Source organism: Zingiber officinale, chromosome 3A, assembly GCF_018446385.1.
Source record: "Zingiber officinale cultivar Zhangliang chromosome 3A, Zo_v1.1, whole genome shotgun sequence".
Taxonomy (NCBI): Eukaryota; Viridiplantae; Streptophyta; class Magnoliopsida; order Zingiberales; family Zingiberaceae; genus Zingiber; species Zingiber officinale.
In genome coordinates, this window is record NC_055990.1 from 73,737,309 (window position 1) to 73,809,397 (window position 72,089).

Genomic DNA, 72,089 nt, shown 5'->3' on the forward strand with positions numbered 1-72,089 from the left:
AATTTCAAAGTCAGTTTTAAAGAATATCTCCCTGCGCTTCTTCCACATTATAAAGTCTCCCTCAAATTTCAACAAGTAGATGGTGGATCTAGTTATTTCTTTTGTTTCGGAAGGTGGTTAGCCTTCTAGAGCGAGTCTGGCTCTAATACCACTTGTTAGGACCCGTGCGACTGGTAAGAGGGGGGCGAATTTTCCTTTAAAAAGAAAATAGAACCTTTCTTGATCTTTTGAAATAATAAGACACTTGTAAAAAAATAATTGATAAACTAATAAAAAAAGAGGCTACCAATTTTACTTGGTTACAATCGGGAAGGTTGTTAATCCAAGACTTTGAAGCACTATTCAAATTATCCTTTCGTCATAGATAGAGAAGCCTCTTACATGTGTTGGAAGCACACAAAGTAGTAGAACACTTAAAGAAAGTCGTGTACAAGTTATTCTGAACTACTGGGATCAGGGATGTATTTATAGCCCTAATCGGGGCGCCTGGAAGGTTTCTAGGAGCCTAGACATGGATAAAATTTTATCTAGGTCACAACAGATCGTGACACATTGAGTTTTGATAAACTTTTAGTTCCGAGAACATGGACTGTTGTGATATAGCCCCCACAGGACGAGGCACCCTAGGGGCGCCCAGGTGATCCGAGCACCCAAACTAGGTCCAAGCGCTCGGATCAAAGTCAACTTCCTAGTTGAATTTTTGGTCCAGGCTCTTGCTCTGGTTCAGCCCACTTGGGTAATTTTGACCATTCAAAATAGGGCTCACCCGAACCTATATTCCTGTCTTCTCAAGCAACCTTCTGCTCTGGCTTCTAGTCCCTCAGAAACGTCATGCGCTTCCTTCTCGTCTACCAGCGTACTCTTCCACAGTACCTCGTCCCTTAGATACACCAAGCTTGTTGACTCTCTTACATGTCATCCTTCTCCCTAGCTGCTTCTTTCGTTCAACTTCCTATGCTCATAACTTCCTACACACTCATACACAGGGCATCAAAACACAATATGACATAATTCTAATTCAGTTGACCACATCAAAACTATCTCGGGGTAGTAACAAAATCCTACAAGGCTATAACCATTCAAAACAACTCCTATAACAATTGAGTCTTATTTGAAGTATAAATTTGGATCAAACATGTGGCTTCACCTGGATGTAGGAATAATGACAACCCAATGAAATACAATTCTAGATAATTCTAGAATATAAAAGCTAGAATTTATTGAATCATAATTTTAATTTATCAAGTTGGCAAACCAACACTTCCCTACTAATAACAAAATCATGGAATTTAAAGAATAAGGTTGGAGCATCTATAGTTCTTGCAGCTTTAATGTGTGGAAACTTTGAAGGATCAAACACAAGTTGGAATTTCAATAATTGGGAATTCTATTCATATAGGTCCACTTAGATATGTTTATAGCATATATAAGTTGGATAAAACAAGTTAAAAGTTAAAAACAAAGAGAAGAACTTGGAAAAGGAACACAGATACAAGAAGATTTGTAATACCAAATTACCTAGCCCAAAATAAGGCAAGTAAAAAAGGCTGTGAAAAGTAGCTTTGTCTAGTTAAGGATTGAAAACGTCAGTGAATCAAGATTCTTGTATGATATCTATAACAAGCTATTCTGCAATGCATAAATGACTGCTTGAAGGCTAGATGTAGTCAATGATTCAACTAACCTCCACTGCTTAAATTGCTTCTTTAAATGACCTTCTTTTGCTAAAAGAAGAACACAAATAATCTGCCAAAAGTGCAAACTTTACATTTCAAACAGCTATAGATATATAATTTAGAAAATGTAATAAAAAAAACTAGAACCATGAATCACCTTCGCCACTCACAAGATCATAGAACAGATGAAGTAAAAATAACATCTGTTTACAGGAGAAATTTATAAGATAATAAGAAAAAGAGTTACTAGTTGACATTAAATCCTTGAACATTTTCCTTGGAAATAACTAAATGGACATGTATAATTAATAGTATTGAGTCTATTGACTAAACATATGTTTTAAAAAGAATATAATAGCACTACTTGTATACTAAAAGAGAAAATTCATTCCTAGTTGCGTTAATCTCCCCCAATTAGAGAAAAAAGGAACCGATCATATGCAAAATTACCAAACAATCTAATACCCTAAAGATTAAAAATTGATGGATGGGATTTGGATTGAAAGCATCATAACATATAGAGAGGAATCATTGGAGAATTAAAATAAGTCATGATCTCGGCCTGGTAAAGCATTTGGAGAGGAGCGATTATGCACTGTACTGCAGGGTGAGGAGTGTGGGATAAAGCCACACTCTTGCACTTAGGGGATCGAAACTCATTGGGGCCTTTCAATTCTAACTAGAAGATCCACTATATTTTAGAAAAAAACACACACACACAAAAAAAAACAACAACACATAAATCACAAAAGTAGACGAGTAGGCAGATGAGGGATCGATCACTAACCTTCCTGTGCTTCTCCGGATGGAAGCACCATCGCAGTCTTCTTGCAACTTGGGGAGGACCTTCTTCACCACCAGCCTGGGCTTCTCAAATCTTGGGGCACCATGATCTACCATGGAACTGTTAGAGTGTATACTAAAGACCTAGCTTTTGTAAGTATTTATTTTGAAATAAAGAATCACATTGGTCAAAATGTCTACATTTATGCTAAGTGTATTTGTTAAATTAATTTATATTGTAGATAACATGGTGTGTGGTGTCACACACAGAAGATCATGTTATTGGTTCTTTATAAATTATAAACAGTAGCTTGCAATTAAGATGGAAAGGAACAAACTATTGGAATAGTTGTAGTGTAATTAGGTATTAGTTTATCTTGGCTAATAAATTACACTAGTACACTCTAAGTGTATTAAGCAGGACCATTTAAGGTAAGTTTTTTTTATACTGACTTAATAAAAGAACAAGACCTTAGTTATTATGGAAGTGTGTGCTTTTAATCCTAATATAATAACAAGCACATATATTTAGTATTTATTTCTTTGACTCATCAAAGGGTGAGATTTAGCTCGATAAATCAATAGGCCCGATAAGTTGGGAAATGATTTTACTTATAGTGTGTGTTATTGATTATAGAAGAAACTGTGTCCTAGTAATCTAGGTTGATAATGTCCCAGGAGGAGCTCATAAGGATTGTCATGTTAAACCCTGCAGGTGGACTTAGTCCGACATGATGATAAGGTTGAGTAGTACTACTCTTGGACTAAGATATTAATTAAAGAGAGTTGTCAGTGACTCATTTAATTAGTAGGCATTCGACATCTTTAACACAGGGAGACTAACACACTCATAATAAGAAGGAGCCCAAAATATAATTTGGGATTGGTGCGGTAGTTCAATAATAATTCTTTAGTGGCATGAATTATTATTGATGAAATTAAGTTGGGTGTTCGGGGCAAACACGAGAAGCCTAATTTCATCGGGAGACCAAAACCAATTTCTCCTCTCGGTCCCTATCGTAGCCTCTTGTATATAGAGATTTATACCCACCACATACCCACTTCTTAGCCACCTTTATACCCATCCTAAAGGAGGCCGGCCAAGCAAGCTTGGAACTCAAGCTTGGGTCGGCCAAGTAAAGAGGATGAGTTAAGTGGTGTGGTCGGCCCTAGCCTGAACTCAAGCTTGGTGTGGCCGGCCACATCATATTAAAAGGATTTTAATTTTTTAAAATCTTTTCTTATGTGGATATCATGGTTTTAAAAGAGAGAGTTTAAAATTTAAATCTTTCCTTTTATAGTTTTCTACAAAAGATTAAGTGAAAGATTTGATATCTTTCCTTATTTGTAGTTAAAAGATTAATTTTAATTTTTGATAGAACTTTCCTTTTTGTAACCATGTTCATGTTTTAAAAAGAGAGTTTTAAAATTATATATTTCCTTTTATAAGTTTCTACAAAAGATTAAGAAAAGATTTGATATATTTCCTTATTTGTAGATTTAGAGGAAGATTTTAATTTTAAAAGATAACTTTCCTTTTTGGAAATCATCCACATATTTTAATAGAGAGATTTTAATTTATAAAATTCCTTTTATAACCAACCATGAAGGGAAAAATTATTAGAGAAATTTTTATTTTAAAATTTCCGGAAATAAATTAGGAAGTTTTAATTTTGTATTAAAACTTTCCTTGCTTGGAACAATGAGGTGGCCGACCATGATATTTAAGAAAAGGAAATTGATTTTAATCAATTAAATTTTCCTTTTCATGGCAAAGATAATAAGTAAGGTTTTATTTAATTTTTTCTCATTTGCCAAAGACCAAGGATTATAAAAGAGGGGGTAGGGGTGCCTTCATGGCTAACAACTCTATTCTATTTTTACTCTTTTCTTCCTTGGTGTGGCCGGCCATCCTCTTCTCTTCTTCTCTTCCTTTTGGTGGCCGAACCTCATCACTCTCAAGGAGACTCTTGTGGTGGCCAGATCCTACTTGGAGAAGAAGAAGAGGAAGGAGTTTCTTGCATCCCTTGGAGCTTGGTGGTGGTGGTCGAACCTCTACATCCTTGGAGGAGTTTTGGTGGACGGAACCTGGTGAAGAAGAAAGAAGGGCTTGGGTGGTTATCATCTCGGTAGATCGATGCCCACACAACATCCGAGATAAGAAGAGGAATACGGTAGAAGATCAAGAGGTTATTGCTTACAAAGAAAGGTATAACTAGTAATTATTTTCCGTATCATGCTAGTTTTTCTTTATATGAATTCCAAACACAAGAGGCATATGATTCTAGAGTTTCGAATTTGTAATTCGAGTTTGTGTTTTTTTTTTTATTCGAATTTGTGATTCGATTGTTCTTTTTGGTTAAACCTAGAGTTATATAAGGAAATTAAATATTGGATTTCATTAAAAGGCTTTGTCTAGGAAGTGGTGATTGCTCCCATATCCAAGAAGGCCTAGTGCCTCGCCATATTTAACCTAGAAGTCAATTTCTGAAATTAATATTTAATTGAATTTATAACGTAGGTGGATTTGAATCAATAATGTTCAGCATCATTTACGATCCAAGTCTAAACCATTAAGAACAGATAAGTTAAATTTGGAATCAATAATGTTAAATTCCGTTTGTGATTCCTAATTTAATTTCTAAAGAACACAATAGGTTGTTAGGAAAGGTTCAACACTTATATAAATTTTTTTTACAGTGGAACCAGTACGATCTTCCTAGGACCAACCAACAATTGGTATCAGAGCTAGGGTTTGCCTCTGTATGTTTGGTTTTCAGTTTAATTATGCACATGTCATACATAATTTAGGCAGGATAATAGTAGGATGTGCTAACTCTGTGGTTGCATGCTCCTACTATTATGGCTTATGGTTATTGTGTGTGATTGGACCCTTGGACATGTCAAGGGCATTTTATTGTGTGTGCATAATTGTATTTAATTAATATAGCAGGAGCTATATTAGCCCTAGGATTTTACATTTATGTTCGATCTAGACTTTATGTACATTCCCTTGTGAAATATAGGATCGATGTATGTAAAATTTTATTTTCTGTCGCGGATCGTATTCTTGCAAGGCGTGGTGCTATTGAAGGACCAGAGGCGCAGCGGAAATGGAAGCTCGATGGACCCGACAACATGAACCCTAGGGCTGGCAGCATGCGAAGGACAGTGATGGAAAAGGCCATATTTATTGCTTTTATTTACTGTGATGTGTGTGTGTGCATGTGATGTATGCTAGCATAGGTTAAAATTCCTCACCTTAAATAACTAAGTGGGAGAGGGATTTTTAAATAAATTCCACGGTCTCCATTACTGGTTTGTAAGTGATGCAACAAGCTTGCGTGTTGGCTCTGAGTGCCTCCCTCCACAACGGATGGGTTTATTGTGGATCACTAGATCAAACTTCCTTTATGGATAGTTATAGGAAATTATTTAGGAGCATATGATCTTCTTCAACTGAAGGGGCACAATCCTATTTAATGGACTAAGTATCAAGTAATGGTATACACTTAGACACATTCAATAGTATCATCCCCAACGGAGCCACTACTATTGTTTTGTGTGACCAAAGGAAAACCAACTATAAATTTTATTTGTCATAAAGTTAGGATGACAAGATAATAAAATTAATGGGTAAAACCTCCTCTTACAAATGTTGAATTTGTATACGTCCACACTAACGTGGCATGCAATATTCCAGGTGTTTAGAGGTGTTGGTAAATTTAAATAGTATTGTTTGAGGAATCAATATTATTTTAAATTTAGAGTCTTGACCAAAGTTTTTGGTGATTCTTAGGATGTCTTTCAACCCACTGACCATTATACTAAAAGAGAACAAACTTACTGGTCCAAACTACATAGATTGGAAAAGAAACCTGGATATTGTCCTAACTGCTGAAAGCTATAAGTTTGTACTAACAGAGGTCTGCCCTGATGCACCTAATAGTGATTCTAGTGTAGAGGAGATTGAGTATTATATGAAATGGGTAAAGGCAGATGAGATGGCGCGGTGTTACATTTTGGCTTCAATGTCAAATGTATTACAACATCAGCATCAGGACTTACCAATGGCTTATGATATAATGAACAATCTCAAAGAACTCTTTGTACACCAGAGTCGGATTACTAGGCAAGAGGCAATGAGAAAGTTAATGGCAACCACCATGTCAGAGGGGACACCCGTAAGTGATCATATCCTCAAAATGATGGCTTATCTGAACGAAATACAGATCCTTGGAGGAGAAATCGATGGGGAAACTCAGGTCGATATTATTCTCCAAACGCTGCCCAGAAGTTTTGAGCAGTTCTACCTGAACTATAACATGAACAAAAGGGAGTATACGTTGGTGGAACTTCTGACAGAACTACAGGCAGCAAAAGATATATTTCATCACAATTCTCAAATTCACTATGCTGAAAATAGTTCTACTTTTAAGTCGAAAGGTAAGAAGAAGAAGAAACAGGCTGTCTCAGCAAAGAAGGTGAAAAACCTCTAGGTACAAGACCAAAAGTAGGAATGAAGAAGTCGAAGGGCAAGTGCTTCATCTGCAAGCAGTCAGGACATTGGAAGGCGGACTGTCCTCGTAGGAAAGAGAACAATAAAGGTATATCTCATTCTCTAGTAGTTGAAACATGTTTAGCAGTGTTATCTACTAGCACCTGGTGTGTAGATACGGGAGCCACTGATCATGTCTGCAACCCTTGGCAGGGGTTCCAGAAAACTCGACGACTATTTGAAGGAGAAATAACAGTCTACATGGGCAATGCTACAAAGGTGGCGACTGTTGCAGTGGGAGATGTCTACTTATCTTTTGATAGAAATAGATGTTTGGTGTTGACCTCCGCAAGTGTACGAAAATGTCGTAAGTAATAATAAAAGATATTGTATCCACAGGGACTGGAATAAGCACTAAAGATGTCTCAACGCGAGTTAGCTAAACAACTAATCAATGGGTTGACAGAATCTAAGTGTAACTATGTAAAGTAAACAATGAAATGAAAGAATAAGAAACAAGAATAAGGGCAATGATAAGGGTATATTCTAGGAGTTTTGGTTTCTTTGTAATGTTATTCAAAGTAATGATCTACCAAATCTTAATCCACAATTGTCCGTCATTTGTAAAAGGTTGTCGATTCTCTCTTGCAATAGACAACCGGCCTAGGACTGAAATATATCTAAATGTGATCAATTAGGAATGAACCCTATGTTTTCCTTACACGAGCTTGCCTGTCACGTGCGTCCCTCGGATAATCAACATAGAAATCCACTACTTCTCAACCTCATTAAGATATAAAGATTAATGCATCCAATCCATCCTACCCTCTTGAAATACCTAATTTCCCTTTCAAGATTACCCCTCAAAAGTCCTTACAATAGCATGTTCCTGTCACGAACGTCCCTCGAAAAATCGAATGAGAAACAATCCATACAAGATCCACAAGATATTCAAACATTCAATCATGCATGGTAATTAAGCCCTAATCTTTACAATCCATACAAGAAAGAATAGATACAAACAGGGCAAAATCATAGAAAGAGGAATTTTGGCAAATCCACAAGAGTTTACATCAAATCTCCATTACAAATATTCCCTACATCCTAGAACAAGAGATCTAATCCATGGAACAACGAAAGAATTCCAAAGATAAGGAAAAGACAAGCATCTTGATCCCCAAATCCAAGAAAAGAGAGGGAAGAAAAGTTATGTTAAGTTTAGTCTAACTCAATTGATAATATCTAATGTTATAGCACAGTCCCCGGCAACGGCGCCAAAAACTTGTTGACCTCCGCAAGTGTACGGAAATGTTGTAAGTAATAATAAAAGATATCATACCACAGGGACTGGAATAAGAACTAAAGATGACTCAACGCGAGTTAGCTAAACAACTAATCAATGGGTTGACAGAATCTAAGTGTAATTATGGAAATTAAACAAAGAAATGAAAGAATAAGAAACAAGAATAAGGGCAATGATAAGGGTATGTTCTAGGAGTTTTGGTTTCTTTGTAATGTTATTCACTGTAATGATCTACCAAATCTTATTCCTCAATTGTCCGTCAGTTGTAGAAGGTTGTCGGTTCTCTCTTGCAAAAGACAATTGGCCTAGGACTGAAATATATCTAAATATGATCAATTAGGAATAAACCCTATATTGTCCTTACACAGGCTTGCCTGTCACGTGCGTCCCTCAGATAATCAACATAGAAATCCACTACTTCTCAACCTCATTAAGATATAAAGATTAATGTATCCAATCCATCCTACCCTCTTGAAATACCTAATTTTCCTTTCAAGATTACCCCTCAAACGTCCTTACACGGGCATGTTCCTGTCACGAACGTCCCTCGGAAAATCGATTGAGAAACAATCCATACAAGATCCACAAGATATTCAAACATTCAATCAAGCATGGTAATTAAGCCCTAATCTCAACAATCCACACAAGAAAGAATAGATACAAATAGGGCAAAATCATATAAATAGGAATTTTGGCAAATCCACAAGAGTTTATATCAAATCTCCATTACAAATACTCCCTCTATCCTAGAACAAGAGATCTAATCCATGGAACAAGGAAAGAATTCCAAAGATAAGGAAAAGACAAGCATCTTGATCCCCAAATCCAAGAAAAGAGAGGGAAGAAAAGCTTATCTACGATGAAGAGCCGTCTTCGAATCCAATCCTCTTTCCCCGGAGTCGAAACGTTGAAGATCCACCCTTGATTCGCCGGAAATCCTCCCAAGAAGGTGGAGGAATGCCCAAATCTTGAATTCCCCCCAAAAGGGAGAAGATCCCCTTTGAAATGAAGAAGAAACCTTTATATAGAGGGGGAAATTTGGGTGCCACATGGCCCCAGGACCTGACTGTGTGTGGGGCACGGCCTGGTTCACTCCCCTCTCTACCTGTCTCACACGGTCGTGTGTGAGACACGACCATGTCTGGCTCTGCCACTGCACTCCTTGCACGACCATGTAGATCCACACGGCCTGCACTGCCTCCGGCTCTGGAGCTCCTACACGGGGCTGTGTGAAGCACATGGCCAGGGCATTCTTGGCCTCTGGAATTGTTGCACGGGTTGTGTGTAGCACACGGCCAGGGCATTCTTTGGCGCTTGAAGGCTTGCACGACCGTGTAGTGTACCTGGCCTGGCTTCCTCTGGCTTCTCATCTTGGCACGGTCGTGTGAGGTTCACACGACAAAGGCCACTTCCTTTCCTGCTGGAATTACACGAGCAGTGATCCACACACGGCCTGGGCAACCCCCCATGGAAGGGCCATGTGAGGTACAAGAATGGCGACTTCCTCCTTTGCTTCGCTTGCAGATTTGGTCTTGAACACGAAACCTTCACCAAATTCGACTCCTGTGTACAGAAAATGCACAAAAGCATATCTACGAACAAAAAGAGTAAATATGCTAAAAGGAAAGCTAGAAGTATGAAAATACGTAGATAAAGCATGTACAAAGTATGTGAATGTGCGTCAAAACATGCTAAACAAGTATACAATCTATGCACATCACACCCCCAGACTTAAACCGTTGCTTATCCTCAAGCAAAATGCTGCAATCTAAATTCATATGTTCTAAAATGTTCTCATATCCCTAATGCATTCTCCTAACTCTATCAAAAAGTTTCATTGATAAGCATGATCATGGAAACAAGTTAAGTATGACTCAAGCATAACCAGTGATAGACACTTACTTGTCACACACTTGGTTCATATTTCTCAATCAACCCAAGGTCTCAAAGGCGTGCTCAATCTCAAGAGAAGCTAAGCAGTCATTTCCCCAGTAGCCTAACTCGGTCTCAAAGGGGTGACTTGCTAGATTCCACTCACGACAACTATTTTTTATATCCCTTATTCACTTTTTTTTTCTATTTTTCCACACTTTTTTTTTCATAAGTATTTGCATTGTGCAAATCTTATTCACAAATGTACTTTTAGCATAAATATTGGGATATTTTGATTTTTTTTTCAAATGAGCTTACATGAGTTGAGTCTCATCCAGTAACCAAAATGAAGTTTGAGAAATCACCATGGAAACTAAGTACTAAACAAACAAGATGAATCATGACTATTTCAATGAAATCAACCATTCAAGCATCAAGTATAGGTGTAGTGAAGATAAGATCCTTAAGGTCAAGCGAAAACTAAAACTCATCTCCATATGATACTTAGCTTGTGTCATGCTACCCAAGATAGAGAAAAGAGGTACATTAAGCATACTACTAGCATCACTTAAAACATCATGAATCTAGATAATGAACGTGCTAACATTTAATCTTGAAGACAAGAAAGCATATAAGTGAAGTTTTGATGTTCTCAAGATGTATGGCACAAAATTTACAAAAGATAGTCAAGTGACTATCAAAAATCAAGCAATCCAAGCAAGACAATCAAAATAAAATGCAGAACAAAACTAAACATGCAGAAAACAAGCAAAAACTGAAAACTAGAATGTATAAAGAAAAAGAAAAATCAGGTTCGATACTCCCCAGACTTAAACTTTTCATTGTCCCAATGAAAACTAGAAATGATATATGAAGGAGGTTTTATGAAGTTAGAGGAGTTACCAAGTGATGAGCTCCAAATGGTTGGCATTCATGTGCTTGAAGATACTCCTCTATCCAATACTCACATTCCTCCACAACTTTAAATTCTACAAAATAATGATAGACAAGAAAAATCAAGTAGAGGGTATAAGCTTATTATGAGGAAAGAAATAAAACTAGAAAGGAATTTGAAAGAAACTAAAACTGTAATGAAAACAAGATTGAACTTGGGTTGCCTCCCAAGAAGCGCTTGTTTAAGGTCATTAGCTCGACCACCTCATTAGATTCATCTAAATCTCGCTCTTGGAGGGGTAAGATATTTCAACACTCTCCTACCAAGGGCTCTTATTATAGAGGGAGCTTTCAATATAGGAATTACATAATGAAGTATTGCTCTCTCCATCTTCATCTTCTTTGAAGTTCTTTCAGGTGGTCGAAGACGGTTCAATGTGAGCTTCCAATTATTAGCCCAAGTGAAATCTGCACATGCAAAGAAAATACAAATCTCCCAAAAACATATTAGATAAGATAGAGCCATCACCATAATAAGATAAGTAGAATAAGAAATAAAAATTGAATCACATCCAACAAAACAATAATAGGTACCTCAATAAAATTTTCCAAAATATCACAAGAAATATTAACCTTACTTTGCTGAGAAATACCTGATATTTCTAAACATGTGGATGTGACTTCCTCTGAATCAAACGAAGGTTCTAGCTCTGGCTCAGGTGTTGATGATATCAAAGATGGTGATTCTTGAGACTCAACCATATCTATATGAGTCCCTACACATTGTTCCACAACATGCTCAAATCTTGCAACCTCTAAGGGTTGTGTGGGCAAAGGTGGTGATTCTTGAGATGTTGCTTCCACAACACAACTCCCTACACATTCTTCCATATCATCATCATCAACACATACATCAAAAAATAAACCAACATCTATATCCTCAATAGGAGAATCAATAACAAGAGGATCAATAACTTTACTTGCAGTTTTAAGTTGATCTACCACATCACATTCATCATCTGAAAATTCAATGTCACTATAGCACTCTATAAAATTTAGAGATAGATCTGAAAACTTATTTACCACTATGTTATCAATAAAATCCTCATCTGAAGAGTCCTCATCTTCATATACATTCAAAAATTTACACTCAACTATATTAGTGTCACAGGATTTGCCGAAGTCTTTATTTTCATCGACCCCCACTAACCTTTGTGGAAAAGGAACCCTTAGTGAAGGTCCTGGGAAAGATTTAACTTCCTTTTTCCCAAATTCCCTTTGAGATTTTGGAGGAGGTCCAACTTGCTTATCTAGTGTTGGTGTGATCAATCGTTGAGGGAAAGGTACTTGTGGCCTTTGGGAACTTCCTGGAGAAATGGAATTGAGTTCTTGTGATCTTCTATTATTCTTCTCTTCAATTATAAACATGTCCTTCTTCAGAAGTTCTTCATGATTTTTTCCAATTCTCAACCCAACATCATCACACTTTTCACTAGATCTTGTCTACGAAGGAGGGGGATCTTCTTTAAATCATTTTGAAACAATACTTTCAATCTTTGCCCCCAAATGTTTGCACTCCCCGTTCTGTGACTTGTGATTTTCAAGACTCATAGATGGTTGAGTTACAATTTGTTTGACAGACTCTATAGCATTTATGGCTTCCACTTATTGAATGTTTGAAGGAGAATTCATCCAACTTATGTTCGACCATTCATGGAGGTTCAATGTCACTTGATCAATTAATGTATATGCTTCATCTACACTTTTATCCATAAAAGAACCTCCAACTGATTAATCCAATATACTCTTGTATGAAAAAGAAATTCCCTATAGAATATGTGCAGAATCAACCATTTTTCAAAACCATAATGAGGGCACTGTCTTTGAAGACTCTTGAATCTATCCCATGCTTCAAATAATGACTCTCCATATTCCTGAGCAAAATTTGTTATGCAATTCCTCATATACACTGTTCTGCTTGGAGGGAAAAATGATTCAGAAATTGCTTTTCCAATTGTTCCCAACTTGTGATACTTTGAGGATGGAGAGAATATAACCAAGTCCTTGCTTTATCCTTGATACTAAAAGGAAATGCCATCAATCGAACTGCATCTGCTGACACTCCTTCACATTTCACCATATCACAAATCTCTAAAAATGTTTCAAGATGCAGATAAGGACTTTCTGATACTTCTCCTCCAAATTTGTGACCTTGTATCATGAAAATTAACTCTGGGTCTAGTTGGAAACTTTCTGCTTCAATTTGAGGCTGCACAATGGGAGATAAAAATCTTACAGAAAAAGGTGTAGAAAAATTTCTCATGGGTCTGCTTGACATGTTAGTGCTCATGGATGTTCAAGAATCAAAAACAAGAAATAAAATGCAATATAAAAAGTAAGAAAGAAAATGCAGAATTTAAATTGCAAGAAAGAAAGTGCATAATGAAAACAAGAAAGAACAGACAAAAGGGAAAAGAAATATGTCTAGAATAATTCATATACTAATCAACAAATGTGTTTATAAGTTCTTGTTATTCTTGATACCTTTATGAAGTTTGATCTTCTCATACACAAGAACCATATTGCAAGATATATTTACAAAAGAAAAGTAGAGAGAAAAACAAAAGTTAGATCGAAAGAAAAACAGAGAAAAGATAGACTAGGATGCTAGAAATCAAGATTGGAAAGTTAGAATTAGAATTGCAACAAAATAAATTGCCAAGAAGTAAAAAGATATGCAAAAATTATGAAAACAGAATTCTAAAGATTAATTACAAATATGCTAATGTAAAGAAAAGTTATGTTATGTTTAGTCTAACTCAATTGATAATCATTAATGTTATAGCGCAGTCCCCGGCAACGGCGCCAAAAACTTGTTGACCTCCGTAAGTGTACGGAAATGTCGTAAGTAATAATAAAAGATATCATATCCATAGGGACTGGAATAAGCACTAAAGATGTCTCAACACGATTTAGCTAAACAACTAATCAATGGGTTGATAGAATCTAAGTGTAACTATGGAAAGTAAACAAAGAAATGAAAGAATAAGAAACAAGAATAAGGGCAATGATAAGGGTATGTTCTAGGAGTTTTGGTTTTTTTGTAATGTTATTCAATGTAATGATCTAGCAAATCTTATTCCTCAATTGTCCATCACATGTAGAAGGTTGCCGGTTCTCTCTTGCAAAAGACAATCGGCCTAGGACTCTCTGTGTCATACTGTCCTTACACTCCTAGATAACTTTCATACTGTCTCATACTAGATCTAATCGGCTTAGAATAATTCTAGATCTCTCTGTCTCATACTATCCTTACACTCCTAAATAATTTTCTCGTGCTTCTGGTTTTAAATAACTTTCACTAATGGTACTCTTTGTTCCTTAGTCTCTTAACTTCTCGGTCCTCTATCATTCATATCGAATCATATCCATTAGTGGTCATTGGAAGGCCTGTTATAAAGTCTCTGGAGACCTTAGGTGTACTGGTCACACCAAATAGCATGACTACAACTTCGTAGTGTCCATATCGGATACTGGAAACTGTTCTAGACTCTTCATTCTCCTTTCACTTTCAACTAATGGTTCGTAGAACGCAGATCTATTTTAGAGAACACTATTGTCCTCTTTAGCTAATCAAATAGATTATCTATTCTGGGAAGAGGGTACTAGTCCTTAACTGCTACCTTGCTTAGTGCTCTAAAATCTATGCACATTAGCATAGATCTGTCTTTCTCCCTAATGAACAACTCTGGAGCTCCCTGGGGTGAATGACTAGGGCGGATGAAATCTTTGTCAAGTAGCTCCTGAAATTGTTCTAGTAACTCTTTTAGCTCTGCTAAAGAAATTCGATACGGAGCTTTTGAAATTGGGCTGGTGTTAGGAAATAACTCAATTTCAAACTCTACTTCTCTGTTGGGAGATAGTCCAGGTAGCTCTTCTAGAAATACCTTTGAGTATTCGCAGATTACCCGAACATCTTCCTGCTTGGGTCTTTTCTTGTTATCAATGTCCTTCTAGTTCTAATTTCTTAATTGGGGCTTCTGACTCCCCACTGTCTTGTCCTCTATCTTAACATCTAGTTATGCCAAGAATAATACCTGATATCTTCTCTATCCTTTCTAAACATACATATGTATATATGAATATAAGAGAAACAAAACTAAAATTGTCTCTATTCTTTCTAAGCATATGTATCAAAACATAGAAAATTAAAACATGAATTTTCTTCTTTCCTAAACATATATAAGCAGATACTCTATACTGCAAATAATAAAGAAAGCATAAAAGAAAATTAAATACTTTCTTACTTGAAGACGACAAGGATGGTGCTGATGTGTGATGCTGGAGAATGGTAACTGCTCTGATACCAACTGTAACAACCCACCCTTCTTACTACTACTACTACTCTCTAAGAGTGACCATTACTTATCTACTAACTCTACTTAACCGGTATGATAAAAATCTCTAGGAAAACCCTACCGAAAAATTTCGGCAGAATCTCCCCTGTACCGGTGACCATATCCATAAATACATACAGAGTATACTCAGCCACAGGCGGCTAGAACAGATATTTTCACAACCACGCAGTTTAATAAATTAAAACATGCAGGTAATGAAAAGCGGAAACATAACTTCTTATTACAAAATTTTCTTATCAACTTAATAAGGAATTAAACTAAACAAATTCTTAAACTAAGTGAGTTCTTTAGCTAAGTCCAAAGGATCTCCATAGTCCACACATCACACACCGTCACAGCATCTCCTTGTCGCCTTCTTCCTTATACTTTAGCTTTTCCTTTATCTGCAGTAGGAGGAAATGCAGTCTATAAGCATAAAGCTTAGTGAGCGCTATCCTACTCACAAAAACTCGATATGCATGTATATAAATAAAAACATGCTAAAACTGAATGCTAACATGTAAAGCTACTCATGCTCATAAATAGCAAAGAAATCAACTAACTGAAATACTAAACATGTATAGCTAATCATGCTCATAAATAGCGAAGGAACTAACTGAAAAGCTAACATGTAAAAACTAATCATAGAACTATCATGTGTATCAATAAGAAAACTGAATTGATACCTAAGCTAAACTAATTAATGCTAAACTGAGTTTAACTTGTATTCACATAACTAATTTGTGAAGTTTTGAAAACTATTTACATAATAGATTAAAATAATAATCATGCTGCTGATGGGCCCGGCAACTGTACTTGCTGTGCGCGCATCCCTAACTAAACCCGGGATTGCAAGTTCCGAGTCTAGTAGGGTTTACTAGGTTATCTAAACCTAGGGACGACTGTGGGAGCCCAACCCAATGGATATCTAATCCAGTACAGTGCCACTGCTGAAAATAAAATACTGATTTCATAGCTAATTTTCTTACCTTGCTTTAACTAGGTTATCTGAACCTAAAACTAGGTTATCTGAACCTAGAGGCGACTGTGGGAGCCCACCCATTGGACCGTAGTCCCATATAAGCTGAAGCAAGACTAAATAAGTTATTTTAAATGCTTCTACTGCATTTACTGAGCTATTAAAATGCCTACTGTAGCATTATATTGAGCTAAGCATTTTATCAAGCACTTGGGGTGCACTAGAACACACTCTACGTACTGAAAATCTGTATACAAAGCTTAACATAAATCTACATGTAAAGCTTAACAAAAATCTTCATATTAAGTTTATCAAAATCTGTATACTAAGCTTATCTAAAACCTGCATGCAATACTTATGAAAATTTGCTTATTAAAAATCTGCATACTTTACTTATAAAAATCTGCATGCTATAAAAATAGAACTGCTCATGTTATTCCAATAGCAAATAGGAAACTAGAACAACTTAAGCATGCTGTGAAAGTAAAACCAATTCAACTACTAAGCATGCAATAGAATCTAGAAAATCTGCTCATGTTATTCTAATAACAAAGGAATCTTAGAAAATAAAGGAATCATTGCTGCATGGAATTAACAGAATATCATGCTTACTAAATCAACACAAAAGGATCTAAACCACTATGAATTGGTGGCTGTTTTTGCCCATGAATATGCACAAAAGATCTATCCAAACATACTAGCATTCCAAATTGTGCATGCTCATAAATAAAACTGCTCATACTCATTGGTTAGTATGGAAGAAAAATAAATTCTGCAGCAAATAAAATCTGCACTTAATGGAACCTAACATTACGAATTGTTTCCAGCAAAACAAGACCTAAGGAACAACAAATAAAATCTGCAAATAAAAGCTACTGGTGCTTAACTAATAGCAATGAGAACTGTGCGTGCCCAATTAATAGCAAATAAATCTAGGAATTAAGTCTGCTCATGCATATTCAATAGCTAAGAAATAGAAATAAGAATCAATACATGGCAATTAACATCAACTAATTCCTACTGATATGAACTACGAATCAAAGGTGAACTCTGACAAATCATGGCAATTAATCATCAACTAAAGACCTATTGTAATGAACTACAAAACAAAGGTGAAAGTTGACAAGTCATGGTAATTAGCAAGGGACTCAAACTGAAGCTAAAGATCCTAAAGTACTTAATGTTAGGGCTGATCTTGCTCCATGATTAGCAAAAGAAAGATCTAAGCCGAATCTCTGGGGGTGTTCTAAAACCCACACTTGCTGAAACTAAACTTCTAGGGTTTCATGCATGCTCCGGCAACAAAAAGGAAACCATTGTAACTAGTAAGGGGTTTGCTACTGGAAAACAAAACAAATACCATTCCTCATACTCAGATTTAACAAAAGAAATTCTGGAATTGAAAACTATACTACACAACCAATGGATCAAACACTGTATGCTTAAAACTAACAACAAAGAAATCTATTCCAGCATCTCTACAAGCTGAAATGCTAAACTACATGCTCATCTGATTAATTTGTTCCTTTTCCAAACCTAAACAAATCTGAACTTGAGATTCACGGCAGCAAACCTCAAGAACAACAATCCTACTGCATACTTCGGCCAAACAAGAAGAGAATAGAATCCAGAAAAAGGAAAGAAACAAGGAATTAAACCTCGGAGCTATCCTACTGCAGGTGAGTAGCAACTCACCTTCGGTTCTTGGACTTAAAACCGAGCAAGACAGCTTCTAGGGCTTCGGAGAAACTCACGATCTCGGCCTCTTCCTCGCGTCTTCTAGTTCTCCTTGTCGAGAGGATCACAAGGAGATGAAGAAGCCTTTGGATGGGTCTTTGGCCGGCCACCGGAGGTGCCCTAAAGCTCGCTGCATTTTACGCCCGAGAGAAAACGTCGTCGCCGAGAGAAAGGGGAGGAAGAATTTAGGTTTTGTGATTAATCCCTAAGTTCTCACTTTATAACTCCAATATTTCTATTAACTACTATTGCTTATATATTTTTCGCTTCCCTTCTTATTAATAAAGCCCGCTGGCCCAGTTGGTTGGCTGCATTCTGCTTCGGGCGCGACTCGCGGGTTCGAATCCCAGCTGCAACCATTTTATTTCCTATTATTCTCTGTTTCCTAACTACTGCTTAAATAGAATTTTTCTCTTTCTATAATAACAAATGACTGCTAGCACACTTGGTTAACCCAGTTTTAACCAAATCCCAGGTCACAGGTTCGATTCCTCATCCGCGCACTTTTATTTTCAATTTATTTAAACATTCCTAAATACTGCTTATATATATTTCGCTCCATATAAGGTTAACAAAAATCGTGTAGCTCAGCTGGTTGGCTGCATCCGATTAGAACCTGGTTCGGGTCCGAGGTCTTGGGTTCAAAACCCGCTTAAACATATATATTTACTATTATTTTTTTTTATTTTTTTTAAACTTCTTCCTCTTGGTAAAAATATCAAACGAACTCCAAAAATTACGTAAAAATATTCTAAAAATCTCTAGAATTTTTCTATAGCATTTCAAAATATTTTTGAATTATTTTTGGAGCTCAAAATGAGAAAATTTGGGTCGTTACAGCCCTAATCTAAACAATCCACACAAGAAAGAATAGATACAAATAGGGAAAAATCATAGAAATAGGAATTTTGGCAAATCCATAAGAGTTTACATCAAATCTCCATTACAAATAGTCTCTCCATCCTAGAACAAGAGATCTAATCCATGGAACAAGGAAAGAATTCCAAAGATAAGGAAAAGACAAGCATCTTGATCCCCAAATCCAAGAAAAGAGAGGGAAGAAAAGCTTATCTACGATGAAGAGTCGTCTTCGGATCCAATCCTCTTTCCCCGGAGTCGAAACATTGAAGATCTGCCCTTGATTCGTCGGAAATCCTCCCAAGAAGGTGGAGGAACGCCCAAATCTTGAATTCCCCCCAAAAGGGAGAAGATCCCCTTTGAAATGAAGAAGAAACCTTTATATAGAGGGGGAAATTTGAGCGCCACACGGCCCTAGGACCTGGCCGTGTGTGGGACACGACCTAGCTCACTCCCCTCTCTGCCTATCTCACACGGGCGTGTGTGAGACACGGCCATGTCTAGCTCTACCACTGCACTCCTTGCACGGCCATGTAGATCCACACGGCCTGCACTGCCTCCGGCTCTGGAGCTCCTTCACGGGTCGTGTGATGTACACGGCCAGGGCATTCTTGGCCTCTGGAATTGTTGCACGGGCCGTGTGTAGCACACGGCCAGGGATTCTTCTGCTCTGGAAGGCTTGCACGGCCGTGTACTCTTCACGGCCTTGCTTCCTCTGACTTCACATCTTGGCACGGTCGTGTAGTCTTCACGGCCTTGTTTCATCTGACTTCTCATCTTGGCACGGCCGTGTGAGGTTCAAATGACCAAGGCCACTTCCGTTCCTGCTACAATCACACAGGTAGTGATCCACACACGGCCTGGGCAACCCCCCTTGGCAAGTTCGTGTGAGGTACTAGAATGGTGCCTTCCTCATTTGCTTCGCTTGCAGATTTGACCTTGAACATGAAACCTTCACCAAATTAGACTCCTGTGTACAGAAAATGCACAAAAGCATATCTCTGAACAAAAAGAGTAAATATGCTAAAAGGAAAGCTGGAAGTACAAAAATACGTAGACAAAGCATGTACAAAGTATGTGAATGTGGGTCAAAATATGCTAAACAAGTGTATACAATCTACGCACATCACACCCCCAGACTTAAACCTTTGCTTGTCCTCAAGTAAAATGCTGCAATCTAAATTCATATGTTCTACAATGTTCTCATATCCCTAATGCATTCTCTTAACTCTATCAAAAAATTTTATTAACAAGCATGATCATGGAAACAAGTTAAGTATGGCTCAAGCATAAGTTCTTGCGCACAGTGCAAAGTAACTCAAAAACTCTTCAAGTTTCAATCTATGTCCTATTCAAGTCGTCATCAAGTTTGAATTCCTAATATTTTCGGTGATAGATAAGTAACCAGTGATAGGCACTTACTTGTCACACACTTGGTTCATATTTCTCAATCAACCCAAGGTCTCAAAGGCGTGCTCAATCTCAAGAGAAGCTAAGCAGTCATTTCTCCAATAACCTAACTCGGTCTCAAAGGGGTGACTTGCTAGATTCCACTCACGACAACTATTTTTTATATCCCTTATTCACTTTTTTTTCATAAGTATTTGCATTGTGCAAATCTTATTCACAAATGTACTTTTGGCACAAATGTTGGGATATTTTGATTTTTCCAAATGAGCTTTCATGAGTTGAGCCTCATCCAGTAACCAAAATGAAGTTTGAGAAATCACCATGGAAACCAAGTACTAAACAAACAAGATGAATCATGACTATTTTAATGAAATCAACCATTCAAGCATCAAGTATAGTTAGAACTGGTTTATTCTGATTTGTGTGGTCCTATGTCTACCCAGGCAAGAGGTGGTTATGAATATTTTGTCTCTTTCATAGACGATTATTCAAGATACGGATACATTTACTTGATACGCAGCAAGTCTGAATGCTTTGATAAGTTCAAAGAATATAGGGCTGATGTGGAGAAATGTCTTGGTAAAAGTATCAAGACACTATGGTCTGACCTTGGTGGTGAATACCTCTTTAGAGAGTTTAGGGATTACTTATCAGAAGCCGGGATTCAATCCCAATTGTCCGCACCTGGTACACCCCAACAAAATGGTGTGATAGAAAGAAGGAATAGGACTCTTATAGAAATAGTTAGATCGATGATGAGTTATTCAGAATTACCAAATTCATTTTGGGGATATGCTTTGGAAACAGCAGTGTACATTCTGAATATGGTACCTTCTAAAAAAGTTCCTTCTACTCCCATGGAATTATGGAATCAGCGTAAGCCTAGTCTAAGTCATATCCGAATATGGGGTAGTCCAGCACATGTGCTAAAAGGAGATACTGATAAGTTGGAATCACGTACAGAAGTTTGTCTGTTTATGGGATATCCTAAGGGAACGAAAGGTGGTTTGTTTTATAATCCTAAAAATTAGAAGATCATTGTTAGCACCAATGCTCGATTTTTAGAAGAAGATTATGTAATGAACCATAAGGTCATGAGTGAAATTGTTCTAGAAGAAATTAGAGAGGACACGTCTACTTTAATACCACCAGTACAAGATGAAGTACCACAAGAAAATGCAACACGTGCTACAAATGATGCACAGTTACAGACAGTGCCTCGTCATAGTGGGAGGGTTGTGAGGCAACCTGAGAAATTCATGTTTTTAGGAGAGTCTTCGGACTTGATCCCAGGTAAACATAAACTTGATCCCCAGATATATAATGAAGCACTCCAAGATAAAGATACAGTATCTTAGCAAAAGGCGATGAATTCTAAAATAGAATCTATGTATTCTAATAAAGTCTGGGAGCTTATAGAATCACCAAATGGTGTAAAATCCGTTGGGTGCAAGTGGATCTACAAAAGAAAAAGAGGGACAGACGAGAAGGTAGAAACCTTCAAAACAAGGCTTGTTGCGTAAGGGTACACTCAAAAAGAGGGAATCGATTATGAGGAAACTTTTTTACCAGTAGCCATACTTAAGTCTATCCAGATACTCTTATCTATTGCCACTCATATGGATTATGAGGTTTGGCAAATGGATGGCAAGACAGCTTTTCTTAACGGAAGTCTTGAAGAAAATATCCATATGAAGCAACCAGAGGGGTTCATTGAAAAAGGCAAAGAGCATCTAGTGTGCAAGCTCAATCGGTCCATTTATGGACTGAAGCAAGCTTCAAGATCTTGGAACATCTGGTTTAATGAAGTAATCCAGTCATATGGATTTATTCAGTGTCCGGATGAGTCTTGTGTATACAAGAAGTGTAACGGAAATGTGGTGGTATTTCTTGTACTATACGTAGATGACATTTTGTTAATTGGCAACAATGTCAAAGTGTTATTGGCGTAAGGGTATGGTTGTCCAAACAATTTTGATATGAAGGACTTAGGAGAATATGCACACATTCTTGGGATTAAAGTCATAAGGGATCGCAAGAAAAGGATGTTGTGCCTATCTCAAGCTTCATATATAGATACAATCCTTGCTCGTTTTAGCATGCAAAACTCCAAGAAAGGTTTCTTACCTTTTAGGCATGGAGTATCTTTATCTAAAGAGATGTCTCCAAAGACATCAAAGGAGATAGAAGACATGAAGGTAGTTCCTTATGCTTCGGCTGTCGGAAGTCTAATATATGCAATGCTGTGTACGAGACCGGATATCTGTTTTGCCGTGGACATGGTTAGCTGATATCAAAGTAATCCTGGACAAGGACATTGGACTGCTGTAAAGCATATTTTAAAGTACCTGAGAAGGACTAGAGATTATATGCTAGTTTACCAAGCAGATGATTTGCTCCCTGTGGGTTACACAGATTCAGACTTCTAATCAGATAGGGACAATAGTAAGTCTACGTCAGGCTATGTGTTTACTTTAGGAGGTGGAGCCATTGCATGGAGGAGTGTTAAGCAGAAATACGTTTCAGACTCAACCATGGAAGATGAGTATGTGGCAGCATCTGAGGCAGCCAAAGAAGCTGTATGGCTTAAGAACTTCCTAATGGACTTAGATGTGATTCCTGGTTTGCCCAAAATTATCACAATTTATTGTGATAATAGCGGTGCAGTTGCAAACTCAAAGGAACCACGAGCCCATAAGGCAAGTAAACATATAGAGCGCAAGTACCACCTGATACGAGACATCGTAAAGCGAGGAGAAGTTGTCGTCGCCAAGATAGCATCAGCAGATAACCTGGCAGATCCTTTCACTAAGGCTCTTTTGACGAAAGCTTTTGATCGGCATGTGGAGGGGATGAGAATCAGATGTATGGCAGCAGATATGGCAACTTAGTCTTTTAGTATAAGTGGGAGATTGTTAGAGTATATACTAAAATCCTAACTTTTGTAAATATTTGTTTTGAAATAAAGAATCACATTGGTCAAAATGTTTACATTTATGCTTAGTGTAGTTATTCAATTAATTTATATTATAGATACATGGTGTGTGGTGTCACACACAGAAGATCATGTAATCGGTTCTTTATAAATTATAAACAGTAGCTCGGAACTAAGATGGAAAGGAACAAACTATTGGAATAGTTGTAGTGTAATTAGGTATTAGTTTATCTTGGCTAATAAATTACACTAGTACACTCTAAGTGTATTAAGCAGGACCATTTAAGGTAAGTTCTATTTTATACTGACTTAATAAAAGAACAAGACCTTAGTTATTATGAAAGTGTGTGCTCTTAATTCTAATATAATAACAAGCACATATATTTAGTATTTATTTCTTTGACTCATCAAAGGGTGAGATTTAGCTCGATAAATCAATAGGCCCGATAAGTTGGGAAATGATATTACTTATAGTGTGCGTTGTTGATTATAGAAGGAAATTATGTCCTAGTAATCTAGGTTGATAATGTCCCCAAGAGAAGCTCATAAGGATTGTCATGTTAAACCCTGCAGGTGGCCTTAGTCCGACATGACGATAAGGTTGAGTGGTACTACTCTTGGACTAATATATTAATTAAAGAGAGTTGTCAGTAACTCATTTAATTAGTGGGCATTCGACATCTTAAACATAGGGAGACTAACACACTCATAATAAGGAGCCCAAAATGTAATTTGGGATTGGTGCGGTAGTTCAATAATAATTCTTTAGTGGTATGAATTATTATTGATGAAATTAAGTTGGGTGTTTGGGGCGAACACGGGAAGCTTAATTTCATCGGGAGACCAAAACCAATTCCTCCTCTCGGTCCCTATCGTAGCCTCTTGTATATAGAGATTTATACCCACCATATACCCACTTCTTACCCACCTTTATACCCATCCTAAAGGGGGCCGGCCAAGAAAGCTTGGAACTCAAGCTTGGGTCGGCCAAGTAAAGAGGATGAGTTAAGTGGTGTGGCCGACCCTAGCTTGAACTCAAGCTTGGTGTGGCCGGCCACATCATATTAAAAGGATTTTAATTTTTTTTAAATCTTTTCTTATGTGGATATCATGGTTTTAAAAGAGAGAGTTTAAAATTTAAATCTTTCCTTTTATAGTTTTCTACAAAAGATTAAGTGAAAGATTTGACATCTTTCCTTATTTGTAGTTAAAATGAAGATTTTAATTTTTGATAGAACTTTCCTTTTTGTAATCATGTTCATGTTTTATAAAGAGAGTTTTAAAATTATATATTTCCTTTTATAAGTTTCTACAAAAGATTAAGAAAAGATTTGATATCTTTCCTTATTTGTAGATTGAGATCCACATGTTTAAATAGAGAGATTTTAATTTATAAAATTACTTTTATAACCAACCATGATGGGAAAAATTATTAGAGAAATTTTTATTTTAAAATTTCCGGAAATAAATTAGGAAGTTTTAATTTTATGTTAAAACTTTCCTTGCTTGGAGCAATGAGGTTGCCGACCATAATATTTAAGAAAAGGAAATTGATTTTAATCAATTAAATTTTCCTTTTCATGGCAAAGATAATAAGGAAGGTTTTATTTAATTTTTCCTTATTTTTCAAAAACCAAGGATTATAAAAGAGGGGGTAGGGGTACCTTCATGGCTAACAACTCTATTCTATTTTTTTCTCTTTTCTTCCTTGGTGTGGTCGGCCATCCTCTTCTCTTCTTCTCTTCCTTTTAGTGGCCGAACCTCATCACTCTCAAGGAGAATCTTGTGGTGGCCGGATCCTACTTGGAGAAGAAGAAGAGGAAGGAGTTTCTTGCATCCCTTGGAGCTTGGTGGTGGTGGCCGAACCTCTACATCCTTGGAGGAGTTTTGGTGGTCGGAACTTGGTGAAGAAGAAAGAAGGGCTTGAGTGGTTCTCATCTCGGTAGATCGTTGCTCACACAACGTCCGAGATAAGAAGAGGAATATGGTAGAAGATCAAGAGGTTATTGCTTACAAAAAAAGGTATAACTAGTAATTATTTTCCGCATCATACTAGTTTTTCTTTGTACGAATTCCAAACACAAGAGGCATATAATTCTAGGTTTCGAATTTGTGATTCGAGTTTGTGTTTTTTTTGTTTTTCAAATTTGTGATTCGATTGTTCTTTTTGGTTAAACCTAGATTTATATAAGGAAATTAAATATTAGATTTCATTAAAAGGCTTTGTCTAGGAAGTGGTGGTTGCTTCCATATCCAAGAAGGTCTAGTGCCTCGCCATGTTTAATCTGGAAGCTGATTTCTAAAATTAATATTTAATTAAATTTATAACGTAGGTGGATTTGGATCAATAATGTTAAGCATCGTTTGTGATCCAAGTCTAAACCATTAAGAACAGATAAGTTAAATTTGGAATCGAAAATGTTAAGTTCCGTTTGTGATTCCTAATTTAATTTCTAAAGAACACAATAGGTTGTTAGGAATGGTTCAACACTTGTATAAAATTTTTGTACAGTGGAACTGGTACGATCTTCCTAGGATCAACCAACAGTAACTGAGATCATGGAAGAACAAAAGACAAGGTAGAAGGCAAAAGATGTTGATGAGGATGATGAATGGCTTGATTGAGGCAGATCTAGAGCGTGGTGGTACTACCACCGAACCTTCACCCGCACATTGTTACGATGATCTACCATGATCTTCTCCACCTTGGTCACGTACGGTGGCTTCTCCAACTCTGAGGACTGTATCAGTGTATAGTCACTGACTTTGACATAGTTTGGAAACTTGGCGGAATCAAGGCAAGCACCAATTTTAATAAAGGTGACTCGGACTCTGTGTGACTTGAGGAGGACTCTGATGTTGCTCACCATCAACCCTTTCTCTAGCCCACTCACCACTCCCCCTATCACCGGCATGTACTTCATCACCTTCTCCAGACCATGCGACGACAACACTAGAATCCTAGCTCACAGAAGAAGAAGTGATGCCACCTCTCTTAAGATCATTAAACACAAAATAGGTGGAGGAGGTGAGGCAGTAGCCACCTCTCGAGCAGTCAGCACTCACGGCCTCCTTATCGCCAGCCTCCTCATTAGCGGCCCCCTTGTTGGTGATAGAAGAAGATCATGATATGTTGTGGAGAGGAAAGGAGAAGCCACGAAGAGGGTAAGTTTAGGTTAACAAAAGAATGAAAAGGGTCAGCGTGGGATCGCAATAAGATAGGGACATCGCTAAAATTTTGAGTGCGAGGAGGAAATTTTAAACATGGTCCAAAAAAATACTAAAACACAATAGTTTTAGAAAATGATGGTAAAAAACATTGTTGATTAAAAAAATATTAAAAGGCATCCGTTATAATTTCAATGACAATGATTTATAACCATTGTCTTATTATCACAATGATAATGGTTTATGCACCATTGTTCCAAGCATTATAAAAATATTTTTATTGATAATGGTTCATTATACCATTATTCCAACTATTATTAAGATTGTATTTTGGGGTAACTATTAGATCAAAGATAATAGTTTTGTCAAAAAACATTGTCTTTTGCCAAATTTACAACAGTATTTTCTAAAATGGTTATCTTTGCAGTGTTGTCTTTTAGCAATTTTGTTATAGTGGATGCTGGATTAAATGATCCATCAACTATAAGGAAACATTTGTAGGTTTCAATCCAATGATATTAGTATTAACTCTAAAAGTCAATTATGAAATGATTGACACATCCGAATTACACTCATTGAGTTAGACTCAAATGAATCCAACCATATGGATTCAGTCTAATCTGAATTATACTTGAGTTAGACTCAAGTGAATTCATTCACTAAAGAGGATTAATGGAGATTAATGAAACATTAAAAGAGTTCATTTTAAAATTGATTATTCATTCAATTTCAAAAATTGAATTCAAGAATGAAGATTTCTAAAATGGCCTTAATGGAGTGTTAATGCTCATTAAGTCTCATTAAGTGAATTAATGCTCATTAAGTATTTTCATTTTCATTTTCGAAATGGGGATTCATTCTTCTTCTTCTCTCCTCTTTCTTTGGCTGAAACTTACTAGAGAGTTGCTAGCACAACCTTAAGTGTTGGCCTTCTTCATTTTCTTATGTTCATGTGGATACCAGAAGAGAGATGGACATGTAATCGTGATAAGATCCTTGTTGTTGGGAGATCACGTTCACGCTTCAAAGGTAGAACTCTTTCTCATAAAACATAGTATATGTTATTCTTCCTCCGTCGTATGGATCTTTTGAAAGAATCTAGTAAGTTTTTCCGCTGCGCTTTCATCATGTTTAGCGCGCTTGTCACGCCCCAGAGGAGTGTCTGTCAGACAAAAATCCGGCAGCATCTCACTTGTATCGGTGACAATATGAAGCAATAAATACACATAACACATCTAAATAACCATCATCCTACATGGCTGGGATAAAAATAGAAACAACACAACCACACAGTTTAATATACACAGCCTACCCGGATGGACATAAGGGAATACAACAACCATGCAATTAATATTTAGCCCACGCGGCTATATCAAAAACACAGCGGAAAAAAAATGAAGAGAAAACCTACAATCCACAAGTAAAGTTTACTAGCCAATTAGGCTTACACGACCATAAGATCACGAAAGCAAAACACCATGAATCAAACTCCAAACACAGACCAATTCATACAATATTAAAACCGTTGTATACTAAAAATACAAGTAAAGCGGAGATAAAATCGATATAACGCAGGACCCAAGACTGGCAGCCGGCATCTCTCCAAGCATCCGTGACTCATCTACCTGTTACCTGGCGAAAGAAAAACTATTTTGTGGGGTGGTGAGTATTGGAACTCAGCGGGTAAGAGAAAGATAGTGCATGAACATAAAATACAATTAGAAAGTGAGCCAAGAGTATATAGTCTCATAAAGGAAATAGAAGATACTTAAATAGAACCATAATAAATGCTCATACCTGAAACCATATTCTATGCTAGATATAGAAGTTCAGAGGTAGTACTAATCTGCTACAGTACTGCTCATAACTACAGAGGAAATATGTAAGGTATATACAAACTTCCAATAGATAAGTCAGTCTAAACACCCAGAACAGACATATATATATCTCAACATATATAAGCATATCAACATAAGTCAGCTACAGTAGCATAAGCTAGCAACAACAGCAGCAGCCAAAGCAAGTATAATAACAGCGTAGGCACAGATGGTCACCCCGCCCACCTCTCTGCACCACGACCCCTGTATGGTCGAGAGGCCAGATCGATGACAACTGTACCACCCAAAGGTCGCCACTCTCTCAAGTGACCGGATGGGCAGGTGCTGAGTTGCTAACTAGCTACACAACGAAGGGGGTCCCTGCTGCTCACAACTCCAAATACCACCAACTGTAAGTGGCGGAGTGCGGCACGACAGGACAAGCAACATCAACTCCAGCTACCACTCTGTCGAGTGGCCGAGGATGCGGCCCTGGTCAACGACTCTCTCGACCGTAAGGGAGAATTGATCGTTGACATGTTTGCCATGATATGATGCACCAAATGCAACAGTCATCATATATATCTATATAAATAAGAATCAGGTATGCTATAGGAAGCCAGCATTCTCAATACAAAACATAACTAAACAACAATCAAAATATGCAACACATGGTATCTAGTATCTGCTAAATATCATAGATGACAACAAGCGACTGTATGGATATAGAAACGAATAACTCAAAAGTTTGAGTGGAAGTATCAAGCGCAAGTAAATAAGAGTGGAGTCAAGGTAAAACAGTCCTTATCTAAACATAGCTCATGCACTAAGTTCAAAGAACTAAAGAGACAAAGTAAGAAGTACCCGCCTTTATCTGCCGATCGTGATAAATAATCTCACGTCGATACGCTCATCTCAAATCAACATCCTGCAAATCACATAGCATGCACAGTATAGCTAAGATTTATCATAAACTAAATAGTTAATCATAATCCTAATTCGATTAAGAATCTACATTTTAATCCCATTTAATGCTCCAACATTTCTTTCACAACTAATCTCCTTATGAATTAATCCAATTCAATTAGTTAACGATTCTAGTTAACATACTCTAATTATCCAATCAAGACATGAAACTGACAATCCAACTAATCCATTAGCTCTTATCACTATAATTGATTATCCTACCAATAAGAATGAGCTAACAATCCAACTATTGATCATACACATGCTACTATCAATCATGAACATGGATAACAAATAAATCAAAACAATCTTCTATTAATACACCCAATGATCCAAAACAAATCTATCATGATCAATTGTCAACCACCCCAACCTGATAACAAAACTCCATTTATAAATTCCCAATCAATCCGAGGTTATCAATGAGATGTAGATTAATTAACTAATTAATCTATTCAGGTTTAGTTCGTTACCTAAATCAAACATCGAGCTTCCTCTATGGTGGCAACCCATGATGATCAGCTTCGATACCCATTAGGACTAGCTGCTAGTGAAGCTACTGTGGCCCGAGCAAGGCTGCAAAAACCCATGGCCAAAGCAAGGCTTATGTTCACAACTTCCTCTCCGGCTGGAACCTAGGTCCAACGGCTGTGGAGACCAGCGAAGACGAGATCGACGGTGGCATTTTGACATCAAAGCACGAGGGGGGGGAGGAGCAACCGGCTTGACGTTCACCCCCAACATAGGGTTCGGCTGACGTCGGGATGAGCAACACCGACACAATCGGGTGTTGAGGTTGTTGTGGTGCTCGTGTGAGGGCAAGGGGAGGAGAGAGTCCGGCGGAGGAGGAGAGATTGACGGATGAAGAGCGTCGATCGGATGAGGGCGAACCGTGGCGGCGGCGGTGATCTCTCGTGCTAAGGGCAGGCGGCGATTGGGTGAGGAAACCGCGAGGTGGTGCTCGTGTAAGGAGGAGAAGCCGGTGGCCGTGGCTCGGCGGCTGTGGCCCGACGGAGAAGAGAGGTTGGTGGTGGGTTTGGGGAGACAAGGGTCGTGAGAGGGAGAGGCTCGAGAGAGGTGAGGATATCGACGGTGGTTTTGGCGCAAAAGGGGATCGGCCGCGTGAGTGAGGGGGACGACGCATTACTTAGGGTTTAATAATCAAAAATCTAACTTTATCTCAATCAACTCCTCCTTTAAATAGGGTATTTTAAAACAGGATTTAAATCCTACTCGTTGATCCCTATAAAATCTAAAATTTCTCATTTAAAAATCTAGAAAAATTCCATAATTTTCTAAAATTCACACGAACTCATTTCTGGATAAATTATCTTACCAATATATTTATTTTCCTTATAATAATTCCATATTATCAAATTCCAAGTTTTTACATCCTTATTTATATTTTTTTTTATATTACATTCTCCCTCACTAATAAAAATTTGGTCCCCAAATTTACCACTACCAACTATAATCAAGAAGTAGTACATAAACTCATCTCTAAGTATACTGAAATAAACTTTCTCACCTTCAGTGATGGCTCTGTGGATTATGAGCTCATCCTGCTTCTGTTATTCCCACACTGCTTCCTAACAGACTGTGGGTAACATCTACTAAACATAACCGGTCTCCACTACTTTCTTCGAAATCCATATCCATTATCAACCGATCCTCCAACATCAATATAGTGCGCTCATACTGTCCATCTGTCTGAGGGTATAAATCTATACTAAAGCGAAATTCCGAACGCACAATCTGCTATAATCACGGTCGGAACCATGATGTAAAATCGCATATCTTCATCCGACACAATCCTCAGAGACATACCATAATGTCCGGTAATCTCTCCACATATTACTCTCTATACTTCATAATAATTATCCTTTCTATTTGTCTGAAAATGATCCCTATTCCTTGACAAAATCCAACGAGAATTATAAATTTACTCACCTAGGTATCACACTTAATTTGCAACCAAGGTTTTACTAACGAAGAACAGACAAGCCCTTCACTAAAGATTGGACTTTAAAAGATGACGGCATAACCAACAAAAATAAGAGTTCAAACTGAGAAGAAACAACCTCAATTAAAAAAATTGAAATAGTTTACTAATCCATAGCTCATTAACATATAGAGACATAGCACTTCTAGAGTATCAATAACACAGAAAATACCTACCAAAATATGAAGGAAATACTACCAATTTGAAAACAAATTAAACTCATTATACTTGAACCAAAATAGAAGACTCTGCAACCTAATCAAAAATACCCAATCAAACACTAACAAAACTCCACTATAATTCACATTCATTCCCCTTCCATCTAAGACTTTAGAAACCTTGGATTCCTTACTGACGTCACCAATTCGCAGATTAATCCTTTGGTTTACTAGCTAGCTCAATGTGGTAGCAGAGAATAAAACACAAGTCAAGAGTTCGGCACTTTGGCTAAATCAACTATTTTGGTCAAGAAATCCCCAAATCTCTAGCAGCGTTTGATGGATCTAATCAATGGCTGACCCAACAAGTCACATATGGTATAAACAACTAAGTACATATGCTACAAACAACCAGTCAAGTACTAATAAATATGTACGATGACAATATACAAACATACCTCCTATAGCTTGGAGATGTCCTGCCACTGCCTGATCCCAAAACTCGAGAGTCACATCGAGAGATCAACTTACAAAGGGAAAACAAAACAATCGGAACACCGAAAATCATAGATCGAAACAAGATCGAAATAAAAAAAAAACACAAATCTAACATTTGACTCGAACCATACTCTGATACCATAAAATTGTCACGCCCCAGAGGAGTCTCTGTCAGACAAAAATCCGGCAACATCTCCCCTGTGTCGGTGACAATATGAAGCAATAAATACGCATAACACATCTATATAACCATCAGCCTACATGGCTGGGATAAAAATAGAAATAACACAACCACGCAGTTTAATATACACAGCCTACCCGGCTGGACATAAGGGAATACAACAACCATGCAGTTAATATTTAGCCCACTCGGCTATATCAGAAACACAGCGGAAAAAAATGAAGAGAAAACCTACAAACCACAAGTAAAGTTTACTAGCCAATTAGGCTTACACAACCATAAGATCACAAAAGCAAAACACCATGAATCAAACTCCAAACACAGACCAGTTCATACAATATTAAAACCATTGTATACTAAAAATACAAGTAAAGCGGAGATAAAACCGATATAACGCAGGACCCAGGACTGGCAGCTGGCATCTCTCCAAGCATTCGTGACTCATCTACCTGTTACCTGGCGAAAAAAAAGCTATTTTGTGGGGTGGTGAGTATTGGAACTCAGCGGGTAAGAGAAAGATAGTGCATGAACATAAAATACAATTAGAAAGTGAGCCAAGAGTATACAGTCTCATAAAAGAAATAGCAGATACTTAAATAGAACCATAATAAATGCTCATATCTGAAACCATATCCTATGCTAGATATAGAAGTTCAGAGGTAGTACTAATCTGCTACAGTACTACTCATAACTACAGAGGAAATATGTAAGGTATATACAAACTTCCAATAGGTAAGTCAGTCTAAACAACCACAACAGACATATATATATCTCAACATATATAAGCATATCAATATAAGTCAGTAACAGTAGCATAAGCTAGCAACAACAACATGAGTAAGCAACAACAGCATATGCAAACAGCAGTAACCAAAGCAAGTATAATAATAGCGTATGCACGGATGGTCACCCCGCCCACCTCTCTGCACCACGACCCCTGTATGATCGAGAGGCCGGATCGATGACAACTGTACCACCCAAAGGCTACCACTCTCTCGAGTGACAGGATGGACAGGTGCTGAGTAGCTAACTAGCTACACAGTGAAGGGGGTCCCTGCTGCTTGCAACTCCAGCTACCACCAACTGCAAGTGGCGGAGTGCGGCACGATAGGACAAGCGACATCAACTCCAGCTACCACTCTGTCGAGTGGCCGAGGATGCGGCCCTGGTCAACGACTCTCTCGACTGTAAGGGAGAATTGATCCTTGACATGTTTGCCATGATATGATGCACCAAATGCAACAGTCATCATATATATCTATATAAATAAGAATCAGGTATGCTACAGGAAGCCAGCATGCTCAATACAAAACATAACTAAACAACAATCAAAATATGCAACACATGGTATCTAGTATCTGCTAAATATCATAGATGACAAGAAGAGACTGTATGGATATAGAAATGAATAACTCAAAGGTTTGAGTGGAAGTATCAAGCGCAAGTAAATAAGAGTGGAGTCAAGGTAAAACAGTCCTTATCTAAACATAGCTCATGCACTAAGTTCAAAGAACTAAAGAGACAAAGTAAGAAGTACTTGCCTTTATCTGCCGATCGTGATAAATAAGCTCACGTCGATACGCTCATCTCAAATCAACATCCTGCAAATCACATAGCATACACAGTATAGCTAAGATTTATCATAAACTAAATAGTTAATCATAATCCTAATCTGATTAAGAATCTACATTTTAATCTCATTTAATGCTCCAACATTTCTTTCACAACTAATCTCCTTATGAATTAATCCAATTCAATTAGTTAATGATTCTAGTTAACATACTCTAATTATCCAATCAAGACATGAAACTAACAATCCAACTAATCCATTAGCTCTTATCACTATAATTGATTATCCTACCAATAAGAATGAGCTAACAATCCAACTATTGATCATACACATGCTACTATCAATCATGAACATGGATAACAAATAAATCAAAATAATCTTCTATTAATACACCCAATGATCCAAAACAAATCTATCATGATCAATTGTCAACCACCCCAACCTGATAACAAAACTCCATTTATAAATTCCCAAGCAATCCGAGGTTATCAATGAGATGTAGATTAATTAACTAATTAATCTATTCAGGTTTAGATCGTTACCTAAATCAAACATCGAGCTTTCTCTACGGTGGCAACCCATGATGATCAGCTTCGATACCCATCAGGACAAGCTGCTGGTGAAGCTATTGTGGCCCGAGCAAGGCTGCAAAAACTCATGGCCAAAGCAAGGCTTGTGTTCACAACTTCCTCTCCGGCTGGAACCTAGGTCCAACGTCTTTGGAGACCAGCGAAGACGAGATCGACGGTGGCATTTTGATATCAAAGCACGAGGGGGGGGGGGGGGGAAGGAGCAATCGGCTTGACGTTCACCCCCAACTTAGGGTTCGGCTGACGCCGGGATGAGCAACACCGACACAATCGGGTGCTGAGGCGGTTGTGGTGCTCGTGTGAGGGCAAGGGAAGGACAGAGTCCGGCGGAGGAGGAGAGACTGACGGATGAAGAGCGGCGATCGGATGAGGGCGAACCGCGGTGGCGGCGGCGATCTCTTGTGTTGAGGGCAGGCGGTGATTGGGTGAGGAAACCGCGAGGTGGTGCTCGCGTAAGGAGGAGAAGCCGGTGGCCGTGGCTCGGCGGCTGTGGCCCGACAGAGAAGAGAGGTCGGCGGTGGGTTTGGGGAGACAAGGGTCGTGAGAGGGAGAGGCTCGAGAGAGGTGAGGATATCGGCGGTGGTTTTGGAGCAAAAGGGGATCGGCCGCGTGAGTGAGGGGGACGGCGCATTACTTAGGGTTTAATAATTGAAAACCTAACTTTATCTCAATCAACTCCTCCTTTAGATAGGATATTTTAAAACAAGCTTTAAATCCTACCCGTTGATCCCTATAAAATCTAAAACGTCTCATTTAGAAATCTAGAAAAATTCCATAATTTTCTAAAATTCACACGAACTCATTTCCGGATAAATTATCTGACCAATATATTTATTTTCCTTATAATAATTCCATATTATCAAATTCCAAGTTTTTACATCCTTATTTACATTTTTTTTATATTACAGCGCAAGATCCTAATTTAAAAGAGAGTTTAAAATTTAAATATTTCCTTTTATAGCTTTCTACAAAAGATTAAGAGAAAAGATTTGATATCTTTCCTTATTTGTAGTTAAAAGGAAGATTTTAATTTTTGATAAACTTTCCTTTTTAGTAACCATCCTCATGGTTTTAAAAGAGAGTTTTAAAATTTAAATCATTCCTTTTATAGTTTCTACAAAAGATTAAGAGAAAAGATTTGATATTTTTCCTTATTTGTTGATTGAGAGGAAGATTTTAATTTTGAGAAAACTTTCCTTATTGTAATCATCCACATGTTTTAATAGAGAGATTTTAATTTATAAAAGTTTCCTTTTATAACCAACCATTAAGGGAATTTTTTAAAGAGAACTTTTTATTTTAAAATTTCTTGAAACAAATTAGGAAGTTTTAATTTTGCATGTGTTTAAAACTTTCCTTCCTTGGAGGATTAGATATGGCCGACCACATTAATAGAGAAAAGGATTTTTAATTAGTTAAAATTTTCTTTTCAATGGCAAAGAAAATAAGGAAGTTTTTATTAAAACTTTCCTTATTCGCCAAGACCAAGGAATATAAAAAAGAGGGTAGAGGTGCCTCACCTCAAAACAAGTAGATACATCTAGTATTCCTCTCTTCTCTTCCTTGTGGTGGCCGGCCCTCCCTCTCTTCTTCCTCTTCCCCTTTTCTTCTTCCTTGGCCGGCGGCATCAACTCTCTAGGAGACCCTTGGTGGCCGAATCTTGCTTGGAGAAGAAGGAGAAAAAGGTGGCTTTGTTTCTAGCATCCCTTGGAGCTTGGCAGTGGTGGCCGAACCTCATCTTCTCTTAGAGTTCTTGTGGTGGCCAAAACTTGCTTGGAGAAGAAGGAAACTTGGGTAGATTCTTGTCTCGGTAGATCATCGCCCACATGACGTCCGAGATAAGAAGAGGAATACGACAGAAGATCGTGAGGTCTATAAGTTATAAAAGGTATAACTAGTTATTAGTTTCCGCATCATAACTAGTTCATTCTTTTAATTAGATCTTGAAATACCAAACATAAGAGGCTAATGAATCTAGGTTATCGAATTTATGTTTTCGATTTTGTGTTCCTTTTGTTTTTCGAAATTGTGATTCGATTGTTCTTTTTGGTTAAACCTAGGGTTACTATAAGAAAATTAAATATTAAATTTCATTGAAAGGCTTTGTCTAGGAAGTGGTGGATGCTCCCATACCCAAGAAGGCCTAGTGCCTCGCCATGTTTAACCTGGAAGTCAATCTCTGAAATTAATATTTAATTAAATTTGTAACATGGGTGGATTTGGATCAATAATGTTAAGCATCGTTTGCAATCCAAGTCTAAACCACTAAGAACAGATAAGTTGAATTTGGAATCAATAATATTAAGTTCTGTTTGTGATTCCAAATTTAATTTCTAAAGAACACAATAGGTTGTTAGGAATGGTTCAGGACTTGTACAAAATTTTTGTATAGGGGAACCGGTACGATATTCCCAGTAGCAACCAACAGCTGTGAGCTAGAAGAGTTTGAAGCAAGACACAGTCGCTGATTCTACAACAAAGGCAAAATATATTACTGCTTCAGTTGATCAAGAAGTTTATTTCAGAGCTTGATGTTGTTCCTAGTATAGCAAATCCAATAGACCTCTATTGTGATAATAATGGGGCTATTGTACAAGCTAAGGAACCTCACTTTGATGAGCATTCCAAACACATACTATGGCAATTCCATCTCATTTGAGAGATCATCGATAAAGGAGATGTGAGGATATACAGTGTGTCGATCGATGCTAACATTGTGGATCCTTTGACCAAGGCTTTAGCTCAAAGGAAGCATGATGGTCACACTAGGTCACTAGGTATTAGATGTTTCAGTGATTGACACTAGTGCTAGTAGGAAGTTGTTAGTATATGCCCTAAAAGCCAATTATGAGATGATTGATAAGGGCACTTTTTATATCATATTTCATTAGTTAATAAAAGGTAAAATTGGTTATTATATTTACTTCAGTTCAGTGTCAAATGAATAAGTATAATAATATCCTAGGATATTAGGTTCTAGTCTACAAGATATTAATTGGTTGAATTGATAGTGAGATATGTATATATATATATATAGAACACTATTCTAAACTATTCCTAGTCAAGCATTAATATATAAGGACAATATTAATGCGTTGAGACTAGCATGTAGGTCAATGGATGACTTAATCTCACAAGGTATGGATATGAGATATCAGATTGACACATGGGTATATATTAGAGAATATATACTAGAAAATCCACCATGAGAATATTTTATAGATTGTTATATGAGTATCATAAATATTCTCATAGTGAATATTAGTATGAATAGTTCTTAGACCTGAAGTCACTATGGTTCTCTACATAAGGAGTTGTGTACTTTGGTATCAGCAAACATCACCTGTAATAAGGTAGACTATAAAGTCGATCACTGGGTATGCAATAAGTTATGCCGATGGATGTAAGTGATATAGATGGGATTTATCCCTTCCATATGACAGAAGTGATATCTATGAGCCCCTTGATTAGTAGGACATAAGAATGCATGGTCATGCTCAAATTAGTCAATATGAGATATTGAGCTTATTTGATTGAGTGTGTCTACAAAGAGATCAAGAAACACAAATATTGATAAGAGGATAACATAGTCTATACCTCATTGATCAATCTTGATATCAAGGATAGAAGGATTAAGTCATACAAGATAATAGACGCAAAAAGGTTAGGTTAGATCTCGACATTCTTGTCACTTGGGTTGCAATATACCCTGCTAGATGTCACTCATTTCTTATGTAACTAAAATAGTTTTAGAGACATTGCCAACGTTACGAGAATCTATTGGGTCACGCACAAAGAATATATTGATTTGGAGATAGGTTCATTTTAGTATGACTAAAATATAATAAACCATTGGATGAGATTATTTTAGTGATTGACACTCAAGCTAGTGGGAGATTGTTAGTATTAGCTCTAAGAGCCAATTATGAGATAATTGACACATCTGGTTAGACACATTGAGTTAGACTCAATTGAATCCAACCATATGGATTCAGTCTAATCTGAATTAGACTTGAGTCAGACTCAAGTAAATTCATTAACTAAAGAGAATTAATGGAGATTAATGAAACATTAAAAAAGTTAATTTTGAAATTGATTATTCATTCAATTTCAAAAATTGAATTCAAGAATGAAGAATTTGAAAATGACCTTAATGAAGTGTTAGTGCTCATTAAGTCTCATTAAGTGAATTAATGCTCATTTTTTCTCATTTTCGAAATGGTGATTCATTCTTCTTCTTCTCTCCTCTTTCATTGGCTGAAACTTACTAGAGGGTTGCTAGCACAACCTTAAGTGTTGGTCTTCTCCATTTTCTTGTGTTCGTGTTGATACTAGAAGAGGCATGAACGCGTGATCGTGTTAAGATCCTTGCTATCAGGAGATCGTGTTCATGCTTCAAAGGTAGAACTCTTTCTCATAAAACTTAGTATATGTTATTCTTCCTCTTTCACATGGATCTTCTGAAAGGATCTAGTATAAGTTTTTTCACTGCACTTTCTATGTTTTTTTACACGCTAGATACTAACAAATGAGTCTAATTCTTTTAATTAATGCTTGTGGTATAAGACTCACACTAGATCCAAGATCACAAATGGTTCTATCAATGTTGACATTACCAATAGTGCAAGGTATTGAAAAGCACCTGGGATCTTTTAATTTAGAAAGTAGCCCATTCTAGATTAAAGCGCAACATTCCTTAAATAATGCCACAGTATTATGTTCCTCCAATTTCTCTTTTAAAGACAATGCATCTTTTAAGAACTTTGCATAACTTGGCATTTGCAACATCCTATTCAGTGAAATTGCCTCGGTATGAAGTTTCCCCCTGACTTCTAGAACCTTGCTCTTTTTGCAATCTGACTCACCTAACATTATCTCAAATGAAGTAAGGTGTTGATTTGAGTAGTCTAGCGAATGATCTATCCCTTTAGAAACTAACTTCTCCACTCTTTCCTTTATCTTATTGGTGGTTTGGTTCATAACCCCAATAGTTTCCTTTATTTGTTCCAAATCACTTTTTGGACTCGTTCTGTGTTGATATGCATAGATTATATATACTTTTATACATATTTTGACACATATCTACTTGTATTTCATGAGTATAATCTATGTTTATTGCACCTTATTTTATTATAATATTATATTTCTACTCTTTTTGTCGATAATCTGCTCTTTGTATGCTTTTCTGTTGACAAGATGTGCTTTTAGAGCAAAAATGGCGCTTATAGACAACTCAGAGAACAAGCGAAGAACAAAGACCATGGTTGTGTGGATTCCACACGATCGTGTCACATACCAAAGGAGGAGATGACACCGACCATGTGAACCCACACGGTCGTGCCACCCAACAAAGATGGAATAGGCCTTGGCCATGTAGATTCCACATGACCGTGCCACCAAATAGAGAAGGAGCAGACCTTGGTCGTGTGGATCCACACGACCATGTAGATTTTCCAAAGTTGAAGTTAACCTTGGCTTTGTGAATCCACACGAACATGGTATCAGACTAGAGCCTAGGCAGACCTTAGCAGTGAGCATCTCATATAGTCATGGCATAGGTCATGCCAAGTGAAAACAAAGCTGTGTTGAATCTTGGGTAGACTGTAGAATTATTTTGAAATGGCCATAACTTTACGCTTAGTTAGAGTTATGTGTTGGTGCGGGAAGCATCCGACGATCGAACCTTAGTTTTGATAATGGAAAAGAGATTCAAAGTTAAGGTTATTTATTATCTGATATGTTGAATGAGTTTGCAGGAAAGTCCTAACTGCGGTTAGGCAGGTAGAAAACCCTAAGGGAGGTAACCTTAGGTCCTAGGGGGTGGTAACCCTAGGTGGAGGAAAATCCTAAGGGGCGGTAAACTTAGGTCCTAGGGGATAGTAACCCTAGGTGGTGGAAATCCTAAGGGGGGTAAGCTTAGGTCCTAGGGAGTGGAAACCTTAGGTGGAGAAAAATCCTAGGGGGTGGTAACCCTAGGTCCTAGGGGGTGGTAACCCTAGGCGAAAAGTCCAGTCGATTTGAAGGACCGGACTGGCATTAGGTATAATCTCCTAAGTGGAGTAGGTGAGGACACGTTCCCTGGAAGATGGAACAGTAGGCATCGATTCGACCTAGGGTTTCCGGTCGAAAATCCGAAGTCAGAACCGAACAGCCCGTGACTGTCAAACTTTTATATTATTATAGTTATTGTGTGTGCTAACTTTGTTTTGCAAGATATGTGGTTGGTTTGTGGACTAACATGTTTTGCAGGGACAAAGGAGCAAGATTAGCCTCGGATGAACAGTATCCGAGGTGCCCTCATGGAGCTTGAGGCGCCTCGGGTGCAAGGCAGATGCAACGCACACAGCAGGGCGGGAGGCGCCTTGGACGGAGCTGGAGGCGCCTCAGACCAGGCTTGGAGTTTCCTTCAAGGGTGATGGAGGTGCCTTCAACCAGATAAGCTGTGACCATTTTAGTTCTGATCCGCACGGCTGACTCGGTAACCTGAGGGTGCCTCGGACAGGTTTGGAGGTACCTTCAGCAGTCTATTTAAGGGGTATTCGAGCAGCATTCTAGCATACAACATTCCAAGTGATCTTCTTTCAACCAGCTGCTAACAAGATGACCCAGAAGTGTTGTTACAAGTCCCCGACGACCCGAAACATCAATTTCGTAATTCTTTTGTCGGTATTATCTTTCTTTATTCAGCATATTGTAATTTAAATTTGTAATCTTTAACACCATTATAATTGTTGCCCAACATAAACACTCAACGAGCGTGGGCCTTGGAGTAAGAGTCGCCCTAGGCTCTGAATCAAGTAAATAACTTGTGTTCGCGATTATTTTTCTTTTAATTCCACTGCTTATTACTCGTTCATTTTCTGAATCTGAAACGCGTGAAAGCCACGAGCGCTATTCACCCCCCCTAGCGCATCTCGATCCAACAATTGGTATCAGAGCGGGGTCACTTTGATTTGGTGCAACCACCAATCAAGCATTCTTTTCGTGGTGATTTTAGTTTTTCGGAATCGATCGGAATCGGTATTCTTGTCATCTTCCGATCTAATTTTCCTTCGTAATCGGATTTGTCTTGAAGTTGGTGCAACACCACTCAAGATCGTAATTTATTTTTACTTTATACCACACTACTAATCCAGGACCAAGTCTTGGGACTCGTTTTCTGTTTGTTTTTTTGTACAAGAATTTTTACATGGCTCTTCAAGAAGGGTATAGCACCGCTCGTCCACCGCTCTTCACCGGAGATGACTTCGGTTACTAGAAGGGTCGGATGGAGGCGTATCTCCAGACTCACTTTGAAGTCTGGATGATCATCAAAACCGAGTTTAAACTACCAACTGATGGCGCCGGCAAGCCAATATCATACGAGAACTGGGACGCGACTCTTATCAAAAAGGTGGAAGCGAATGCCAAGACGACCTGGACCATCCAGTGCGGCTTATCGAACGAGGAGTTGAACCATGTCGGCCGATTCTCAAGTGCCAAGGAACTTTGGGAGAAGCTGATCGAGCTTCATGAAGGAACGTCCGACACTAAGGTAAGCAAGAGAGATTTAATATTCAATAAACTATATAATATTAAAATGCAAGAAAATGAGACGGCTAGCCAACTCTATGCCCGGATACAAGACCTACTCAACAGTCTACATGTAATCAGACAGAAGTTAGAAAACAAAGATGTAATCAGGTATTCTCTAAATGCTTTTCCGAGGAATACCTTGTGGGCATCCATGGTAGATGCTTACAAGGTTTCTAAGGACCATTCTTCAATAAAATTATATGGGTTATTTATGGAATTCGAATTACATGAATAGATTAACTTACGTCCGGCCGAGAAAGGTGTAGCTTTGGTTGCAGGTACAGGAAGAACCCGGGAAGTTAAAACAAAGCGCGGAACCAAACCGGAGTCAGAAGAAGAATCGAATTCGTACGACGACGATGACAAGCTCACAGTAGAACTCGTCAACCTGGTGAGGAAGCTCTACAGAAAGAAGAAGGGCTTCAACAAGAAGGATGTCAAAAAGGTTATCCAGTCTAAGGAGGCCCAACCAAACTCAAAGGTAAAGTTCAAGGTGACATGCTACGGATGCAACCAGAAGGGGCACATCAAGGCCAACTGCCCGAACCAAAAAGATACAAAAAAGCCAAGAAGGAAGAAGGCCCTGAAGGCGACTTGGGACGAGTCATCCTCAAAAGAGTCCGACGACGAAGAACTTGAACAGACAAGTTTTCTCGCAATAACAGCCCGGGATCAAATCAGCAAATCTGGAAGCGAGGATGAATCGAAAGATGAGTCCGAGAGAAGCCATGGATCCGTATCCGTTTTCAAATGGTCAACCCCCTCTGTAAGTACGCATCGTTTATACAATTTAATCAATTATTTAATGCATAAATTAACTAAGTCCAATATTCGGATCAAGTCGCTTCTAAAGGAGGTAACCTCCCTTAAAGAAGTGACTAGTTTCAAATCCTTGACTGAATTGGTTCAGACTGGAACCTCAACTCAAGTCCAAAAGCTTGAGGAAGAGAATTCCAGCCTAAAAATTCAAATCAAGGATTTGAAAGTTATATTGGAATGGTTTACACTGGGTTCCAATAATCATGACTTGATTCTTGGAAAACAGAAAACCATATACAATCGATCCAAACTAGGGTTTAAAGCTAAAAAGAAATACCATTCTTATTTATCGCTTATTAACCGACCAAATAGAAAGATAGTCCAAGCAAGGGTACCTAAGTCCAACTTGGTCAATCAAGTTGGACTTAGTCAATATTGGGTTCCCAAGGATCAAGTCCATTACCTTGATAGACCATATCGAGGCTATGATCCAGGGGGAGCCAATAGAAAAACTATCTTAATAAATAGATAAAATTGATTGATGATTGTTTATTTCTTTTCCGTGTATTATGCATGTTTAGATTAGGTTAGACTAAGGACCAAGGCGTAATTTACACTTGGTTAGTTAAACCTAGGGGTTTCAATAGGAAAATTAAATATATATTTTCTTTGAAAGGCTCTGCCTAGAAGTGGTGGATGATCTCATACTCAAGAAGGCCAAGTGCCACGCCATAGCCTGGGAGCCGATCTTCGAAATGTATATTTAATTAACCAATTGGAAAACCTAAGTTTAACTCAAATGTAAATTAATCCTTAAAAATAATCTAAATCAAAGATAACCATATCACAAAACTACTTAAGGTTCCTTAGTTGATAACTTAGAATCGGGTGAGATGGATCTAGGTTGAACTTGGTCCAATTTAATCAATTTAATAATTAAATTTAAATTAATCAATTCAATAATTCAATTCAATTCAATAATTCAATTCAGTTTAATCACTTTAATAATTTAATTTAATCATTTCAATAATTCAATTCAATTTATCAATTTATTAATTTAATTTAATTAATCAATTTAATAATTTAACTTAATTAATTAATTTAATAATTCAACTTAATGAATCAACTTAATAATTCAATTTAATTAATCAATAATTCAATTTAATTAATCAATTTAATAATTCAATTTAATTAATCAATTTAATAATTAACTAAAATCCAATTCAATTTAATTAAATTAACTTAACCCAATTGACTCAATTAACTTAATAAATCATCTCTCAAACACCCATAGGAATACCATGGTTGATCATCTAGACTGGGTGAGATGGAGCATTAAGATAATTTCAGTCAAACTATCTTCTAAATCCAGTAAATTGACCCAAATCAAATACTTTATGTAGGAACATAAAGATTTGGGTCAATGGATGCTAGATAGTGGATACTCCAGACACATGACTCGAGATAGACTGAAATTCACTAAGTTGAAACTCAAGAACCTAGGGTCTGTTGCGTTCGGCAACGACAGAACCCTTAAAGTAATCAGAATAGGTAACATCCAATTAAATTCCAATTTTTATATTCGAAAAGTGTTATTGGTTGAACAATTTAGTTTTAATTTACTTAGTATTAGCCAGTTATGTGACTCAGGATATTTAGTCACATTTTCAAAAGATGAATGTATAATTAAGAATATTAATAATCCTGAAATTACACTTAAGGGTATAAGGAAAAAGAATATCTATACTATAGACCTACCAACTTCCTCACTAGAGTGTTTATTAACACAACAAGAGGAAATTGAGTTGTGGCACAGGAGACTGGGTTACACTTATAATAGACTCATTTCAAGAATGAGTCAAAATGATTTAGTTAGAGGTCTGCCCAAATTAAAATTCATTGAAAATTCAATTTGTGATGCTTGTCAACAAGGTAAACAAACCAAGTCAAACCATAAGTTAACCAACCTAAATAGACCAACTTCAATACTTGAGCTCCTTCACCTAGACTTGTTTGATTCCCATGGAGCCAAGTCACTAAGCAAAAAACCAATATTGCTTAGTAATAATCGATGACTACTCAAGCAAAAAACCAAGTCTAGCTTTTGGTATAAACATTTATCTAGAAATAAGAATCACATTGGTCAAATGTCTACATTTATGATAAATGTAATTATTCAATTAATTTATATTGTAGATAACATGGTGTGTGGTGTCACACACAGAGGATCATGTTATCAGTACCTTATAAATTATAAACAGTAGCTCACGACCAAAATGGAAAGGAACAAACCATTGGAAGGTCATAGTATAATTAGGTATTAGTTTATCTTAACTATATAATTACACTAGTACACTTAGAGTGTATTGAGTAGGACCATTAGAGGTCATTTCTTTTATACTGACTTTATAAAGGAACAAAGACCTTAGTTATTATGAAAGTGTGTGCTTTTAATCCTAATATAATAACAAGCACATATATTTGATATTTATTTCTTTAATTTATCAATGGGTGAGATTTAGTTCGATAAATCAATAAGCCTGATAAGTTGGGAAATGATATCACTTATAGTGTGTGTTGTTGATTATAGAAGGAAACTGTGTCCTAGTAATCTAGGTTGAGAATGTCCCTAAGAGGAGCTCATAAGGATTGTAATGTTAAACCCTGTAGGTGGACTTAGTCCGACATGACGATGAAGTTGAGTGGTACTACTCTTGGAGCTAGATATTAATTAAGTGAGTTGTCAGTAACTTACTTAATTAGTGGACATTTGTTATCTTAAACACAGGGAGACTAACACACTCATAATAAGAAGGAGCCCAAAATGTAATTTGGGATTGGTGCGGTAGTTCAATAATAGTTCTCTAGTGGAATGAATTATTATTGATGAAATTAAGTTGTGTGTTCGGGGCGAACACGGGATGCTTAATTTCATCGGGAGACCAAAACCAATTCCTCCTCTCGGTCCCTATCGTAGCCTCTTGTATTTAGAGATTTATACCCACCACATACTCACCTTCTTACCCATCCAATGGGGTTGGCCAAGCTAGCTTGGAACCCAAGCTAGGGTCGGCCAAGACCAAGTGGATGAGCCAAGTTGGTGGCCGGCCAAAGCTTGGGTCCCAAGCTTAGGTGGCCGGCCACTAGAATATTAAAAAGGATTTTTATTAAAATTATTTCTTATGTGGATATCATGTTTTTAAAAGAGAGTTTAAAAATTAAAAATTTCCTTTTATAGCTTTCTACAAAATATTAAGAGAAGAGATTAATCTCTTTCCTTATTTGTAAATTAAAAAGGATGGTTTTAATTTTTGGTAAAAACTTTCCTTATTTGTAAATCATCTACATGTTTAAAAGAGAATTTAAAATTTGAAATCTTTCCTTATTTGTTGATTAAAAGGTGGATTTTAAATTTTTAAGAAAACTTTCCTTTTTAACCATGTTCATGATTTAAAAGAGAGTTTAAAAATTAAATATTCTCTTTTATAAGTTTCTACAAGAGATTAAGAAAAGATTTGATATCTTTCCTTATTTGTAGATTAAAAGAGATTTTAATTTTTAGAGATAACTTTCTTTTTATCCACATGTTTAAAAGAAAGATTTTAATTTATTAAATTTCCTTTTTATAAACCAATCATGAAGGGATAAAAATTATTAGAGAAATTTTATTTTTAAAAATTTCCGGAAACAAATTAGGAAGGTTTTAATTCTTGATTGAATTAAATTTCCTTTGCTTAGATTATTGTGGCCGGCCATGTTGATTAATAAAAGAGAAATTGATTTTATATCAATTAAATTTATTTTTCATGGCAAAGGAATTAAGGAAGTTTTTATTAAAATTTCCTTATTTGCCAAGACCAAGGATTATAAAAGAGGGGGTAGAGGTGCCTTCATGATGAGAACTCTATTCTATTTTTCTCTCTCTTTTTCTTCCTTGGTGTGGCCGGCCATCCTTTCCTCCTCTCTTCTCTTTGATGGCCGAACCTCATCCTTCTTGTGAAGATTCATATGGTGGCCGGATCAAGTTTAGAGAAGAAGAAGAAGGAGGAGAGAAAGAAAGCTTTGTTTCTAGCATCCCTTGGAGCATGGTGGTGGTGGCCGAACCTCTTCATCCTAGGAGAAGTTTTGATGGCCGAAACTTGCAAGGAAGAAGAAGGTGCTTGGTTGTTCTCGTCTCGGAAGATTGTTGCCCACACAACATCCAGGATTAGAAGAGGAATACGGTAGAAGATCAAGAGGTCATTAAAAGTTCACAAAGGAAGGTATAACTAATATAGTTTTCCGCATCATGTTAGTTTTATCTCCATGTAAAAATACCAAATACAAGAGCCATGCGATTCTAGTATTTCGAATTTGTTTTCGATGTTGTGTTCTTTTGTTTTTCTTTTCCTTGTGATTTGATTGTTCTTTTCGGTTGACCTAAAGTTATTTAAGGAAATTAAATATTAGCTTTCCATAAAAGGCTTTGTCTAGGCGGTGGTGGTTGTTCCCATATCCAAGGAGGCCATGTGCCTCGTCATGCAGTCCTATAAGCTAATTTTGGAAATTAATATTTAATGGAATTAATAACCTAGGTGATTTGGATCGAAAGTGTTAAGTTCCGCAGGAGATCCAAGTCTAAACCTAAAAGAACAAATAAATTAAACTTTGGATCAAACGTGTTAAGTTCCGTAGGCGATCCAAGTTTAATTTAAAAGAACACATGGTAGGTAGGAAAAGGTTCAGACCTTTGTACAAAATTTTTGTACAGTGGAACCATTAGGCTTTCCGAGTAGCAACCAACATGGGCATGCGAAGGGAACTCTTGCCCTGGTGGACAATATCGTCAACGCCTTCTTTGTCATTGACATCATTTTAATCTTCTTTTTGGCCTACCTTGATAGAACAACTTATTTGCTCGTTGACGATCCTAAGCTAATAGCATGGAAATATTTGACCAGTTGGTTTGTTCTTGATGTTGCTTCCACTATCCCTTCTGAACTTGCACGCAAATTGTTGCCTCATAAGCTCCGCTCTTATGGATTCTTCAACATGATCCAACTCTGGCATCTCAGAAGAGTTAGTGCACTATTTGCAAGGTATGCATCTTAAATAACTATGTGAATGCTTTTTGTGTTCCTTGAGGGAAGATATTATTGCCTTCCAACTAATTCCACACACTTCATTTTTCATTTACCAGACTAGAGAAAGATAGGCACTTCAACTACTTTTGGGTTCGATATGCAAAACTTATTTGTGTAAGGATCTTTATTCTTTACCATCAATTTGTGCATTCACTTACCTTTTGCAGTTGATACTTCGGCTGATACTATCATTTCATAACAATCTCATAGGTGACTCTATTTGCTGTGCACTGTGCTGGGTGCCTCTATTATCTTCTCTGCAAGGTATCATAATCCAAGCAGTACTTTGATCAGTGCTTATATGTCAGATTTCCACGAGCGAGGCTTGTGGATCCGCTATATGACCTCGATGTACTGGTCAATCACCACCCTTACAATCGTTGGTTATGGAGACTTGCATGCTGAAAATACTGGAGAGATGATTTTTGACATTTTCTACATGCTCTTTAACCTTGGACTAACAGCCTATTTAATAGGAAATATGACCAATTTGGTAGTTCATGGAACTAGCAGAACTAGAAGATATGTAAGTTTCGCAATGCAAAACTTGATCATTCCATTCAGATGGCAGCAAGTTGTACTTGCAACCAATATTTACTCTTGTTTTACTTTTATAGCATTAAAGATATGTACTGATCATTGCAGAGGAATACAATCCAAGCAGCCACGGGGTTTGCACAAAGAAATCAGCTTCCAGAACGCTTACAAGAACAAATGATCTCACATCTCAGTTTGAAGTTCAGGACTGACTCAGAAGGCCTCCAACAGCAAGAGACACTGGATGCTCTTCCCAAAGCCATCAGATCTAGCATTACTCACTATCTGTTTTACTCACTGGTTCAAAGTGTCTACTTGTTCCATGGAGTATCTAATGACCTGCTATTCCAACTGGTAATTATTAGAATTTTCTAACTCTAGATTTTGCCAGATAGAATATCACAACATAGTGCTCTCACCTCAATATCTCATCTTTTGTATATTTGAAGGTATCTGAGATGAAAGCCGAGTATTATCCACCCAGGGAAGATGTGATCTTGCAGAACGAAGCGCCTTCAGACTTTTACATACTAGTGACTGGCACAGCGGTAAAAGAGAGTTTCCACTCAAGAATTCTATTTTTTCACATAACCTAAAAAAATTACCAAGTTTTTCATCATCTCAGTGAAAATCTGGATTTTATTTTTGTTTGTTTGTTATATGAAATAAGAATACAATCCATGTAAATGTGTATTTATAAATTCTAGAAAAACTAACTAATTTAAAATTTGGGAATTAGACTAGCTGATCTTTTTGGACATAATTGTGGCACGGGTGGTGGCTATGATCTTCAATATGTTTAGTGTGTTCATAAACACTAGACTATTTATAATACAGATCATTATTTGATTGTCACTTGTCCACATCATCTTAGAGTTGTGTATGATTGCTCTATGCATCATCTTGTTTTTTTTTTCATGTTACCAAGTTGTCGCTTAGGAAAGTACCCATTATATATAGCTTTCACTCTAACTAAGTGACAATTGATCTCTATATGATTTTTTATGGTAGAAAAGAGATGGAGGTTGTTTATGGTAACTCTCTTGACATTATATAGCTTTGTTGGTCCTTTAGGAGCACATCTAAACTCGATCACTTTCTGCTTAACCTAGAGAAGCTTACATGCAGTATGTATTAATAGTGTTCTTTGCCTTTGCATTCAATCTGACTATAGTATCTCTTTTTGCTCGTTTATCAAATTAGATTGCCTCCCAAAAGGATGCAAGGGTGAGATGTAAACCTGCTATTCATAGGAGAACCTGCCCATAATTTGAACGTTACATTGATTTCCAAACAAGATTTTTTTTATTAGAGCACTCTTTCGATACACACAATTCTTTGCCTTCAAATCATCATGACTTGAATCCTTAAAGAATTGATGTCCCTGCTCTTGAAGAGTATAGTGTGAGGTAGTTCAATTTTCAGCAAGTCTTTTGCACCTTTCTATCAATCAATGGCTCCTTCTGTCTGTACATTAATTTGACATTTGAATCTGTAAGGATATCAATTGGCTTAACTTCCAATATCTCAGTTCCTTGAGCACATCAGATACATATTTTTGCAGGGAGAGGTAAATGTCTTCCTACCTATATGCTAAGAAAATATCTCAACCTGGGTTGGAAGTATAGATGAAAATAGGCTTTTAGCCTCGTGATCAATCATCACTAGTTTGATGATAGCTTACACAACAATAAGGTGAATACCCTTTTCCAGCAAGAGAGATAAGATAAAATAGTGAATGATCGAAGACATTTCTGATCATTTTAAACTGAAGGAGAGTAAAGCTAAATTTATCAAACCATTCTCTAAAAGATTGCTTTAGACATCTAGAAATTATTTCAATTTGTATATCACACTGCTCTCCTTTTAAGTATCAATTAGAAAGGGACTTTCTTTGGTTTAGATATTTTGCATTCCAAATTTAGTTTGTTGGTAGTTCTCATTGCAAAACCAGACTGAAAAGCTTTCAAAATGCTTGATTTGAAGTGTTAGAAGGATAGAGATCAGAAAAACTAGACTGGCCTCGTTAGAGCTAGAGCAGATATTTGGAAAAAAAATAAATAAATCAAAATTGCATCTTTACCATTTCCGCTCTCATTGCATTACAAGTGCAATAGGAAACCAGGTTAATCTTTTAGCATGCCCACTATCTTATAAAAAAATTTAAAAATGCAATAGGAAACCAGGTTATGATTAACTTCGTTGCAATAATTTCTGGTTTGGATTATATTACGTTCCCAGGAATGATAAATCTATCACTATATGATGTGGTTGAGATAATTGATGAATGTTTATCTTTTTAAGCATTCCAATTAGTCATCTTGTTACCTGGTGCTCTTATTGCATTTTCAACTATGATTTTTGGTCTTGGTTTACTAATATATTATTTATGTGTTTTTACAGTTTACAAATCTCAAGTACTCCAGAGTTGAAATTGATGAAGTGTGGTTCGAGTGGGCTGAATGCATGCTAGATTACATTTGAGTAGGAAAGGTATTTGATTTTTGAAAAATTTGGATGATGCATGCATTTGCATGGAATGTAAATTGCGTATATTGTCCCATGTCAATTTCTTTCTGATGGTGATATTCTAGGACTTCTGCAGCATGTATAATTCTTCTTTTTTTGTTCTTTGCTATAGTTAAGTAGACCAAATGATACTTTTGTTTGACAGATTAGAACAGTGGATGTTTTAACTCAGAAAACTAGGCATTTGAAAGTGAAAAGCAGTGAGATTAGGGAAATGAAAGGCGCAAGAAGAATGGAGCAGTATAGCAAGTTGAACAGATTCTGATTCTCATAATTTAATGTAGCCTCAGCTTGATTTTTGACTCATGATGTTCTACCTTGAAGTGTTGTTAAAAGGATGTTCTACCTTGATTCTGATATCTATTAGCTTTTGATGTAAAAAGAATGTTTGTGTATTTTATGGATACTGTTGTAAGAAGAATATTTATGTAATTTGTGAATATTTGTGTATTTTATGGATACTATTGAATGAAGAATATTTGTGCATTTTATTGGTTATTGTCGGTTTTTCACTGTTTCGGAAATCAAATTTGTACTGTTAAAAAATACGGATATTACATCAGTTTTCCACCGCTGCAAAATCGGTGTCATTAACTAATATTACATCGGTCATATACCGCTGCCAAAATTGGTGTTATTAACATATAATATTGCATCAGTTTTACACCGTTGATGAAACGGTGTCGTTAAGTGATACTACACCGGTTAATAACCGCTTCGAACACCGGTGTCGTTAAGTGATACTACACCGGTTTTAACCCGATGTCTAAAATGGCAGACCTTTTACATCGCCTTCATAGACATCGGTCAAAAATGTAATAGACACTGGTGGAAAACCGATGTCTATGAGGGTTTTTGTTGTAGTGTAACTTTGAATTTCAGCTGCCATAATAAAAAAGAGGGAGATTGTTGGTGTGGGAAGCATCCAAAGATCAAACCTTAGTTTTGATAATGGCAAAAGGGAATCAAAGTTAAGTTTAATTGTTATCTAATGAGCCTAAACAAGTTTGCAGGAAAGTCGTAACTGCGGTTAGGCAAGAGAAAAATCCTGGGGGGTGGTAACCCTAGGTCCTAGGATGTGGTAACCCTAGGTGGAGGAGAAATCCTAAGGGGGGGTAATCTTAGGTCCTAGGGGGTGATAACCCTAGATGGAGAAAAACCCTAGGGAGTGGAAACCCTAGGTCCTAGGGGGTGGTAACCCTAGGTGGAGAAAAACCCTAAGGGGCAATAACCCTAGGTCCTAGGGGTGGTAACCCTAGGCAGAAAGTCCAGTCGGTCTGGAGGACCGAACTGAAAAACAGGTATGCTCTCGTGAGTGGAGTAGGTGAGGACGCGTTCCCTGGAAGAGGGAACAGTAGGCGTCGGTTCGACCTAGAGTTTCTGGTAGGAAATTCGAAGTCAGAACCGGGTAGTCCGATGATTGTCAGACTTTATATTTATGATATTATGTACTAACTTTGTGTTGCAAGGTATTGTTTTGGACTAACCTATCTTGCAGGTACAAAGGAGCAACCTTAAGCCTTGGATGAATAGTGTCCGAGGTACCTCCATGGAGCTTGGATGCGCCTCGGGTGCAAAGGAGTAGAGCTTGTGTAATATACAAAAAAAAATGTAAATGAGGATGTAAATACTTGTAAGTTGACAATATTGAATTATTATAAGGAAAATAAATATATTGATCAGATAATTTATCCGGAAATAAGTTCGTGTGAATTTTAGAAAATTTATGGAATTTTTCTATATTTTAAATGGGACGTTTTAGATTTTATAAGGATCAGCGGGTAGGATTTAAAGTCTGTTTTAAAATACCCTATTTAAAGGAGGAGTTGATTGAGGAACCAATCTAGGGTTTAATTTAATGTTTCCTAAGTTATAAACTTATAATTGTCATGCCCTAATTCCCAATTCTCCTCTTAACCCCGCCGATCTCCTCTCCCTAGCCCTCTCTCGTGATTCTTCTCGCCCGATCGCCGGCCGCCCGCGAGTCCACCGCCGATGGAGGTTTTCTTCTCCAACGTGCCTCAGCCTACTCCTCCCCGAGTCCTCACGCAACGCCGCCTCCTTCTCGCGACACGCACAGTGATGTGCGCTCGATAGCGGTCGACCACTGTAGTAACCTCGTGACTGCCAAGACGTGCGACCGCTGCCTCTGCACGACCATCGCCTCCTCGCGGTCGCTGCCTACGCACGACAACCGTGTCCTCGCGACCGCCGAACTGTGCGACGTCCGCGTCCGCAGGACCCGACACCATCTTGTTAGCAAGTGGTTGCGGCCATCTCACAGCCACCGCCTTTGTCGCAAGCCATCACGGTCAAATGCCCTGTAGTCCTCGCGTGCTCGCGTCAAAGTAGCCTCTCCGCCGATGTGCTCCACCTCCATGGAGTGTTGTTGTGCCTTCGGTGCCCAGCGCCGCCGAATGATCCAACCACGACGACGACAAACCCATTAGTTTCGAGGAGTTCAAGGCCATGCCTGTGCTTACGTTGCTCTTGCCATCGGAATCCACGGTAACAGAAATACTAGTCAAATTAAAAGTATGCTTTTATTAATGTAGGATCTGTTGAGGAGTAGAGGTTGTCATGTTTCGATTAATTAGCAAGTTATTAACCAACTGGTTTAATTGGTTAATTAATTGGGTAATTAATTGAGATATGAATTCATCATATGGTTAATTATGATAATAAGGAATTGATGAAATTGATTAACAGTAGATGAGTTAATTGAATAATAATTGATTAACTACTCATCTAGGTAAATGTAAGTATATTGATTTATGGATTAATGTTTGAATAACATATTCAATTGATTAATTGATTTGGGGATCAGCTAAAGGTAAACTAAGTAGTTGGCCTGATTAATTTGATAGTTAACTGAATTATTTGATTTACTTAGGTGTAGGAGCAATTAAAGGTTACCTACTAATTAATTAGTAGAGTCAAGGAAGATGGGTAGATTGATTAGTATGTATATTATAGATCCTTAGTTTTGCTTTGTATCTTGTATTTGTAGGATTCGAGTTGGATGTGATCTTTTGGACTTGTTGCAGACGGTTAGCACGATCTACATATTAAGGAGGGTACTTCTTACTTTGTCTCTTTAGTTGTTTGAACTTGGTGCATGAGCTATTTTTGGATAAGGACCATTTTACCTTGACTCCACTCTTATTTTCTTGCGCTTGATACTTCCACTCAAACCTTTGAGTTATTCGTTTCTATATCCATACAGCTTCTTGTTGTCATCAATGATATTTAGCAGATACTGGATACCATGTTTGCATGTTTTGATTGTTGTTTTGTTCTGTTCTGTGTTGAGCATGCTGGCTTCATGTAGCATACCTGATTCTTGTTTATATATATATATATATATATATGATGACTGTTGCATTTGGTGCATCATATCATGGCGGACATGTCAACGACCAATTCTCCCTTACGGTCGAGAGAGTCATTGACCAGGGCCGCATCCTCGGCCACTCGACAGAGTGGTAGCTGGAGTTGATGTCGCTTGTCTTGTCGTGCCGCACTCGGCCACTTGCAGTTTGTGGTAGCTGGAGTTGCGAGCAGCAAGGACCCCCTTCGCTGTGTAGCTAGTTAGCTATTCAACACCTGTCTATCCGGTCACTCGAGAGTAGTGGAGGCCTTTGGGTGGTACAGTTGTCCTCGATCCGGCCTCTCGACCATACAGGGGTTGTGGTGCAAAGAGGTGGGCGGGGTGACCATCCGTGCATACGCTGTTATTGTTATATCTGCTGATGCTATTGTTGCTACTTTTGCTGTTGTTACTAGCTTATGTTATTGTTTCTTGCTTCTAATGATAGCACTAGTTTATGTGGTTGTTGCTTACTTATGTTGAGATATACACTCATTGTAGGGATTTAGACTCTGGTTTATTTATTGGTAAAATGGATACATCTCACTTATTACCTCTATAGTTATGAGCAGTATATTGTAGCAGGTTAGTACTACCTCTGACCTTCTATTACCTAGCATAGGATATGGTTTCAGGTATGAGCATACATCTACGATTTTATTATAGTATCTGCTATCCCCTTTATGTGACTGTATACTCTTGGCTCTCTTTCTATTTGCATATTATGTTCATGCACTATCTTTCTTTACCCGCTGAGTTCCAATACTCACCACCCTACAACATGGTTTTCTTTCGCCAGGTAGCAGGTAGATGAGTCATGATGCTTGGAGAGATGCCAGCTGCCAGTCCTAGGTCCTGCGTTATATCGGTTTTACTTCCGCTTTACTTGTATTTTTAGTATATTGGTCTGTGTTTGGAGTTTGATTCGTAGTGTTTTGTTTTCGTGATCTTGTGGTTGTATAAGCCTAATTGTCTAGTAAACTTTAGTTGTGGATTGTGGGTTTTCTCTTCATTTTTCCATTGTGATTATTTCCAACCATGTGGGCTGTTATTTAACTGCATGGTTGTGTTTACTTTATTTTGTTCTAGTTTAGTGGGCTGATGATATAAACTGCATGGTTGTGTATATATTCCAGTCGTATGTGGCTGATGTATATTTTGTATGTAGTAATGCTTCAGATTGTCACCCGTACAGGGGAAATGTTGCCGGATTATTGTCTGGCAGAGACTCCTCTAGGGCGTGACAATTTAGTGGTATCAGAGCAGTTTCGATCTTGTTTTGAGTTATGATTTTTCAGTTAATCTGATACCAATTTTTGGTATCAGAGCGGGTTTAAAATACCTGTTGTTTTTCGCGTTCTGGATTTTTGAGTTAATCTTATACCAATTTAGTGGTATTAGAGCGGGTTTACGATGTTTGTTTTTCGTATTCTGGATTTCGATCTTGTTGTGATTTATGATTTGTCGAGTTAATCTGATACCAATTTAGTGGTATCAGTCTTGGTTCGAGTCAAATATTAGGTTTTGTGTTTTTTGGATTTTGATCTTGTTTCGATTTATGATTTTCGGTGTTCCGATTATTTTGTTTTCCCTTTGTAAGTTGATTCCTCTATATGACTTTCGAGTTGTGGGACCAAGCAGTGGTAGGAATCTCCAAGCTATAGGAGGTATGTGGTATATTGTTATCATACATATTTATTAGTACTTGGTTAGTTGTTTATACCATGTGTTTATACCATGTATGATTTGTGGTGTCAATCATTGGTTAGATCAGATATGGTGATATGTTGTCTTTTGATGATCTATTAGTGGATATTAGACTTGATGGTCTATTATTTAGTCTTTGATGTTGATAGTAACTTAAAGAGTATGATGCCTTGATATGTATGGAGTTGGTGGTTTTAGTTGAATATTAGATTACAGACTTTGTGTCAGTGATCTTATTTTTGGATATGTTTGTTGTACGGACATGAGGAGTCCTTGATATGACTATTTAGGTGTATAGTGCCCTAAATATTTTTATGGACCCGATGTATAAAGTATCGATTTACTCGCGTTGGTTTGATTGGTAGGAGACCGATTTAGTCTTTCATAGGTCTAAGGCTCCCAATATATGTAGCAATTATGGAAAGGAAAATTGCAGAGGATGATATTGTGAACTTTGAAGTCTGATTCTCTGTGTGTCAACAAATGATGGTAGAATATCAGAGTGGCGCAGTGGAAGCAGGATGAGTCCATAACCCACAGGAACATCCATTTCGGTTAAGGATTTGATCATGACACTATTATGGACTAGTATATGGGTGTGTTATTTGGTTGTTATCCTTAGATGAGGATTCCTGAGTTAGTAGTAAATTTGGGGACCAAATTTTTATTAGTGGGGGAGAATGTAATATACAAAAAAAAATGTAAATGAGGATGTAAATACTTGGAAGTTGACAATATTGAATTATTATAAGGAAAATAAATATATTGGTCAGATAATTTATCCGGAAATAAGTTCGTGTGAATTTTATAAAATTTATGGAATTTTTATAGATTTTAAATGAGACGTTTTAGATTTTATAGGGATCAATGGGTAGGATTTAAAGCCTGTATTAAAATACCCTATTTAAAGGAGGAGTTGATTGAGGAACCAATCTAGGGTTTAATTTAAAGTTTCCTAAGTTTTAAACTTGTAATTGCCATGCCCTAATTCCCAATTCTCCTCTCATCCCCGTCGATCTCCTCTCCCTAGCCCTCTCTCGTGATTCTTCTCGCCCGATTGCCGGCCGCCCGCGAGTCCACCGCCGATGGAGGTTTTCTCCTCCAACGTGCCTCAATCGACTCCTCCCCGAGTCCTCACGCAACGCCGCCTCCTTTTCGCGACGCGCACAGTGATGTGCGCTCGATAGCGGTCGACCACTGCCACAACCTCGAGACAACAAAGACGTGCGATCGCCGCCTCCGAACGACCGTCGCCTCCTCGCGGTCGCTGCCTACGCGCGACAACCACGTCCTTGCGACCGCCGAGCTGTGCGACGTCCATGTCCGCAAGACCCGACACCATCTTGTTAGCAAGCGGTTGCTGCCATCTCACAACCACCGTCGTTGCCACGCGCGCCTTTGCCGCAAGCCATCGCGGTTAGATGCCTTGTAGTCCTCGCGTGCTCGCGTCGAAGTAGCCTCGCCGTCGATGTGCTCCACCTCCATGGAGTGTTGCTGTGCCTTCGGTGCCCAGCGCCGCCGAATGATCCAACCACGACGACGACAAACCCATTAGTTTCGAGGAGTTCAAGGCCATGCCTGTGCTTACGTTGCTCTTTCCATCGGAATCCACGGTAATAGAAATACTAGTCAAATTAAAAGTATGCTTTTATTAATGTAGGATCTGTTGAGGAGTAGAGGTTGTCATGTTTTGGTTAATTAGCAAGTTATTAACCAACTGGTTTAATTGGTTAATTAATTGGGTAATTAATTGAGATATGAATTCATCATATGGTTAATTATGATAATAAGGAATTGATGAAATCGATTAACAGTAGATGACTTAATTGAATAATAATTGATTAACTACTCATCTAGGTAAATGTAAGTATATTGATTTATGGATTAATGTTTGAATAACATATTCAATTGATTAATTGATTTGGGGATCAGCTAAAGGTAAACTAAGTAGTTGGACTGATTAATTTGATAGTTAACTGAATTATTTGATTTACTTAGGTGTAGGAGCAATTAAAGGTTACCTACTAATTAATTAGTAGAGTCATGGAAGATGGGTAAATTGATTAGTATGTATATTATAGATCCTTAGTTTTTACTTTGTATCTTGTATTTGTAGGATTCGAGTTGGATGTGATCTTTTGGACTTGTTGCAGACAGTTAGCACGATCTACATATTAAGGCGGGTACTTCTTATTTTGTCTCTTTAGTTCTTTGAACTTGGTGCATGAGCTATTTTTGGATAAAGACCGTTTTACCTTGACTCCACTCTTATTTTCTTGCGCTTGATACTTCCACTCAAACCTTTGAGTTATTCGTTTCTATATCCATACAGTCTCTTGCTGTCATCTATGATATTTAGCAGATACTGGATATCATGTTTGCATGTTTTGATTGTTGTTTTGTTCTGTTCTGTGTTGAGCATGCTAGCTTCATGTAGCATACCTGATTCTTGTTTATATATATATATATATGATGACTGTTGAATTTAGTGCATCATATCATGCCGGACATGTCAACGACCAATTCTCCCTTGCGGTCGAGAGAGTTGTTGACCAGGGCCGCATCCTCGGCCACTCGACAGAGTGGTAGTTGGAGTTGATGTCGCTTGTCCTGTCGTGCCGCACCCAGCCACTTGCAGTTGGTGGTAGCTGGAGTTGTGAGCAGCAAGGACCCCCTTCGCTGTGTAGCTAGTTAGCTATTCAGCACCTGTCCATCCGGTCACTCGAGAGTAGTGGCGGCCTTTGGTTGGTACAGTTGTCATCGATCCGGCCTCTCGACCATACAGGGGTCGTGGTGCAGAGAGGTGGGCGGGGTGACCATCCGTGCATACGCTGTTATTGTTATATCTGTTGATGCTATTGGTGCTACTTTTGCTGCTGTTACTAGCTTATGTCGTTGTTGCTTGCTTTTGCTGATGGCACTAGTTTATGTGGTTGTTGCTTACTTATGTTGAGATATATACTCATTGTAGGGGTTTAGACTCTGGTTTATTTATTGGTAAAATGGATGCATCTCACTTATTACCTCTATAGTTATGAGCAGTATATTGTATCAGGTTAGTACTACCTCTGACCTTCTATTACCTAGCATAGGATATGGTTTCAGGTATGAGCATACATCTATGGTTTTATTATAGTATCTGCTATCCCCTTTATGTGATTGTATACTCTTGGCTCTCTTTCTATTTGCATACTATGTTCATGCACTATCTTTCTTTACCCGCTGAGTTCCAATACTCACCACCCTACAACATGGTTTTCTTTCGCCAGGTAGTAGGTAGATGAGTCATGATGCTTGGAGAGATGTCGACTGCCCATCCTGGGTCCTTCGTTATGTCGGTTTTACTTCCGCTTTACTTATATTTTTAGTATATTGGTCTGTGTTTGAAGTTTGATTCGTAGTGTTTTGTTTTCGTGATCTTGTGGTTGTATAAGCCTAATTGGCTAGTAAACTTTAGTCGTGGATTGTGGGTTTTCTCTTCGTTTTTCCGTTGTGCTTATTTCCAGCCGTATGGGCTGTTATTTAACTGCGTGGTTGTGTTTACTTTATTTTGTTCCAGCCGAGTGGGCTGATGATATAAATTGCATGGTTGTGTATATATTCTAGCTGTATGTGGCTGATGTATATTTTGTATGTAGTAATGCTTCATATTGTCACCCGTACAGGGGAGATACTGTCATATTTTTGTCTGGCAGGAACTCCTCTGGGGCGTGACAGCTTGCACGTGGCAGAGCTGGAGGCGCCTTGAACTGAGCTAGAGGCACCTTGGACCACAGATTGGAGGCGCCTTGGACTGTCATGGAGGCGCCTTCAAGTGGATCAGAGGAGAAGTTTTCAGCGCTGATCCACGCGGCTGACTCGACAGCATGGAGGTGCCTTGGAAGGGGTTTGAGGCGCCTCTAGCAGGCTTTATAAGGGGTCTCAAACAACAAACTTAGAACAATAATTCTCTAGTGATCCTACTACAACATGCTGCTAACGAGACGCTCCGACTAAGCTACGACAAGTCCCCAACAACCCGGTGCTTCATTTTCTCTAAATTATGTTGTCGGTATTGTTGGAGTGTATACTGAAAGCCTAAGCTTTTGTAAACATTTGTTTTGAATAAAGAATCACATTTGGTCAAATTATCTACATTTGTTTGTAGTTGTTCAATTAATTTATATTGAAGATAACATAGCATGTGGTGTCACATGCAGGAGATAATGTTATCAGTACCTTATAAATTATAAACAGTAGCTCATGACCAAAATGGAAAGGAACAAATCATTAGAAGGTCGTAGTGTAATTAGGTATCAGTTTATCTTGACTGTATAATTACACTAGTACACTTAGAGTGTATTGAGTAGGACCATTTGAGGTCGTTTCTTTTATACTGACTTTATAAAGGAACAAAGACCTCAGTTATTATGGAAGTGTGTGCTCTTAATCCTAATATAATAACAAGCATATATATTTGATATTTATTTCTTTAATTTATCAATGGGTGAGATTGGTTCGATGAATCAATAAGTCTGATAAGTTGGGAAATGATATCACTTATAGTGTGTGTTGTTGATTATAGAAGGAAACTGTGTCCTAGAGATATTAGGTTGATAATGTCCCTAAGAGAAACTCATAAGGATTGTCATGTTAAACCCTGCAAGTGGACTTAGTTCGACATGACGATAAGGTTGAGTGGTACTACTCTTGGACTTAGATATTAATTAAATGAGTTGTCAGTAACTCACTTAATTAATGGACATTCGATATCTTAAACACAGGTATACTAACATGCTCATAATAAGAAGGAGCCCAAAAATGTAATTTGAGATTGGTGCGGTAGTTCAATAATAGTTCTCTAGTGGAATGAATTATTATTGATAAAATTAAGTTATGTGTTCGGGGCGAACACGGGATGCTTAATTTTATCGGGAGACCAAAACCAATTCCTCCTCTCGGTCCCTATCGTAGCCTCTTATTTGTAGAGTTCTATACCCACCTATACCCACCTTCTATACCCACCCAATAGGGGCCGGCCAAGCTAGCTTGGGAAACAAGCTAGGGCCGGCCTAAGTATAAGTTTGGGTGGCCCAAGTTAGTAGGGCCGGCCAAAATAAATTAAAAAGAATTTTAATTTTAATTTTTTATTATGTGGAAGAAATAATTTATTAAAGAAAATTAAAATTAAATTATCTCTCTTGTAAAATTTACAAAAGATTAAAGAAAGAGATTAGATCTCTTTCCTTATTTGTAGATTGGTGAGATATTTTATTTTCTCTTTAAAAATTATTCACATATTGATAAAATTAAAATTATAGAAATTTCTTTTAACCATGTAGAGATTTTTAAAGAGAAATTTTAATTTTAAAATTTCCGGAAACAAATTAGGAAGTTTTAATTGTTGATTGAAACTTGTCCAATTTGTTCTCCAATGATGTGGCCGGCCAATGTAGATTTAATTGGGAAATTTTATTTTATTTTTCTCAATTAAATCATGTCAAGGAAATTGAGGAAATTTTATTGTAATTAAATTTCCTAATTTGCCTAGGCCAAGGAATATAAAAGAAGGGGTGAGGGTGCCTTCATGAGACACAACATCTATTATTTCTCTCCCTCTTTTGTTCCTTGGTGTGGCCGGCCATCCTCTCCCTCTCTTCCTCTTGTGGTGTCCGAATCTCCCTCTTCCATTGGAGCTCTTGTGGTGGTCGGATACTACTCGAAGAAGAAGAAGAAGAAGGAGGAGAGAAAGCTAGCATCTCTTGGAGCTTGGTTAGTGTTTTGATTTTCTTCCTTGGTGAAGCTTCCTCTTTGTTGGCCGAACCTAGCTAGGAGGAGAAGAAGGTGGTTGGTGGTTTCTCATCTCGGAAGATCGTTGCCCACACAACGTCCGAGGTTAGAAGAGGAATACGGTAGAAGATCAAGAGGTTTTTCTACAAGGTATAACTAGTAATTTTTCTTTCCGCATCATGCTAGTTATTTATGGAAATAATACCAAATACAAGAGGCTTACGTTCTAGAATTTCGAATATATTTTTTCGATGCTGTGTTCTTTTGTTTTTTCTTTTCCTTGTGATTTGATTGTTCTCTTTGGTTAACCTAAAGTTATTTTAGGAAATTAAATATTAGCTTTCTATAAAAGGTTTTGTCTAGTCGGTGGTGGTTGCTCCCATATCCAAGAAGGCCATGTGGCTCGCCACGTCAGTACTGGGAACCAATTATGGAAATTAATATTTAATGGAATTAATAACTTAAGGAGACTTTGGTCGAACGTGTAAAGTTCCGCAGGAGATCCAAGTCAAAACCTAAAAGAACAAATAGATTAAGTTTTGGATCAAACGTGTTAAGTTCCGCAGGCAATCCAAAATTTAATTTAAAAGAACACATGGTAGTTAGGAAAAGGTTCAGACCTTTGTACAAAATTTTTGTACAGTGGAACCTATAGGTTTTCCGAGTAGCAACCAACAATTGGTATCAGAGCTAGGGTTTTGCCTCTGTGTATTTAGTATTTAGTTTAATTATGCACATGTCATACATAATTTAGGCAGGTTAATAGTAGGATGTGCTAACTTTGTGGATGCAGGATCCAACTATTATGGCTTTTAGTTATTATGTGTGTGATTGGACCCTTGGACATGTCAAGGGCATTTATCTGTGTGTGCATGATTGTATTAAAATACAGCAGGAGCTGTATTTAGTTTTATTAGGATTTTATTTTTGATCTAGATACATGTACATTCCTTTTATGGAATATAGGATCAAAAATGTAAAATTCTATTTATGTCGCGGATCGAATCTTGCAAAGCGTGGAACCTTCTAAGGACCAGAGGCGCAGCGGAACTAGGAGCAAGATGGATGCGACAGGTAGATCCGGTGGCGGTGGCCAAATATGGCAGCAGCTTGGGATGACAACACACGGAGGACAATTAGAGATAAAAGCCATAATAGTTGAAAATTAAATTTTCTATTTATTGCTTTTATATTATGTTGTGTGTGCATGTTAGTTTACAAGTTTTAGTAGGCTAGCATAGTTAAAATTCCTCATTTATAAATAACTAAGTGGGAGAGGGATTTTTAAATAAATCTCATGGTCTCCATTACTGGTTTGTAAGTGATGCAAACAAGCTTACGCGTTGGCTCTGAGTGCCTTCCTCCATAACGGATGAGCTTGTTTGTGGATCACTAGAACAGACTTCCATTTTTGGATGACTATAGGAAGTTAATTAAGAGCGTGTGATCTTCCCCAACGGAAGGGGCATAATCTTATTAATAGACTTAGTGTCAAGTAATGGTATACACTTAGACACATCTAATAGTATCCTCCCCATCGGAGTCACTGCTATTATTTGTGTGACCAAAAGATAACAATTATTAATTTTATTTGTCAAAAAGTTAGGTTGACAAGATAATAAAATTAATGGGATAAAACCCTCCTTTTACAACTGTTGAATTTGTATACGTCCATACTAACGTGGCATACAAAATTCACGGTGTTTTAAGGTGTTGGTTAATTTAAAATAGTATTGTTTGAGGAATCAATATTATTCTAAATTTAGAGTTCTGACCAAAAGTTATTTGTGATTCTTAGGATAACTTTCAACCCACTGTCCATCATACTTCAACGAAACAGACTTACTGGACCTAATTACATAGATTGGAAAAGAAACCTGGACATTGTTCTGACTGCAGAAAGCTATAAATTTGTACTGACTGAACCTTGTCCTGATGCACCCACTGGTGAATCTACCCAAGAGGAGATTGAATATCATAAGAGATGGGTAAAGGCAGATGAGATGGCGCGGTGTTACATTTTGGCTTCAATGTCAAATGTATTGCAACATCAGCATCAAGATTTACCAACAGCTTATGATATTATAAACAATCTCAAGGAACTCTTTGGTCATCAGGATAGGGCTTCTAGACAAGAAGCTATGAGAAAGATAATGACAGCCACCATACAAGAGGGTACTCCTGTAAGGGATCATATCCTAAAGATGATGGCTTATCTAAACGAGATACAGATCCTTGGAGGAGAAATTGATGGGGAAACCCAGATTGATATGATCCTCCAAACGTTACCTAGAAGTTTTGAGCAGTTTCGCCTGAACTATAATATAAATAAAAGGATTTATTCATTAGGGGAACTACTGACAGAACTTCAAGCAGTAGAAGGATTATTTCGTCACAATTCTCAAATTCACTTTGCTGAAAATGGTTCTACTTCTAAACCGAAAGGAAAGAAGAAGAAGAAACAAGCTGGCTCAGCAAAGAAAGTGAATAAATCTCAGAGTACGGGATTTAAAGCTGGAGTGAAGAAGCCGAAGGGCAAGTGCTTCATCTGCAAGCAGGCAGGACATTGGAAGGCGGACTGTCCTCGTAGGAACCAAAACAAAGGTATATCTCATGCTCTAGTTGTTGAAACATGTTTAGCGGTGTTATCTACCAGCACCTGGTGTGTAGATACGGGAGCCACTGATCATGTCTGCAATTCCTTGCAGGGGTTCCAGGAAACCCGACGACTATCTGAAGGAGAAATTACCGTCTACATGGGCAATGCTACTAAGGTGGCAGCTGTTGCAGTGGGAGACGTCTACTTATCTTTTAGTAGAAATAGAAATTTGGTTTTAAAAAATTATCTTTATGTACCCAGTTTTAGAAAGAATTTAATTTCAGTTTCTAAACTGTTTTTAGATGGATATTCAGTTTCTTTCAGTAACGATGTAGTTATTAAAAGAAATAAAGTGATTATCTGTTCTGGTGCATTGATTGGTAATTTGTATACTTTAAATCCAAATTCTTCCATAAAGCAAAACATGGAAATTTATAACTCATCTTCTAGTTCTAATAAGAGAAAAGAACCTTCGGAAATGAATCAAGCATATCTTTGGCATCTAAGGCTTGGTCATATTAACTTAAGTAGGATTCAGAAGCTTATAACCGATGAACTTTTGAGTTCATTAGAGTTGGAAAATTTTTCAACTTGTGAATCTTGCTTAGAAGGTAAAATGACCAAGAGGCCGTTCAAGGCTAAAGGATATAGAGCCAAAGAAGTGTTAGAATTGGTTCACTCTGATTTGTGTGGTCCTATGTCTGTCCAGGCAAGAGGAGGTTTTGAATATTTTGTCTCTTTCATAGACGATTATTCAAGATACGGATATATTTACCTAATGCGCCGCAAGTCCGAGTGCTTTGATAAGTTCAAAGAATACAAGGCTGATGTGGAAAAACGATTAGGTAAAAGTATCAAGACACTACGATCTGATCGTGGTGGCGAATACCTCTTAGGAGAGTTTAGGAATTACTTATCAGAGGTTGGGATTCAATCCCAATTGTCTGCACCTGGAACACCCCAACAGAATGGTGTAGCAGAACGAAGGAATAGGACTCTTATGGAGAAGGTTAGATCGATGATGAGTTATTCAGAATTACCAAATTCATTTTGGGGATATGCTCTGGAAACAGCAGTGTATGTTTTGAACTTAGTACCTTCTAAATCAGTTTCTTCTACTCCCATGGAATTGTGGAATGGGCGAAAACCCAGTCTAAGACATATTCGGATTTGGGGTAGTCCAGCACATGTGCTGAAACCAGATGCTGATAAGCTAGAATCCCGTACAGAAGTTCGCGTGTTTGTAGGATATCCCAAAGGAATGAAAGGTGGTTTATTTTATAGTCCTAAAGACCAGAAGGTCATTGTTAGCACCAATACCCAGTTTTTAGAAGAAGACTATATAATGGATCACAAGCCCAGTAGCAAAGTTATTTTAGAAGAACTTAGAGAGAACACGTCTACTTCAGTACCAACAGTACAAGATGAAGTACCACAAGAGACTGCAACACGTGTCACACATGATACACAACCACAGACAGTACCTCGTCGTAGTGGGAGGGTTGTAAGGCAACCTGAGAGATTCATGTTTTTGGGAGAGTCTTCGGACTTGATCCCGGGTAAACATGAACCTGATCCACGAACATATGACGAAGCACTCCAAGATATAGATGCAGCATCTTGGCAAAAGGCAATGAATTCTGAAATAGAGTCTATATACTCTAATAATGTCTGGGAGCTTGTAGAACCACCTGATGGTGTAAAAGCCGTTGGATGCAAGTGGATCTACAAAAGGAAAAGAGGGACAGACGGGAAGGTAGAAACCTTCAAAACTAGGCTTGTTGCGAAAGGGTACACTCAGAAAGAGGGAATCGATTATGAGGAGACCTTTTCACCGGTGGCCATGCTTAAGTCTATCCGGATACTCCTATCCATTGCTGCTCATATGGATTATGAGATTTGGCAAATGGATGTCAAGACAGCTTTCCTTAATGGAAGTCTTGAAGAGAACATCCATATGAAGCAACCAGAAGGGTTCATTGAAAAAGGCAAAGAGCATCTAGTCTGCAAGCTCAATCGGTCCATTTATGGACTAAAGCAAGCTTCAAGATCTTGGAACATCCGGTTTAATGAAGTAATCCAGTCATATGGATTAATTCAAAGTCCGGATGAGTCTTGTGTATATAAGAAGTGTAACGGAAACGTGGTGGTATTTCTTGTACTATACGTAGATGATATTTTGTTAATTGGCAACAATGTCAAGGTATTATCAGACGTAAGGGTATGGTTGTCCAAACAATTTGATATGAAGGACTTAGGAGATTGTGCACACATTCTTGGGATCAAAGTTATAAGGGATCGTAAGAAAAGAATGTTGTGTCTGTCCCAAGCTTCATATATAGATACAATTCTTGCTCGTTTTAGCATGCAGGATTCCAAGAAAGGTTTCTTACCTTTTAGACATGGAGTAGCTCTGTCTAAAGAGATGTCTCCAAAGACGTCGAAAGAGATAGAAGACATGAAAGCAGTTCCTTATGCTTCGGCTGTAGGAAGCCTAATGTATGCAATGCTATGTACGAGACCTGATATCTGTTTTGCCGTGGGCATGGTCAGCAGATATCAGAGTAACCCTGGACAAGGACATTGGACTGCGGTAAAGCATATATTAAAGTACCTGAGAAGGACTAGAGATTATATGCTAGTTTACCAAGCAGACGATCTGCTCCCTGTGGGTTACACGGATTCAGATTTCCAATCAGATAGGGATAACAGTAAGTCTACATCAGGCTATGTGTTTACTTTAGGAGGTGGAGCCATTTCATGGAGGAGTGTTAAGCAGAAATGCGTTTCGGACTCAAGCTGAGTATGTAGCAGCCTCTGAGGTAGCTAAAGAAGCAGTATGGCTCAGGAACTTTCTAATGGACTTAGATGTGATTCCTGGTTTGCCCAAAATCATCACAATTTATTGTGATAATAGCGGTGCAGTTGCAAACTCAAAGGAACCACGAGCTCATAAGGCAAGTAAACATATAGAGCGCAAGTACCACCTGATACGAGATATCGTGAAGCGAGGAGAAGTTGTCATCGCCAAGATTGCATCAGCGGATAACCTGGCAGATCCTTTCACTAAGGCCCTTCCGGCGAAAGCTTTCGATCGGCATGTGGAGGGAATGGGAATCAGATATTATGATATCAGTTGTTAGTCATTAGTGTGGGAGATTGTTGGAGTGTATACTGAAAGCCTAAGCTTTTGTAAACATTTGTTTTGAATAAAGAATCACATTTGGTCAAATTATCTACATTTGTTTGTAGTTGTTCAATTAATTTATATTGAAGATAACATAGCATGTGGTGTCACATGCAGGAGATAATGTTTTCAGTACCTTATAAATTATAAACAGTAGCTCACGACCAAAATGAAAAGGAACAAATCATTAGAAGGTCGTAGTGTAATTAGGTATCAATTTATCTTGACTGTATAATTACACTAGTACACTTAGAGTGTATTGAGTAGGACCATTTGAGGTCGTTTCTTTTATACTGACTTTATAAAGGAACAAAGACCTCAGTTATTATGGAAGTGTGTGCTCTTAATCCTAATATAATAACAAGCATATATATTTGATATTTATTTCTTTAATTTATCAATGGGTGAGATTTAGTTCGATGAATCAATAAGCCTGATAAGTTGGGAAATGATATCACTTATAGTGTGTGTTGTTGATTATAGAAGGAAACTGTGTCCTAGAGATACTAGGTTGATAATGTCCCCAAGAGAATCTCATAAGGATTGTCATGTTAAACCTTGCAGGTGGACTTAGTCCGACATGACGATAAGGTTGAGTGGTACTACTCTTGGACTTAGATATTAATTAAATGAGTTGTCAGTAACTCACTTAATTAGTGGACATTCGATATCTTAAACACAGGGAGACTAACATGCTCATAATAAGAAGGAGCCCAAAACTGTAATTTGGGATTGGTGCGGTAGTTCAATAATAGTTCTCTAGTGGAATGAATTATTATTGATAAAATTAAGTTGTGTGTTCGGGGCGAACACGGGATGCTTAATTTTATCGGGAGACCAAAATCAATTCCTCCTCTCGGTCCCTATCGTAGCCTCTTATTTGTAGAGTTCTATACCCACCTATACCCACCTTCTATACCCACCCAATAGGGGCCGGCCAAGCTAGCTTGGGAAACAAGCTAGGGTCGGCCTAGGTCTAAGTTTGGGTGGCCAGCCCTAGCTTGAACCCAAGCTAGTGGGGCCGGCCAAAATAAATTAAAAATAATTTTAATTTTAATTTTTTATTATGTGGAAGAAATAATTTATTAAAGAGAATTAAAATTAAATTATCTCTCTTGTAAAATTTACAAAAGATTAAAGAAAGAGATTAGATCTCTTTCCTTATTTGTAGATTGGTGAGATATTTTATTTTCTCTTTAAAAATTATTCACATATTGATAAAATTAAAATTATAGAAATTTCTTTTAACCATGTAGAGATTTTTAAAGAGAAATTTTAATTTTAAAATTTTCGGAAACAAATTAGGAAGTTTTAATTGTTGATTGAAACTTGTCCAATTTGTTCTCCAATGATGTGGCCGGCCAATATAGATTTAATTGGGAAATTTTATTTTATTTTTCTCAATTAAATCATGTCAAGGAAATTGAGGAAATTTTATTGTAATTAAATTACCTAATTTGCCTAGGCCAAGGAATATAAAAGAAGGGGTGAGGGTGCCTTCATGAGACACAACATCTATTATTTCTCTCCCTCTTTTGTTCCTTGGTGTGGCCGGCCATCCTCTCCCTCTCTTCCTCTTGTGGTGGCCGAATCTCCCTCTTCCATTGGAGCTCTTGTGGTGGCCGGATACTACTCGAAGAAGAAGAAGAAGAAGGAGAGAAAGCTAGCATCTCTTGGAGCTTGGTTAGTGTTTTGATTTTCTTCCTTGGTGAAGCTTCCTCTTTGTTGGCCGAACCTAGCTAGGAGGAGAAGAAGGTGGTTGGTGGTTTCTCATCTCGGAAGATCGTTGCCCACACAACGTCCGAGGTTAGAAGAGGAATACGGTAGAAGATCAAGAGGTTTTTCTACAAGGTATAACTAGTAATTTTTCTTTCCGCATCATGCTAGTTATTTATGGAAATAATACCAAATACAAGAGGCTTACGTTCTAGAATTTCGAATATGTTTTTCGATGTTGTGTTCTTTTGTTTTTCTTTTCCTTGTGATTTGATTGTTCTCTTTGGTTAACCTAAAGTTATTTTAGGAAATTAAATATTAGCTTTCTATAAAAGGTTTTGTCTAGTCGGTGGTGGTTGCTCCCATATCCAAGAAGGTCATGTGCCTCGCCACGTCAGTACTGGGAACCAATTATGGAAATTAATATTTAATGGAATTAATAACTTAAGGAGACTTGGGTCGAACGTGTAAAGTTCCGCAGGAGATCCAAGTCAAAACCTAAAAGAACAAATAGATTAAGTTTTGGATCAAACGTGTTAAGTTCCGCAGGCGATCCAAAACTTAATTTAAAAGAACACATGGTAGCTAGGAAAAGGTTCAGACCTTTGTACAAAATTTTTGTACAGTGGAACCTATAGGTTTTCCGAGTAGCAACCAACAGGTATAGCTTTATTATTTCAGTTTTGTAATACTTAATCTATACTTTGCGATTTGGTAGTGAATTTCCCATAGTAAACACTCAACGAGCGTGGGCCTTGGAGTAGGAGTCGCCTAAGGCTCCGAACCAAGTAAAAATACTTGGGTCATTTTGTGTGTTTGTCTTTAATTTATTCTGCTTCTTAACTCTCGTCTAGTTTTCCCATTACGAAACGCGTGAAAGCCACGAGCACTATTCACCCCCTCCCTCTAGCGCTTCTCGATCCAACAATTGGTATCAGAGCGGGGTAGCTTCGATTTGGTGCAACCACCAATCAAGCAATTTTTCATGGTGTCTTTTAAATTTTTCGAAGTCGATTGGAATTAGCACAATTGCTACATTCCAATCTTTTTTTTCGTTCGAATCATTTTTTGCTCGAAGTTGGTGCAACACCACTCGAGTCCCATACCCTTCATTATCTTCAATGCTCACCCTTGACCCCCCCCCCCTCCCCCCTCCCCCCTCTAGCGCTTCTCGATCCAACACACAACACCATAATAAAAGTCCCATACCCTTCATTATCTTCAACGCTCACCCTTGAGCGTTAACCAATCCAACAATGAAGGTCTCATACCATTCACTGTATTAACTTCTCACCCTGGAGCATTATTCCACATTATGATTCTCATCCTAGAGCATCCATAACCCCACAATGAAGATATCCACTCTCCATTATTCTTCAACGCTCAACCTTGAGCATTGTTTTTCAAAATAAAGGTTTAACCACCTTCAATGGTGTCAGAAAATAAATTTTCATGTCCTTTAAGAGTAACTCTCCCTAAAGACATGCACGTAACTTTTGTCATTGCATCAACAATGAATTAGAATCCCTAAATCTTTAGGAAACCCAAATTAGAAGTTTTAAGGTTCAAAAATCCAATAATGAAACTAAACCTCAACCTAAACTTCTACTTAGTCTTCTTTAACCAATCCAATCTTGTTTTCATCATGAAAACTCCCCCTATATGTAAAGAATGTGTTTTGAGGAGTTAGAAATGGTTACCTAGACTAAACATGGTCTAAAATGCTGAAAACAGGCTTTCCCAGCCAAAATCAGCACTTCAATCGATCAATGGATCGATTGAAGCAATGTGAATCGATCGGTGGATCGATCCACTGAGTTTCTGTTCACGAAACCTGCCTTCTCAATCGATCACCTAATCGATTGAGGCATTCCAATCGATCGGGTGATCGATTGAAGCCCTGATTTTCTGAAGGTTAATTTCAGCGAACTTCAGAAACTCCTCAAAAATTCTACAAAATTCTAAAAATCATGAAAATTTGTGTAGACATTACTTAGTGTATACACTATCAAGGAAAAATAGTTTTCTAAGAAAATACTTCTTATTTTTAAAGATTGACAAAAACTTGAAAACTTATAAAAATTTTAGTGTTTTCTTCAAGTTTGTGTCTAACTTTTCAATGATGATTACTATCAAAAGATAGTCTTCACCAAGGTTTTCCAAAAGTATTTTAAAATGATTTTCAAAACTAATATCCAACCATGTTCTTTGGGCTCAATGCACATAACTTGTACACTAACTTTCCCAATGATTGGAAAACACATAACTATGTGTTTTGATGAACCTAAAACTCAAAAGAATGTACTAAATCAACATCTTGAGTTTTGTTCATTGTCCTAACTGTTAGGACCTTCGGATGCGGCTAGAGAGGGGGGGTGTGAATAGCCGATCCCAAATTCTCGTTTCTTCCTACAATTTGAGTTAGCGCAACGGAAATAAAAAGTAGAAACGAAAATGGAGAAGATCAAACCTCAAACATGACGATATAACGAGGTTCGGAGATGATACTCCTACTCCTCGGCATGTCCGTAAGGTGGCCGAATCCTATCAATCCGTCGGTGGTTGAGACCCGAGAAACCGGCTAATAAATACTCCTTCTGGGTGGAAAAACCTCGCCACAATCTCTCTTGCAACAGCAAGATCAGAGTACAAGAAATACAGCAAGAAGTCAAGAACAATATGAATGTAAAACACTAGTTTGCTTGCCTTCTCATCGACTGTTGATGAAGCAGCAACTTCACGGATGCCAACCACAGCAGCAGCTGTTCAGTTGGAAACTCAGCCGAGGGAAGCTCACACGAAGCTTCAGCGATGAAGAGCTCAGCAAAGCTCAGATAGCAAGCAGGAAGAAGTCGTCTGCTTCCCTGTAGTGGCCCTCTTATATGAACCTGCGAAGATGACAAAGAAGAAGCAGAATTCTAGCCGT

At 37.7% G+C, this 72,089-nt stretch overlaps 1 non-coding gene and 1 pseudogene across 1 annotated transcript; both read left to right on the top strand.

The window, feature by feature from the left end:
- Window positions 1-12,886: 12,886 nt before the first annotated feature.
- On the top strand, window positions 12,887-12,992 carry LOC122054332. The gene has a single exon (XR_006132658.1). It is a non-coding gene; the product is annotated as a small nucleolar RNA R71 (small nucleolar RNA).
- Window positions 12,993-26,255: 13,263 nt separating this feature from the next.
- LOC122050478 lies at window positions 26,256-53,142 on the top strand (annotated as a pseudogene).
- The last annotated feature ends 18,947 nt before the right edge of the window (window positions 53,143-72,089 follow it).